Source organism: Amblyomma mixtum, chromosome 3 (assembly GCF_055824585.1).
Source record: "Amblyomma mixtum isolate Tamu chromosome 3, ASM5582458v1, whole genome shotgun sequence".
NCBI lineage: Eukaryota > Metazoa > Arthropoda > Arachnida > Ixodida > Ixodidae > Amblyomma > Amblyomma mixtum.
This window is the reverse complement of record NC_143014.1, coordinates 384,025,793-384,097,881: the sequence shown is the minus strand read 5'-3', so window position 1 is coordinate 384,097,881 and position 72,089 is coordinate 384,025,793. Positions and strand designations below refer to the sequence as shown.

Here is a 72,089-nt window from a genome sequence, read left to right as displayed (position 1 = left end):
CGCAAACTCGGTGAGCTAGTTATACATACTGAAAAATTTGCGCAGAAAAAACGAGGACAAAGCAAGACAGACAAGAACGAGTGCTAACTCACAACTGAAGATTCATTCCGAAACACAAGCACATATAAATAGGAAAAACAAAACGAATCATACCAATCTGACATCAAGAACATCACATGTCACCCCCTGTGTACCCCAGTGATTTTGCCAAAAAGCGGAACTCCCTATCAGAGAAGCGGACGGAAGTCTGGCTGATGCATTATCTACGCTGATACGCATATGAAACGCCTCCATGAGCTCCCGCACAAGTTGGTCCCTATGCCTCAACAGAATTGCTGCTTGGTCAAAGAACGGTTTACACTGCAGCTTCTTATCACCGGCATTACAAGTGCGGCAATGTTTTGGGAGGTTGTCAAGGGAATCTCCCCTGAGTAATCTTCGGTGTTCACGTGATCGTTCGTTGACGCATCGCCCTGTTGGCAGATGTACATCGAACCACAGGATAGCGGCAGCTTATACACAACTCCCCTGGCACAGGGAACGAACGGGGCTGTGTGCTTGATACTGCACTCATTTTTTCTTCCTTTCCTTCTGCCGCCTCCTTCCTTCCGGCTGCTCACCTGGGAACAGATTGAAGCCAACTTTCTAGGTGCGGAAAACACATCAGGAACGTTGTAACGTCCGGCTAGGTTCTTCAGCCCATGCGCCAACCTGTGCACGTACGGTATAACGGCGACCCTTCGCCGGTCTGTTGACCGGAGTTTGGGCCTCGAACCTGCTTTGATCCACCTTGACAACCTCCCGCAGGCTTCCACGATTGTTTGCGGAGGGTACCCACTCTGTCTCAGCTTTTCCAACTGCAATGCAACACTTTCGTTCATGACATGTGCGCACCACTTGAAGACGGCCGCCTTAAGACAGGAAGTGACTATCACATTTTTTACGACTTTGGAGTGGCCAGATGAGTAACCAAGCAAAGATTTCTTGGCCCTGGGAGGGTATGCCCAACATACGTGTTTGGGGCGAAAATGCAATGACAGGTCTAGGAAGCTAGTTATACTTCGTGAAGTAATGCTTTCACAATAAAACTTTGACGCACAGAAAAGATGGGACGAAAACGCATTTTTGCGGTAATATTGTAGTCATGTCAGATCTGCTAGCGCAACTTCATGCGCTGATGAAACGTATGTCCTCAGGTCGCATTTACTCGGGAGTGGTGGCGATACACGTAGTGACCCGTTTAATTTGTGCGGCCGGCCGCCGCGGTGGCTCAGCGGTTATGGTGCTCGGCTGCTGACCCGAAAGACGCGGGTTCGATCCCAGCCGCGGCGGCCGAATTTCTTTGGAGGCGAAATTCTAGAGGCCCGTGTGCTGTGTGATGTAAGTGCACGTTAAAGAACCCCAGGTGGTCGGAATTTCCAGAGCCCTCCACTACGGCGTCTCTCATAGCCTTAGTTGCTTTGGGACGTTAAACCCCATAAACCAAACCAAACCTAATTTGTGCAGCCATATCTTGAAAGCAAAGCAGATGAAAGATTCACTGATCCGGTTCCGTATGCACGATGATTCTATTGACTTTGTCTCTCCGGATATCGGGTCTATGCGGCACATTGTACCATGGCACTGAATCGTTCAGTTGGTTTATGCACAGCCCTGTTTTTAAGGCGAGAGAAAAGGTGTCAGTATTTTGTGTAAACATGAGAAAACTAAGAAAAGTTGTCTGAATCGAGATGACACTAGATTCTTTTGATTACAGGCTTCACTTCTTGGCTTTCACGGACAAATGTTTGCAGGCCGAAAGTAAATTAGTATCGTGGGATCTAAAAAGTTCAAGGGTTTGACAGAAAGTGCCGAATGTGAGGTGAGAGTTTATGGTAAAGTTAATATCTTGTACGCAGTTTTTCCTGTGTTTTCGAATGTTTGCTACCACTATCGATCGACTGCCCGATGCGACGGGACACTGATTGCGTTAGCTCATCCTTCCCGCTCTGATAGCACCAAGAAATTAATTAAATATGTGAGTGGTGTTCTTCAATATGTTTCTGTTTTGAAACCTGCCGTTGTCAGTAGGTCAATATTAAAATCTTGGTCAAGAGAACGGCAAGTTTCAAACGTGAAACACAATGAAGAACACCACTCACGTATTTAATGAATTTCTTGTTGTTATCAGAGGGAGAACGATAAGCTAAAATCAATGTCCCGTAGCATTTGACCGTTGTTCCATAATTCTCGCCGCCGCGGTGGCTCAGCAGTTATGGTGCTCGGCTGCTGTCCCGAAAGACGCGGGTTCGATCCCGGCCGCGGCGGCTAGAATTTCTTTGGAGGAGAAATTCTAGAGGCCCGTGTACTGTGCGATGTCAGTGCACGTTAAAGAACCCCAGGTGGTTCAAATTTCCGGAGCCCTTCACTACGGCGTCTCTCATAGCCTAGTCGCTTTGGGACGTTAAACCCCATTAACCAAACCAAACCAAACCATAATTCTAACAAACGCGATGATGAGTAAAATCCTTGCTAGCCGCCAGGGGAATGCCTGTGCTCTCAGTTACGAAGTACTCCTACGACATCAAAGATCCTCTGAAAATTCCAAATAAAGCAAAGGGGTGTGAATGAAGACTTTCGGTGTGAGGGACCTCGTTTTGGAGTCCTGTCTTACAACCCAAGTACGCTTGTGTTGGTGTTATATAGCGCTGTCCTAACTGAAATATGCTTTCCAATGGTCAGGGGCTATGATTGTTCGTAGAATTATTTCGAGTGTGACTTTTCTTTTTCAGTTCATGATCATGGATACCGAATTAGTTTAAGGTGATCTCCTATTCAGAATCCCTTGCGATTGGGCCATTTTGAATTAATTATTCATCCGCTGCCCCGCTGAGAAGTAGGAAACTCGGGCGAGTGTACGGGGAAACTAAGAGGTAGAGAAACGATCACCTGATGATAGGTCTCCTGTAGGTAGCTAACAACTGAAGTTTAACAGAGTACACTCTGGGGCCAGTTGGTCATACATAATCTGAACGAACAAACGTAGCGTTTAAAACAGGACACAGAAAGATGAGGACAGGACGGGGCTACAACTTACAACTGAATGAAATCGATAAACGAAAGACACATCCCTTCTCGAGCAAAGACACGCATGCGCAAACTTGAAAGAATGGCAAACCTGTGATAAACTAGAAAAACCGGCAAAAGAAAAAGAAAAACATTGGGCAGACGGGCAGATGTCTAAACGTGAGGCTGAGTGAACACGCATCTTCGCTTCGTCAGCAAACTGATGAGCACTTGCCAAAGCATTGCAAGAGCTGCCCAGGTTGCTTTCCCTCTTTGAACCGCACGAAGATTTTGGGAAGGGGTAAAGATCAATTGGCGAGGGAAATCCTTGAAGCTCATGAAATATCACAACGCGGTAATGACACGTGCATTAGCACACCATCTATTTATCTAATGGAAAAGAAAGAAACTTTCTAAGACGCACTTAATGTTTGTAAACAGTTTCATGACCGGTGGCTATTCCACGCCTTTTCATCTCTTTTTCTTTTTCTTTTGCCGGTTTTTCTAGTTTATCACAGGTTTGCCATTCTTTCAAGTTTGCGCATGCGTGTCTTTGCTCGAGAAGGGATGTGTCTTTCGTTTATCGATTTCATTCAGTTGTAAGTTGTAGCCCCGTCCTGTCCTCATCTTTCTGTGTCCTGTTTTAAACGCTACGTTTGTTCGTTCAGATTAGCTAACAACTGCCTTCTCACTCTCGGGAGCAAACGATAAGAGACTCCAAACTGTCGCTGGACTGGAATACAAAGGGCAATTCATCGGCCTCGACTATGATGGTCCTGTAGACGTTGATCGCTACTCAATCTGAGTAGGTCGAAAGGTTGGGAAGACAACTATTACGCAGCTCTCGGAGATGCAGTATCTGATGACTTCTCCGACGCAGCGGAGGTGACAACGAAGATGAAGGAATGTTCACCTAAAATAGAGGATCGACATGAGCAGGAAGCGACCTTTGTGCATGGTCCGCTTTAGAAATTTTCAGCTTGATCTGAGTGGGGCGCTGAACAATTGTTTTCGTGCGCAGAAAGATTGTGAAGTGACCCGTGGCATCGAAAATGCTTTTGGTTGAGTCAGGTTATGTAAAACAACCATGAGATGGCGAAAATATTTGCTTTGAAATACAAGCGTCCGACACCACTGTACCTCGACTTTCCGTCCATGGCCCGTAAGAGGTTTTGCACAAACATTTTTTTACGCGAACAACTAACCTGAGGACAAAGCAGCCCTTGCGCAGGGAAAAACTTCCTCAGCGTCTGACACTCGCATTGATCCACTGGCTCGTAGCAGCAGAATCAGCAGCAGTAAATACTGGAGGTTGTTGTTTTTATGCGGATGATCCTGCTGTGTGCCAGTGGGTCAGTGCGCGAGTTCTGCGCTCTGTGGACAGAACTGCAGGCGTCAGTGTGTTGGCGCTAAGGGAGTTTCTCCCTCCGGAAGGGCTCGTTTGTCCTCACGTATGATGAAAGGCCGTTGCGCTTGTCTACTGGCATTCGAACTGCGCTTGGCCGAAGGGCACCACCTTTAGCAGGCTGCGAGTGCGTTCGAAATTGAGCTCGGCCTGCGAGGGCCGCAGCGGGGTTTACGTAGCTTCTCCCAAACGTACACCCCTGAAGAAAGCCGAGCGCCAGGCCGGGGGGACGCTTTTACCCATTTTTACCGATGGGTGTCCGGTGGTGGGTTTAGAACCAACCACCTCCCGCAACCGAGACGGGCGCTCAAACCACTGGGCCGCCTGGGCACCTGACACCCCCCCCCCCCCTCCCCTCAGCGTACACTCTAGGGAAGGCAAGCTGTCCTATATCGGCAGCTACAGACAGACATTTCCCCGACGCCACAGAACCGACGAGCCAGCCTCTCCGCCGACACAACTCCAACTTGTAGCTTATGCGCAGGCTCCCAGACTCCCTGCGACATGGTCCAGGAATGTGTGGTGAGCATCCCCCAACCACCCATCCACTAAGCCTCGTGGGCCCACTGGCTGCCCACGCTCTTTGTACCCTATACGCGCTGTGATGTGGTTCTTGGTTGGTTGGTTGGCCTCAAGTACAATCGCACATACCCACTACGGGGGAGTGGCCAAGACACAGGCGGTGAACTGTTAGAATAATTAGCAGTGTCCTTCTACTCTTCTTTCAGTAAATTACTTTTTCTTTCTCGCTTCTACTCTTCTCCTTCTTCTCCAGAGTAAATATGGCACATACCCACGCGGAGGGATTGGCCAAGGTCTGCTCGCTGTGCCCATCTCGTCTTCGTCGTCTTCACCGACGCCGAATATCAGGCCACTATACAACTATTGTGCGAAATACGTTCTTCCTTTTACAGTTTGCATTATAGTACACTGGCTAGTAAGAAATAGTGTGAACAACGAAGAATTCCCACCAGAAAATCTGTTCTGGTAATCTCCAAGAACGCAGCTTGTAGATCAGGCGGAGAAAGTGAATAATAATTAGGACGGCGCTAGCTCATGCCGCGCGCAAGCTGCGCGATCCACGCCCAGAGAACAAGCCCGTAGTTGTTCTTCAAAGACGCACATGTCCCGTGTGCTATCAATGGGAACTCCGGTGCGAATGACATCACCGACGGCAAATTAAAGGAGTCGTTCGGCGGAAGGCCGGAACATCCCCGAGGCCGCGAACCACGGGGTGCCGGAGGAGTCCGTGGACGAAACGGAGCTGCGACGAGAGGCGCCACGCAGTGGAGATGAGCCCCGCCGTTCGGCGCGGCCTTCCACCCCGGACGACGTATTCCCTTCTGTCCAGCGGGACGCGGTAAGCATGCCGCGGGCGTGCGTCATCTTCGCCGTCGTGGCGGTGATCGCCGCCACGTGCTACATCGTCGTGACGCGGCTGATCTTCATCGCACAATGGCTGTCCGCGAACTGCCTCCCCTCCTAGAAGAATCACCGAAGTCCGGCCGCCCCGGAGCCAAGTGGGGAGCCCGCGGATATAGATGCCGGGCTTTCGGCACGGTACCGCACCAGGTGCCTTGCAAGGCGCCACCGTTTGGAGCCGGAGTGTCACGGCCGCCGTCATCGCTACTTTACGCCTTGCTCCTACGACTGGGACTGCTACGCTGATAAGCAAAGATGCGGTGAATAAATGTTACTATCGTACGCAACAAAGTTGGTACCGCCACGTGATTTACACATAGCTACGCACTTTTGATTTTGAAATGCTGAAATACGTTCTAAGGATCCCAAGTTAGCAAATCTTTTTGCAGACCCAGTCTTGCGTCCGCACTGCAGCTCGGTTGGATCAGGCAGCGCACATTTCATATCATCTCGCCCTACAAGAGAGCGAATTTCTAATATTAGATAGCCTTGTGTGAGATAAAAAGTGTGAATAATGCGGCTGTGAATAATGGGTGCGAACATGCGGTCATTGGGAAAGAGGTCAACGCGCTAGGGAAAGGCGACATTAAACGCGCTACGCGACAAGATCGTTCACATCCCGAGGTCCAAAATGCTTGCGCCCCCAACGTCTGGGCAGAATGAAGTAGACGCGAGTCCTCAGCTCTGCGGGCAAGCCATTCTGTCGCTGCAATTCCCGTTACTAGTGGTAACTGTTCCGCCAGTTTTAGTGCAGGAGTGCAATTTCGGTGTGATTAATGATTCTTACTTGACAAGAAAATACTTCGAGAAACTAATCTTCACCTTAAGGGTACGTAACGATATCGTTAAATGATCCCTACGGTCGCTAGGGTGTCTCCTGGCGCACCGCTTTGCAGACATCGACACACTTGGTGAAATCATAAACTGTTTTATTGTACATCATTGTCCATATTGTTTAGGTACGATAATTAGTAACTCTAATTAGCTATGTGGTTCTTTCATGTAATTTGCCTGCTTTGCGATGGGAGGTACCCGTACGAGGCCTCTATATATCCCGCTTAACGCACGTTCCTCAGTGGCGGTTTCGATTCCGACTGACTACATTTTCTTTTTAATACAAGCAAAACTGCCTTCCTACACCACTACCTTCTCGACCAATCAGGATTTTGCAGTGTCAACGATGCTGACGCTGGGTTTCCGGCCGAACGGGACCTTTAATACTGTCGCGTAAAAAAAATAGAGGGGACATTTAAGCTCCACCTTAAGAGTACGACGGGATAGGGTAGTGGATTAATTCCCAAATATGCAGAAGGCCATTTACTGTTTGACACTCGCAGATCCTTGGGAGTCCTGATAAACCCTCCAGTCGCACTGGTGCAGTAGTTAAGCGATGGCCCTTGTGGGACCCAGGTTTCCCTGCCCGAGCGGCCAATAATTTATTTAACTGCCACAGTACTCAGTTTGCTCACTATCTGATGGGTAGATTTTGACGACGCAACAAGGACACGTGACCTGGGTGGCCCATCCAGGTTGCGCTCTGGGAACCACCTGCCAGAGCGATGGCCACGATTTCTCGCTCACAGCGCCGACGAGGACACCGGGGCCTTTGACGCTGTCGCGTTAACAGAGCGACATCAAGTCGATAGAAGGCAACCAGACGCAGTGTTAACGTTCTTCTTTCTGCTGCTCAATAACTAAAGAAATTATGCTCGGTAGTTCAAAAAAGATAGGCGAGCAAGCGGTGTTTGCAAATGAAGCGTCTATTACACTGCCAATTCACACAGTACGGGAAGCGTAAAACCAACGCAATTTATCAGACACCGTTACTGCGCATGAGTTCAGTAGATTAATATTGACACGAGGGCGTTTCAAACCCGCGGTGGAGCAAACAGGTCGGCTTCGCTGGCTATTGCACGAGTGCGCGATGCCATCGCCGCAACCGATCACGTCTCGTGTTAAACTGCAACACACTTTCGCGCTGTCCGTTGCAAATCGCCTCTTAAACGACTTCTCTTCAACAAAACGTTTCCCACAACCGGTAGATACCCGCCGTGATGGCTCAGAGGTTAGCGTGCTCGGCTACTCAGCAGGAGTAACCGGGTTCGAACCCAGCCGCGGCGGCCTGCGCTTCGATGAAGGGAAAACACAAAAGGAGCCCGTGTACTGTGCGATGTAAATGCACGTTAAAGATCCTCGGGTGGTCGAAATTAATCCGGAGCCCTCCCACAAGCTTGATGGCAATATGAGTCTGTTTCAGAACTGGAACCTCTTTAGGCACTTAATAGACTCCACTCACTATAAGACTGCCCAGAGACACGCCCTCACCAAACTCATACATACTTCCGATATGCCTCCACTACACCTCCTCCAAGAACTTCGAAATCAATACTTCCCCACATACCCTCCTGCAAACCACCCTGATTATGCGGGCCCCAATAATGACCAGCTTGACCAACCCATTACAGAAGCAGAGGTTCAGGCTCAACTCCACACACTTAACACGTCCGCAGCCCCCGGCCCAGAAGGGGTACATAACAAGGCTCTCAGGAATCTCGACGCACAATCCATTGCTGCACTTACAGAATACTTTAATAAGTGCTGGCGACTGGGCACCCTCCCACCACAATGGAAAGCGGCGAGAGTCATCTTCATACCTAAACCTGGCAAACCTCTGCTCACTTCTAACCTCAGACCCATCTCCCTCACATCTTCTGTTGTCAAACTCATGGAGCATGTACTCCAGCGCAGGCTTTGCCAATACCTTGAAAGCAACAATCTCATGCCCACTAGCATGTTTGGATTTCGACCAGGGCTTTCCACACAGGACGTCTTCTTGCAGCTAAAACATCACATTCTCGACTCACAGACCTCCGACACTAAAGCTATCCTAGGGCTGGATCTCACTAAGGCATTTGATAACGTTACACACTTAGCTATCCTAGAAAACCTTACGACCCTGGGAGTCGGCGCCAGGATGTACAACTGCATCCGAGACCACAGCCTACCAGGTATCACGCTGGGAGCACGAGGTACGCCCCAGGGAGCCGTGCTCTCCCCTATTTTATTCAACATTGCACTTCTTCACCTACCACAACAGCTAGCTCAAATTCCTGACATCCATTTCAGCCTCTACGCCGACGACATCACTATCTGGGCAAACCATGGCAGCGATGCCGAAATAGAAGGACACCTACAATTGGCACTAACCGCCATCGTCGCATATGTACGGGAGCGTGGCCTGACATGCTCCCCTTCAAAATCGGAGCTTTTCCTCTACCGGCCCAAGCCACACGATTCAGTCAATGCACCCATCTCCCTCACCCTAGGTACCTATCCCATCCCACTAGTACACAAAATCCACGTGCTAGGACTGGTTCTCCACTCCCACGGTGCGCACGGAGAAGACATAAAGAAACTTCAAACACACGTTCAACAGACCACTCGACTGATTCGCCGCATAGCGAACCGCAGGGCTGGCCTACGCGAGCGAAACACGACTCGCCTCACCCAGGCTTACATCATAAGCCGCACCACATATGCCCTTCCATACCTACCCCTTAAACAGAAGGAAAGAGACCGGGTTAATGCGCTCCTACGTAGTTGCACGAGAGCGGCTCTACGTCTTCCCCCCCCCCCCCACGTCCAACGACCGACTCCTCAAACTCGGTGTACACAACAGCTTTGAGGACCTCAATGAAGCTACCTTTATGGCACAACTATCCCGTCTATCCAGCTCAGAGGCTGGTCGTACTTTATTCTCCCAGTTGAGCCTGACCCCAATTACAGAGCCTGCCGAGGGGGTCCCCTTTTTTGCAACCCTCCGCTCTAACCTCAACGTAACCTCCATCCCCAAGAACATGCACCCTGAGCGAGACAGGGAACGCAGAGTAGCAAGGGCTCGGGCCCTCCACAAACGGTATAGCGAGGACCATGAGGTGGTCTACGTGGACGCAGCGGAATACACGACAGGCTCCCGTATGGCCCTGGCGGTAGCCGACAATAATGCAAAGTTTCTAACCTCCAACTCAATCATTACCAGTTCGACCAAAGAGGCTGAAGAGGCAGCCATCGCGCTTGCTCTCATTTCTATAGAAATGGCCGATGTATACATCTGCCACAAAAATCATATCCGATTCCAAATCTGCAATTTCAAATTATGCCAAAGGATACATATCCAGCACCGCTGCTCTTTTACTACGTTTCTGGCAGCCCCGGCGCCTCATCACCCTCATCTGGACGCCAGCACATGATGACCTCCCTGGTAACGAGGACGCTCATTCCCTAGCCCGAGGTCTCACATTCCGGGCAGGAGTCGAGCCCCCTCTACGAGCCTCGGAGCGCCTGCTCTCCTTCCGTGATATTCTCTCGTACTACCGAGACAAACGAAGGGAATACGAAACCCCAGCTCCATCCCTAACCATAGCGCAGGCTGCACATTGGCAACAACTACAAACCCGAACTCCTCCGTACCCAATACTGCGGCAGGCCCGATACTGAGACCAATTTCCGTCATCATACAAACTTTGCGGCAAACCAGGAGACTTTGTACACACCCTCCTCACATGCCCCACCTTCCGTCATCCCCCATCACCAACCTCGGCGGAGTCTTACTGGGAGTCTCTTCTGAGCAGCTCGTCCGCTCAAGACCAGCGCCGGATCATCTCCAGCGCTCACAGAAGGATTGTGCTCCAGGGGCTATGCTTCGCGTTTTAAGGGTGCCTCCTCCTCACATTGAGGAGGCATCCAAGTGCCATGTAGGGGGCTTCGACTCCACGATTTACATCATTGGCAATAAAAATTTCCACCACCACCACCCTCTACTACGGCCCCTCGTTCTCTCTTTCTTCTTTCACTCCTCTCTTCGCCCCTTCCCTCATGGTGCGTTTGGGGATTCCACCAAGATATGTGAGACAGATACGGCGCCACTTCCTTTTCTCAAAACCACGTATTTAGAGGTGTATATACAACGCACAGTGACCAAATCGCAAGTTTCTATTTCACCAGAAACCGCTGCAGATATTCAGGCCCCTTACGCATTTCTTTCCAGAAGCGGAAATGAAAATGTGAAATGCCAAAGACTCCCACCACATTTTCACCATCGTGGAAAGGTTGAACAAAGTGGTTTGGTTCGGTTTATGGGGTTTAACGTCCCAAAGCGACTAAGGCTATGAGAGACGCCGTAGTGGAGGGCTCCGGAAATTTCGACCACCTGGGGTTCTTTAACGTGCACTGACATCGCACAGTACACGGGCCTCTAGAATTTCTCCGCCAAAGAAATTCTAGCCGCCGCGGCCGGGATCGAACCTGCGTCTTTTGGGTCAGCAGCCGAGCACCATAACAGCTGAGCCACCGCGGCGGCTGAACAAAGTGGTTCTTGCTCGCGATGTGATTAGACCAGAGCTGCATGACACGTACACCAAGCACGTGCTAGACGATAAGGCGGCAACAATACATGCGCGAAACGAAAGAAAAAAGTAGCGCCGGATTTAAGCAATATATATTTCACGTTTTTTTTTAACGCCGCCAGATATCCAATCCCTATCAAAGCGACTGGCATGACCGATCAACTAAGCAAGATTCTCGATTGGAAAGCGTTAACCACATATCTCGTGGCGTCAAAAAAGTAATTCGCTCTGAAACAAACCCTTAATGGCAGATGAGCCCTCGTGACCACTTATGCGCACCTTATAACAGCTTTTAGGGCTTTTAATCTCGGTAACGGCAAGAGTACATGACCTCTTTCGAACATTCATTCCTGTGAGTGTCATAAAATGACAAACATATTCGAAAATCTAACGGAAATAGTCACCCTTCGACGCAATAAGTCCGCTCACGCCGCGAAGACCGATCACCATAACGCTCCTTCAGAAAAAAAGCCGCATGATGCCGCCAGCATCGCTGGAATGACCGGCCCTTGCTTCTTACAGAAGCAGGTGTCTCTGTATGATGTGGACGGTGCGGCTAAACGGTGTTCCAGAGCATGTCACCCGCAGGGCTGTACGCATCAACGGCAAGGTCTACTCGTTCGACAGTTGCCACACGGCATGGAACTTGATCAACGTTTTCATCTTCGACCCCGCATCGCACCGGTGGGATATGTTGCAGGCGCAACTTCTCGACGCCGGGCCGATTAACATTTCCCGCCACACAGTTGTAGCGTACAGCGAATGCGCGTATCTGTTATGCGGCCCGCGCAGCTGGCCAAGTGTTATTTATCGCTTCGTCTCAAACACGATGACATGCAGCCGTCTGCAGGTGTCCGGCGAGGCGCCCTCATCGATTTACGGCAGCGGAGCTTGTGTTGTGGGTCACCGCGAGTATATCTTAAGTGACTGGGATCCTTCGCCGTATATGCTGGTCCTTGACTTGGATACCCTAGAGTGGCATCGTGTCCCCACCAGCGGAGAGGCTCCGGTTCTGCGTGCCAGCCACACCGTCTGCCATCGGGACCCGCATGTATGTGTTCGGCGGCAGCCCAGAAGACCCTTCCCTCATACTGTACTATTTTGAACGACCACATCTTCTTGGGTTCGCACAGAGCTTCAAGCCGTTCCCCCTTTGTATCGGCGGGGACATTCAGCCTTCGTGTTCAACGAAGAGCTGTACATTTTCGGAGGGTACAGCGATGTGCTGAAGACCTTCTTAGCATATGTGCACAAGTACGACACCGTGACGTCGCGTTGGACCGAAGTGAAGCCATGGGGCTCATCACCATCTCCCAGGTACTGGCATGGCTGCTCAGTGATGGGTGAAAGAGTGTTGATCTTCGGCGGCTTTGGGCCCGCACCCAACCAGGATGAGGGGCAGGCTGCTGAGGAGCGAGGTGCGCTGACGGATCTCCACGTGCTGCACTTGGCACCGACCCTGCAGAACCTGTGCTTACTTGCAGTCATTGATGCACAGCTGGATCTACGCCCCTTACCACCTTTCATTAGAGAAATGGTCTACGCTATCACTTCTCACCCATCGTATTCGGTGGCAGATGCTGTATCTCAAGCAAACTGAGTGCCTTCGGCGAAGCCAGCTTGCTGGTGCGGTGATGATGCAACTTCGGCGCCGCTACTTGACGCAGTAATAAACTCTTCTTTTATACGGAATGAGCGCCTTCCTTCTGTGCTGTATTTTCGTGCAAGCAAGAAAGTCGCTAGTGTTTTGTTTATATTCATGTCGCTCTGTGCGGCTACGTTTTCGTAAATAATAAAGCGAACAAATTTTCTGAACGAAGAGTTATTTATTCACTGAAATCGATTCACCTCCATCCCGGTGGTTTCTTCAAGCAAGTCGCATTAACGTCACTTCAGAATGCAGCTCGTGATGAATTCTAGTTTGCCGCGCAGCCCCTGCTGGTCATCCTTTTCAAAGCAGATGGTAGATAGAGATATGTGGCGGTAGGCGGCGATTTCAGCTCTTATCCGCAAACAACTAGCGTCTTTTGCGATGACTTCAGAGAGCCAAACAGTTATCACCTATTTCCGCATGTCTGATTTCACTTTGATGCTGCTTTAAATGTTCACTTATTTTATAGCCAGCTAGTTAAGGTTCTCTTTCTCCCATATGCATTCTAATTTCAATCTGGAAGCATCCGATTGGTATCTATGTCGTGAACCTGAGCCGATAGAATTCGTAAAACTTGTGTAAGTGATCGTATCAGGTGCAGATCGTATCAAAGGCAGTCCATAGCATGCTGGACTGTATCTGAAGCTTCCCGACAGCTTAATCATACTGATGCGAGAGCGCTGCAGTGCACTGCGCTCGCCAGGTACATTCTCGACGAGCCATCCCGCGATGGCTGGTGGGAAATGTCCGGAAGATGTGTCTGTGACACCATCTCTAATGCATAAAGCAGCTTTTGGCCATGGCGCTCTTTAGCCACAGAAGAACTAGCGCCATGAAAAGTGATCAGAATCAACAGTAAAGACGAAACTGAGAGAATAAAATGTGATAGCTTATGTGGATGGCCGAATTAGAAAGGACGACCAGCCGGAGTAAAGGAGGCGATGGAGTACTAAAACATTATATGACATGCGAAAATGGAAGCAAGTATGATGAGAAGGTAACAATATAAAGCGGGTGTATATGCGAAAGGGAAAAACAGAATAAAAAAAGAAAACATGGCCAGCAACGCCGTGGAAAAATCCTTCTGATCATACAAAAGAGAAAAAAAATTACTACAGCAACTGTAGCGCTTCCTTTCCGCTACCGAGCAGAATGAGACCGTCGAGAAAGAAACGGTGGAACTTATGCACTACATTCATCGCGTTTCACGTAACATTAAAAAAGTGGCAATCCTTCAAGCGGTCAAGATTGTTTTCTCTCCGCTGTGTAAACTTCGCAGTATGTGCCCATTTGTGATTAATGTAATGAAGAATAGACCACAGTGTACCAAGCAGCATAAGAGCTTCACAAGTGTGTTTCAGGAGTTGCTCAGAAAGTTCCCCTCACTTTCGATAGGTTCTACATAGGACAGAGTGGTACGTGTTTTAATTAAGGGCACGTGAACACAGGCTGCAAATGGGGAATAATCCCGGTGGCCGCTTCGTACAGCTTTGTAAGCGATTAAAATGTAAGAGTCAGGGTAAGAAAAGGTTCCTTGTAGACATGCATTTGGAAACACGACATTTTGTTCAGATCTAAACACAATACAAAAAGTGTGGTCGCAGAAGCGTTTCACGATATTAATTCTAGTGACAAGTATGTCAGTACGCCGTCTATTTCGCGTTTGCCGAAATATTTTTTTTGCCTTGGCTGTCTGTAACCATTTCAGGCTATGTTTTTATTCCTTTACTCTGTTTCCTCTTTTCGCCCATCCACGTGTATTTTGTTATTACCCACCCATCGTGATTGTTTCCATTTGCATATCCCAAATATTGTCACGTTGGTAATCAGCGGCTAAGGGTCCACAGCGGGTCAACAGACGTGCGCTTCCCGATCACTTTCACTTTCACACCCACACTTCCTCTTCTTCTTGAGAGGCGCTTCCGTCTGCACGAGCGCTGGCGTCATTAGCCCCCTCCTGCGAAGGCATCAACCCGATGCCGCCACGAACGCAGGGGTGGTCTCGAGAAGAGTTAGTGCGCCCTTTCATAGTAGTGCTTCAGGCGAACGACGTGGACCACCTCGGGGCGGGGGTGGCGGCGAGATTGTTGGGGCTCGTGAGGGACGACTTCATAATTCCGGTCTCCAAGGCGTCGCAAAATTCGGTAAGGACCGAAATAGCGACGCAAGAGCTTTTCACTTAGGCCGCGTCGTCGGATTGGGGACCAAACCCAGACGAGGTCACCCGGGAGGTATTCAACAAGCCGTTTCCGTAGGTTGTAGCGTTGCGCGTCCTGGCCCTGTTGATCTTGAATGCGAAGCAGTGCGAGTTGGCGGGCAGCTTCGGCGCGTTGTAAGAAGGATGCAACGTCGTCATTAGTGTGGTCTTCGTCATGGGCAGCATGGCATCGAGTGTTGTCGTAACCTGACGGCCATAAACGAGGCTAAAGGGTGTCATGTTGGTGGTTCCTTGTACGGCTGTATTATACGCGAACGTGACATAGGGCAGGACGTCGTCCCAGGTTTTATGTTCGACGTCCACGTACATGGAAAGCATGTCTGTAAGCATCTTGTTTAGACGTTCCGTCAGTCCGTTAGTTTGGGGATGATAAGATATCGTCCTACGGTGACTGGTGTGACTAAAAACAAGAATATGGTGCAAGAGCTCAGAGGAGAAGGCAGCCCCTCTGTCCGTAATCAAAACTTGTGGAGCTCCATGACGTAAGACGATTTGATGCACAAACAACTGGGCTACTTCGAGGGCGGTGCTACTCTGAAGGGATGCTGTCTCTGCATAACGCGTGAGATAATCAGTGGCTACTATTATCCACCTTCTCCCGGAGCCTGATGTAGGGAAAGGTCCCAGCAAGTTCATGCCGACTTGTTGAAATGCTTCCGAAGGCGGCTCAAAAGGCTTGAGGAATCCGGCTGGCTTCACGGGCGGGACCTTACGGCGCTGGCAATCCCGGCAAGTGCGGACGTAGTGTGCAACGTCATGACCCAGGCGCGGCCAGTAGTACTTCTCTTGAATTCTGGCTTGTGTTCTAGTAATCCCAAGGTGGCCTGAAGCTGGTTCGTCATGGCAGGCGCGAAGAATTTCATTGTGTAGGGACACGGGGACGACCAGCAAGTACGGCCTAGTGTTGGCAGCGAAGTTCTTCTTAAAGAGAACGCCGTTACGTATGCAGAGAGACGACAAAGAGCGCCTGAAAGCTTTAGGAACTGCGCTGCTGGCTCTTTCAAGATAACGAATGACGTCGCGAAGATCGGGGTCGGCGCGTTGATGCTTGGCGAAATCGTTGGTATGGACGGCACTCAGGAATATTTCTTCGTCGTAAGCAGCATCATCCGGAGCTGGTTGCACGGGAGCACGAGATAAACAGTCTGCGTCTGCATGTGTGTGACCGGATTTGTAGATGACGGTGATATCGAATTCTTGAAGTCGAAGGCTCCATCTAGCTAGGCGGCCGGAAGGATCCTTGAGATTGGTCAGCCAGCATAGGGCGTGATGATCGGTCACTACTTTGAAGGATCGGCCATAAAGGTATGGTCTGAACTTGGAAACTGCCCACACGATGGCGAGGCACTCTTTTTCAGAGGCAGAATAGTTGGCCTCTGTCTTGGAGAGTGCACGGCTGGCATAGGCGATGACACGTTCTTGGTCGCGCTGAACTTGAACAAGGACAGCACCCAAACCAACGTTGCTCGCATCGGTGTGGACCCGTGTGTCAGCAAGCTCATCAAAGTGCGCCAGCACGGGGGGTGACTGCAGGCGGCGTTGAAGCTCTTGAAACGCCTTCTGCTGCGGAGGTTCCCACTTGAACGGTACATGCGCTTTTGTCAGATCAGTCAGGGGTGAAGCAATTTTAGAGAAATTCTCCACGAAGCGGCGGTAATATGCGCATAGCCCGAGGAAGCGACGAACTTCCTTTTGGTCACGCGGCGGTGGAAAATTGGCAATGGCGGATGTTTTTTCAGGATCCGGAAGAACCCCTTCTTGGTTGACGACATGGCCTAAAAACTTTAGCTCTTCATAAGCAAAATAGCATTTTTCGGCTTTGAGAGTAAGGCCTGATGATGTTATGGCCTGCAAGACCTCCTCGAGGCGACGAAGGTGCTCCTCGAAAGACGGGGCAAAAACGATGACGTCGTCCAGGTAGACCAGACAAGTTTGCCATTTCAAATCCGCAAGGATGGTGTCCATGAGCCTTTGGAAAGTCGGGGGTGCCGAGCAAAGACCAAATGACATCACCTGAAACTCGTACAACCCGTCTGGAGTGATGAATGCCGTCTTTTCGCGGTCTCTTTCGTCTACCTCAATTTGCCAATATCCAGACTTCAAATCCATGGAAGAAAAATATCTGGTGTTGCAAAAGCGATCCAAGGCGTCTTCAATTCTGGGCAGCGGATACACATCCTTTTTAGTGACGTTGTTTAACCGACGGTAGTCAACGCAGAATCGTAAGGTGCCGTCCTTCTTCTTCACAAGCACTACAGGTGCCGCCCACGGGCTCCTAGAAGGGCGAATAACGTCGTTTGCGAGCATTTCTTTCACATGTGTGGTAATAGCCTCATGTTCTTTGGTAGACACTCGATAAGGTGACTGTCGGAGTGGCGGAACATTTTCGTCTGTACTAATGCGATGTTTCGCAAGATGCGTCCGCCCGACGCGTGGCGAGGACGCGAAGGCACCACGGTAGCGACTGAGCAGTTCCCGTACTTTGTCTCGCTGGTCGGGCGGCAAGGTTGGGTTAATATCGTACTTAACACCAGCAAGTCCGTCGGGCTCAGTTGTTAAAGCAGATGTTAAACTGTGCACACACCTATTTTCACTAAGAGCGTCAATATACGCCACAGTCGTTCCCTTGTTAAGGTGTTGGTGTTCGTTGCTGAAGTTCGTGAGAAGAACGTTGGCCGTGCTACCTTCAAGGAAGACAACCGCCCTGGCGACGGAAATTCCTCTCTCCAGTAGCAACAGCTGCTTGCTTTCGACGACACCCTCTAGTTCCCGTATGTGGTTTGAGCCAACGGTTACCATCACACTGGAACGTGGAGGCACGGTCACGTGTTCGTCCAGAATGTGCAGCGCCGCTGGGAGAACACTATCCACGGATATGGCCTTCTCGGTCGAGAACTGGACGGACTGCGATTGCAGATCAATAACTGCACCGTTTTCGGTCAGAAAGTCCATACCGAGTATGACGTCTCGGGAGCACTCGGCTAACATTACGAACGTCGCCAAGAATGTTTGGCCTTGCACGGTTACCCTCGACGTGCACGTTCCCGTGGGTGTAATTAATGTCCTCCTGCAGTACGCATCTGTGGGCCATCCCAAGCGGTTGTGACCTTCTTTGTTGCCGCGGCGAATTGTCCACTAAGTACTGAATAATCGGCACCAGTATCCACCAGCGCGGTTACATCGGCCGCGTGAACCAAAATCTCCAAGTCGGCAGTTGGTGGTGTCTTACTTTGGGGATTTCGAGGCGTTCGGCATCGGGGAAAGGCGTCGCGGCCATGGGGGGGTGCGTCAGGACATCGGCTAGTTTTGAGGTACGTGGGCTCAAGAATCGTCGGTACGGCTACGGAATTCGGCGTTGGTTGAGAACTGTCTTGTGTCGATGGAGGATCTTGTATACTTTGTCGTTGAGCAGCCGCACCTCCAGAGGCTGCTGCATCTAGTTTCCCCTCCGAGGACTCGGAGACTGGCCTCGCCCTGGGGAACTGTAGCGATGCGGCGATAGTGATCGAGAGAAACGGCGCTGTACGGAGTCCGCTTGCGAGATGTAGTCCGCGATCTCCTGCGGTCGTTCTCCATACATCGGACAATGACAACCGACGGGGAATCCTCGAAGGCCCATCTCCCTGTATGGGCAGCGACGGTAAACATGTCCAGCCTCACCGCAGTGGTAACACAGCGGCTGATTATCTGGCGCTCTCCAGACATCCGTTCTGCGGCGTCCTAGCCGCTGTGGAGAATTCGGCTGGGGAGGTGGAGTTCGTGCAGCGGCGGAGGCAGGTGTGTCGTAGCGTCGGTTCGGCTGCGATGGAATAAAACGGCGTGTGACGGCGGCGCAGCTGAGATTCGGTGGCTGAGGCTGCACAGGGCCGGCAACAGGTAGTGCTGTACAAGTGCCTAGAGCTTGCTGCACCTCCTCACGGACAACGTCAGCAAGAGCGCTAGGCGGAGGTTTTTGCTTGTCCGGAAAGAGCTTTGCCAGTTCCTCCCTCACAATACATCGTATCATCTCATGTAAGGAGTCTGCCGACTTCACCGTGGCGTCCTCCACAGTGGCCGTGAGCATCGACGCCGTTGTACGATCGTACTGCCGGGCCCTCATGTCCAAAGACTTTTCGATGGTGCTCGCCTCCTTTACGAAGTCAGCTACCGTGACTGGAGGACTTCGAACCAGGCCGGCGAACAGCTGCTCCTTGACACCTTTCATAAGGAAGCTCACCTTCCTCTCCTCCGACATGTTTGGGTCGGCACGCCGGAACAGCCTCTTCATTTCCTTAGCATACACCGTCACACTCTCGCTGGGGAGTTGATGTCTGGCTTTTAAAAGCAGGTCGGCCTTCTCCCTGCGCGACGTGCTGTCCTTGAAGGTTTGGAGGAACTCTGTCTTGAAAGTATCCCACGTTCCAAGGCCAGATTCATTGTTCAGAAACCAGGTCCTCGCGTAGTCTTCAAGGGCGAAATAAACATGCCGCATTTTGTAGTCAGCGCCCCAACCACTGTAGATGACCACCCGGTCATACTGGTCCAGCCAGTCTTCGGCGTCCTCGTGTGGTTGACCGCGAAAATGGGGCGGCTCTCGCTGGTGGTGGGGCAGAACCGGCGACACTGTAGCTGGAGGATTCATCGTTGTAGGCCCTCCGTGAACCTGCCCTCCTGCCCTCCGTGAACAATGGGAAACAGGGAGCAGTCCAAATTCGGGAGGTAAGCCCTGTAATCGGCGACTGCCCTGGTGGACTGGCGTGTCGACCTTCGGTATTTGTACGGGGCTCGAATTGCGGCTTGAAGGGGGCGTACGGTGCATTAACGACGTACCCAGCACCTCCACCAGATGTCACGTTGGTAATCAGCAGCTAAGGGTCCACAGCGGGTCAACAGGCGTGCGCTTCCCGGTCACTTTCACTTTCACACCCACACTTCCTCTTCTTCTTGAGAGGCGCTTCCGTCTGCACGAGCGCTGGCGTCAATATCACGTTTTATTGCTGAATATGCTGGTCTGGACTGGACACCTAGGCTACTCAAGCACCTTGGCGTCTCTTTCAGTGTCCGTAATAAGAGGGCTTTAAGAGAAGTTTATTGAACCCAGGACCAAAAAGGGACATCGGTCCCTCTACAAAACAAACAAACATTGCGGCGACTGATGTCGCCCGGTGCACACACACACACGCAGGGAACTTAAAGAGTCCAAAACCACGAGATGTCCAAGAAAGTTCAGGGGTCCATACGCGCACAGTAATGGTAAAGCCCGCGTGCAAACTTTTCAGCACTGTTCTAACTTCTCAGACATCTGTCTCTTACGGTACCTTGATTTTGGCACGGTGACCGCCTGAAATCTGTCGCTCGCCCTAAAATTCCTTATGTACTCGAAAATATTATTTGCACAGTACTTTATATCCAGGTTTTCAAAAAGTTTCGCTACTTTTATGTTAGACTCAAATTTTTAATCTTTCTCTCCTGATTACTTGTCCTGGTCTGTAAACGCTGGCGGCCTGTTTATTTTCCTGTATGTCGGATAGGTAGTTTCCCGTTTCATGTTTTTGCGCGACATTACGCGTTCAATAGTGCATGCATTTTTGCAAGTCAAGTAAGTTTATGTTTTACCGAACCCTACTCCGTCTTCAAATGTATCTGGTAGCCCCTTTTTGTCGGGCTTAATGCATGCCGTTGTACTTAGCTCTTCGTTTCCTACTTGTTCTTTTCACCAATGATTTCCGGTTTTCAGTATTGGGAAAGTGGTTGTACAACGATTTAGTTTGTATGCTCTTTTCTCCGCCCATGTATCGCGCTGCGTATTTTATTTAATGGAGCAAGGTGTACAGACAAAAGGGTGCGTTTTTTTTTAATTTTACACTGACACATTGCCCGCTCAAACGTGATTAGAACAAAAGGGAAATTTTTCAGCCAACGGCGAATTTCCACCTCTGTAATGCCCCCCCCCCCACCCCCCGCCCCGCCTCCGTTTGCAACGCTCCAGAAACAATTGAGCATTATTTCATCAATCGAAAAGACTCGGTAGTCTTTTGGGGTATCATACAACGGACATTGCAGAAGAAGTTTAGAGACCGCATTCTCTACGATATCACACTGCCCTTTCATTTGATAATGACCCTTTGTTGTTTTTAATTGGACTACACGGCTTCTGGAAAGCGCTCATGATATACTGGCATTGTGAATCTTGTTTCTGCAAAAGGTCACTTCAGAATGATGATTCTTCACTTAAAGGGAATGTAACCCCACAATGTGTTCAGACCCGAGTGGCACTCGCTTACTAATGTGCTCTCATTGTCTTTTTTCTGTTGCTTCATGCTTAGGTTTGTCGTATTATGATGCGTTAGTCATGTGCTCTCTCCATCGTCTCTTTTCCAATCTTTGGTGACTTGAACGCGTCGTGATAATCCAACATTTTTTTTCTAAAGGACGGCACACAGTTCATAGACGTAGAACATTGCATGAATGTAATAAATACCATGTTGAATAAAAAGAACATGTCTGGCCTGTGTTTTTTTTTCATCCAAAATAAGAAGTCTTCCTAGCCCTTTTAGTTGTGTTGTCTTTTGTCATGGTTGTGGAGTGCAGCCGCTAGCTGAGTACTTTGTAAATAATTTATAAATGAAATCTTTATTTCCAAAATGGCTTAAGTGTCATGTTAGAAAAACAAGCTTGCCTGGTTTTGGGTCAGCATGCCCGACTCGCAAACGAAAGGTCAAGCGTTCGATTCACGACCAATTGCCCCAAAATTTGCTTGCAGCGCAACTGAATTGCTTTCTATACTTAGACGTCCAAAGACATTAGAGTCTTGTTTCCACCTTCTATTCATTAGTTTCGCAGTTTTTTGTCACTTTTGATTCCACGGCTCCACGTGTGACGTCAGCACCCTCTCGACCAATCCCGTTTTCCGCGCACACCGGTGAAGACGCCAACTACGCGGGGTTCTCCGCTGAACGGTACCCTTACCACTACAGCGTTAAAAGCAGTTCGCTCTTCTTCCAACGTGTCAGCCCCGCCGCGGTGGCTCAGTGGTTACGGCGCTCGGTTGCTGACCCGAAAGACGCGGGTTCGATCCCGGCCGCGGCGGCTGAATTTCTTGAAGGCGAAATTCTAGAGGCCCGTGTGCTATGCGATGTCAGTGCACGTTAAAGAACCCCAGGTGGTCGAAATTTCCGGAGCCCTTCACTACGGCGTCCCTCATAGCCTCAGACGCTTTGGGACGTTAAACCCCAATAAACGAAACGATCTTCCAACGTGTCAACATGCACCCAGCTAAAGAACTGTTCTTTCACACGGAACACAAATATTTAACGCGTTTACAAATACCATTTGCTCCACAGGCTAATATAGAGGAAAGGCAAGTACGAAACGTTTTCACTAACCTATCAGGCCTGGCAGAAAAAAATAATACACGTTAAACGCCAATTTATGCGAAGTTGGTAATGCAACGTCATCGCATGGCATGATTTAGGCTGTAGATGGCGCATAACGCAGCAGATATATTCAATAAATTAGATAGTTGCCGCCTGTACTTCAGTACGTAATCTCCTAGAGCGCTACATGACATGTTCAACTGTAACACCACTAATGGTTAACCAAGTAATCATATTGCCTGCAGAACATTAGTCAGCTCGATTCCGCACCACGACACGGATGCAGCCTCATTGCTCTGTTTCTGTTCCCTCGAAGTCATTTCTTTTTAACTACTTTATGTCGACATGCTCACTTTGAAGACGTTGGATGCAGTATTTTGTACGAATGCAGACAATGGAGTATTATGTATTCACTTAGAGTCGCTGCTATATTTTGTGCGGTATTTATTTCACGTTAGTTTATTTATTTGACATTCACTTCCGAGGCGCACCTCTTTGTAAAAGTGTTTATAAAACAGGTTTAATGCATATGTAAACAGGTTCTGCTTTTCCTTTTCTTTCAGGTGCCAATCCGCATGATATTTATAATGTTAATTTGTAAGTTATTCAGCCTCATCTCTGCACTCCTGTTCTGTTACTCGCTAGTGTCCAGGCCTTGTCAAGCTTTTCTTGCAGCTTTCTTGCCATGACATCCAGCAGCATTGTGTAAGTTGAATAAAAAACTTTCAAATAGCAAAAGCAATCGTTCAATGCATTTATGAATTCAAACCTGTTGAAACGATCAAATAATAACGTCTGGGCAAAGAGTTACTTCCAGAAGCTGCGCAGGAACAAAATATATGTTTTTTCTTTCATTCGAGAGTGTCAAGAAATAACTTTTCTACCATGCGCACGGTTCCAGTCGAAGCCAAAAATCGGCACCCATTACCATCTTTACTTACAACTGTGGTTTTCGTTTTGACGTGAAACCATCTACCTGCAATCCAAATTACTATGTAATGATGTTGGAGTCAAGTCGGATGAGTTTCTTCCGTTCGTCATGAGTGAATTCGAAAGAAAGAAAAAAATTCCATACACGACGAAATCGAAATTGTAATCTTTATTCCCATATAAAAACAAAAAAGGAAAGCGTTGGCCATGTTAAGCTCTCCTGAATGTGTTCCATCACCGTGTTAGGCGTATGCCGGATGTATAAAATAAGTTGTTCCGCAATTTTTAAAACGCGCCTTTTTCTGTAGGAGTGTCCTTTACGGCTTAGCATTCCCAGCGCTGTCGCCTGTCCGAATACAGCTAAAGTGTGCTAACCAGCATAGCTGAAATTGACTAGTAGCATAGCTTAAATTGACTAGTTAATTTGATTGTGTTAGAAATACTACTGTAGGTTTCGCTTTCACGCGTAGCCCGGGCCGGTAGGGACGGATGACCTTGAACAACGTTGCTTCAACCGCGCTCAGCCAGATGGCAGCATCATCGCCACGCCGCGCGGCCCGCGGCGCCGGGCAGTTTGCTCTGTATACGACAGATGGCGCAACTAGGAGGTCCGCCACTTCTGGCCTTCGAAGCCGGAGTTAGCAGCATTGGCGCGCAGTGCATCGATGGCGTTCGAATGATATCGGTTAAGCAATTCGCTTAATTTCTAATCAGACCACATATATAAATACCACCGAGTAGGAAACTGGCCGAGTTGGGGAATAGAACCACGGTCTCCGGAGTGCGAGGCGAGCACGCTAACCACTCCGCTATTCCAGCTGGATGGTTTCGAATCAACAAAGGCGCGTCTAATGAATACAGTGTCTTCGTTCACTCCAGTCTTCCGCCATTCTCGTTACGGCGAGGTTCAGGTGTCCACCGAGATATGTGATACAGATACATTTCCTTTCCTCAAAAACCAATTAGCCGACGAGCAAGGCGTATAGCCGAACGGGCGATGGCGTTCTGTGGACTCCCTGGCAGCGTGGCGGAATGGTGACGTGACCAAATATGGCGGCGCCCACGCTCCCGCGCTGTAGAGCGTCAATAAATGCACGCTTGCCTTGGCGTGAATGCTTTGCAATGCAGTCCTCTAAGGAGAAGTGGCAGTGATAGGAAGAAGCGAGAAAGCGACAACGTGCACAAGAGACGCCAAAACAGCTTGAAGAACGTCTTGCAAAGCGTCGTGCTAAGGATGCAGCTCGGCGACACCGTTCTACCTCGCAGAGTTGTTCCAGGTCATCGATAACCGATGAATCTCAACACCTGACTGCTCAGGTACGCCGCAATGCTACCAGCCGAAGGCAACGCGCCGAAGAATCACCAGAAGAACGCGCGCACCATTTCTAACGCGATTTACCCCGTTTAAGCAGAGCTAAACCTCTGCCAATTTTTATTGCGAAGAACTCCCAAGAACTGCCTTTCGCGTAGCGGCGGCCACCTGTCACGTTGACCTTTAGATTGACATCTGACGTCATACGATACCTAGCGATGTGACAGCGTGACGTCTACCAGGAGCGAGAGACAGGCTACAACTCGGCTCGTCGGGTAACGGCGGCCGCTTGGCACGGCGCGCCGCGCTCCTCCCGCTACAGGCGCTAGTGACGTTATGGCGTGACGTCATCCCAGGAGCGAGAGTTGGAGATTTTAATGCGCACCATGAAGAATGGGGCTACAAGAAAAAAGATAGCAAAGGCAGACAGCTGTGGGAGGACATCCAAGAGCTAGGCCTCACGCTGCACACAGACTCTGCCTGCCCGACAAGGAAAGGAAATAGCGTAATGGCAGACACATCTCCTGATCTGACGCTCTCCAAAAACGCACCTGCCATTAGGTGGGAGAATACAGAGCAGGACTTAGGAAGCGACCATTACATAATAGCAACTACCCTGGAAACAGGACTTTCGGAAGATCGCTCTCAGCAAGCGAAGATCACGAAATGGGAAAGGTTTGGGGAAATGTGGGAAGGTATCCCGGCTGAAGACATTACTGACATAGAAAGCTGGACGAGCAAGCTTAAAAAGCATGTAGCTAAGGCAACAGTAGCTTTAGAAGGACAGGACGCCCCAGCGATAGCCGACAGCAAGCTACTCCACATGTGGGAGGCGAAACGCGGGTTAGAACGCAGGCTTAAAAAACAAAGGTGGAACTGAAACCTGAAAAGGAGGATAGCTAGACACAATAAAGAAATCGAGAGGTACAGCATGCAGCTATGTGAACAAAATTGGTGCTGTGTATGCGATGATATGGAGAAAGGAATGAGTCTAGCCATGACGTGGAATATCCTACGCCACCAGTTAGACCCAACTCAATCGAAAACTCAATCGAACATTAAGCTAAAGAAAACTAGACATGCCTACTAGGGGGAAGACAAGGAATTCATGAAGGAAATAGAACAGACCTATACAGGAAATATAACTTGACTTGCCGGCTTATAAAAGTGTAGTAAGAGAGGAGCTCGACGCACCCATAAGGGAGGCGGAGGTTAGAGCGGAGTTAATCAGACTTAAAACAAAGTCCGCCCCAGGGCCGGATGGTATAACAAATAAGATACTTAGAAATTTAGATGACGAGTCCATCATTGCTCTCACAAAATACATGCAACAAGTATGGGAAAAAGGAACGCTACCCAAACAATGGAAAGAGGCCAGCATAACTTTAATCCCCAAGCCTGGCAAGCCACCCAAGCTGGAGAACCTCAGGCCAATATCCCTGACCTGATGCGTAGGAAAGCTGATGGAACATGTAGTTCAAACGAGATTAAATCTCTACAAGGAGGATAACAGCTTATGGCCTGACGAGATGGTCGGATTCAGACCAAAGCTAAGCACTTAGGATGTAATGTTACGACTGAATCATGGCATCATAGACTCCAATTATAGGGATGCAAAAGTAATTCTTGGGCTGGACCTCAAAAAAGCTTTCGACAATGTAAAGCACGAGGCCATCCTAGAGGAACTCCAAGAGATAGGAGCAGGCCAAAAAGCCTATGACAATATAAAGGACTTTCTGACAAATAGAACAGCGAAAATAAGATATCAAGTCATAGAGTCGGGGGTAATTACGCTAGGGAGTAGGGGCACCCCGCAAGGATCGGTCTTATCCCCGCTTCTATTTAACCTTGCTATGAGAGGTCTCCGGGAAAAGCTCAAAAAGATTGGCAACATACACTTTAGTATCTGTGCTGATAACGTAAATATCTGGGTCAATCAGGGCAGCGATGCCGAAATAGAGCATAAACTACAGGAGGCAGCGGACGTAGTGGTAAAATACGCAGCGAATAGAGGGCTAGCGTGCTCACCAGAGAAATCCGAGCTTCTGGTGTATAACCCTAAGCACTTGAGACTCAAACAGGGTAACAACTTCAACATCACGGTCGGAGGAAACCCCGTGCCGATGGTGGATAGGATTAGAATATTAGGACTGCATATTCAGAGCGACGGATACAACGGGGAAACCCTGAAGAAGCTCGAGGGATATGCGGCGCAAGCCATAGCGATATTTAGAAGAATAGCACTCAGAGGACGAGGGCTAAGAGAGAAAAGCTTGATCAAGTTGGTGCAAGCATACGTTATCAGTCGGATAAGCTATGCTACACCCTACTTGAAGATCCGCGCCTCAGAACGGGATAAACTAGACACGATCATAAGGGGATGCTACAAACGGGCTCTAGGCCTGCCCATAAGCACCTCCACTGAAAGACTCCTAGACATGGGTATTCACAATACATGGAGAGAGATTGCTGAAGCCACGAGAACGGCGCAGCGAGACAGATTAAGCCAATCAAACACAGGAAGGGCGATTCTAAGCATGGTAGGACTCCAGACGGAAAAGGGTATTCTAGTAAAGCGGCACATCCCAAGGGACATCAGAGAAAAGATCAGGGTAGATCCTTTACCCAGAAACACGCACCCTACATTTCACAAAGAAAGGAGGGAAAAGAGAGCTGAGGCGCTCACCAAACGCTTCGGCGAAATGAATGAGAAAGCAGTGGCCTACACGGATGCGGCTACCGGGAAACTGGGAGCACCGGCGGCAACGGTTGTTAGTGGCCGGGGTACAGCTGTCTCTTCCGCAACCATACGCAGTCGAAATCCAGAGTCGGCTGAAGAAGGTGCAATAGCGCTCGCTTGCGTGGGAACGGAGGCACAATACATAATTAGCGATAGCAAGACTGCTCTCTAAAATTATGCCCGAGGCAGAATAACACAGGAAGCACTGCGAATCCTAAAGGGACGCAGAATAAATAGAAATATTTGTCTCGTTTGGACACCAGCTCACGAGGCAGTTCCAGGAAACGAGGCGGCAAACGCCCTGGCTCGAGATCTCTACTTCCGAGCCGCGGCAGGACCGCCCGATAACAAGGAACTGGACGAGAGACTGATAAATTACACAGAAATAGTGGAAAATTACAAACTAAACAGGAGACTCTTTCCTCCCCCGGACAAAGAGCTCGCTAACACAGAGGCTACGGCTTGGAGGAGACTACAGGCTAAAAATTTCATACACCCAGTGTGGGCATAGCCTATCTTAAAAGATTAGGATATTGATGATAAGTGTAGGAAGTGCGGGGAGAGGGGGACCCTCGACTATGAGATTTGGGAATGTGCGGATTCTCCAGGGTTCCGAGAGAAAATAGACAGTAGAGAGGCCTGGGAAACCCTTCTGCAAAGCACGGACCCCGTCGTGCAGAAGAAAGCGGTCCATCTGGCGATAGCTGCCGCGAGGAGCCAGAAGCTCCTTGCCTGTCTCTAGTCGCGGAGGTCCCGGCCCCTGCCCCTCGGCCTGCGTGCCGGAGGTAGGGAGTAGGGGGCCTCCATTCTGATGGAAAATAAAGGTTTATCAACAACAACAAGAGCCGGCCTACCAACTCGGCTCGTCGGGTAACGACGGCCGCTTGGCACGGCGCGCCGCGCTCTTCCCACTAGAGGCGCTGCATATGCAGTATAGGCGGATATGCCGCTGCATATGCAGTAGCGGCAGATTAGGCGGAAATGTAGTTGAGCAGCGACTCCCGGGTTTAATGTATGCGGACGATATTGTACTGTTAGCAGATAGCCAGGAAGATTTACAAACTTTGGTTAATTGCTCTGGAGACGAAGGAGACGCTCTAGGATTCAGTTTTAGCGCAACTAAATCAGGTGTGATGATTGTTAACGATACAACTGATCAGGTGCTTAAAATACAAAGCCACGAAATACCCAAAGTGGCCGAATACAAATACCTCGGGATATGGCTAAACGAAGGGCAGATATACATGGAAAAGCATGAACAGGCTCTTAGGGCAAAATGACGAAGAGACGCCGGGATAACGAAACATAGGGCATTATGGGGGTACAACAGATATGAAATACTAAGAGGTATTTGGAAAGGAATAATGGTGCCGGGACTTACTTTCGGCAATGCGGTTCTGTGCTTAAGGGCAGAAGTTCAGTCGAGATTAGACGTAAATCAGAGAGCTGTTGGAAGATTAGCACTAGGTGCCCACGGCAAAACCACAAACGAGGCAGTACAAGGGGATATGGGCTGGGCATCGTTCGAGGCACGGGAAGCTAAGAGTAAAATACTATATGAAGAACGCCTGAGGAAATTGGACGATAACAGATGGGCAGCTAAGGTATTTAAATATTTATACAGAAAGAACGTTGACTCACAGTGGCGGAAAAGAACTAGAAAACTAACCAGTAAGTATGCCGGTCATGAGGACGGAGAAAGAAAGAGCATTAAACGACAGGTTAAAAACGCGGAAGTTAAAAATTGGATGAATTCAATGGAAAAGAAACATAGTGTAGAACTATATCGATTCTGGAAAAGGCAGATCAGGAAAGAATTTTTCTATGATAACTCAAGAGGCAATGCCCTACTTTCTGAAGCTAGATCAGGGTGTCTTAGAACGCGCAGCTACAAAAAGAAATTTAACGAAGAAGATGACACATGTGCAGTGTGTGGTAGATCTGTGGAAACAATTGAACACCTCATAATCAAATGTGATGGTATCCATCCGGATGTCGATGCAGGCACAGTCACTCTTTCTGAGGCCCTAGGGTTTAAAGATAACAATGGTCAAGTAAATAAATCTGCAGTGGAAGTCAGCAAAAAGCGATTGGAGGATTGGTGGCTGAAAAGCAGAGATGTGGCATAAGGTTACAATTGTAGGAAGCCGTAGGCAAAGGTGATGGAGAATCTTAATGAGAATTGCCAACACAGTTTTAAAAAAATAATAATAAATAAGGAAAAGCTGAGCATGGTGGCAATTGCCACCACCCCGTTTCAAAGGGGGCGCTCCTATCCATCCATCCATCCATCCATCCATCCATCCATCCATCCATCCATCCATCCATCCATCCATCCATCCATCCATCCATCCATCCATCCATCCATCCATCCATCCATCCATCCATCCATCCATCCATCCATCCATCCATCCATCCATCCATCCATCCATCCATCCATCCATCCATCCATCCATCCATCCATCCATCCATCCATCCGTCCGTCCGTCCGTCCGTCCGTCCGTCCGTCCGTCCGTCCATCCATCCATCCATCCATCCATCCATCCATCCATCCATCCATCCATCCATCCAAAACAGAGTACACTGTGGGGCCAGGTGGTCTTACATAATCTGAACGAACAAACGTAGCGTTTAAACAGGACACAGAAAGATGAGGACAGGACGGGGCTACCAGTAGCCCCGTCCTGTCCTCATCTTTCTGTGTCCTGTTTAAACGCTACGTTTGTTCGTTCAGAGCATTATAAAACACCTGCTTTCGCAACCTACCAGGCTTAACCAAAGATAATCCCCCGGCAATTTTTTTTCTCTTAGTGCTAGTCTCTATTAATTGAAAGGCACGTAGTTCACTTCAAGTAATGTCCATATCAGTTTTTAGAATTTCCAAAACGCAGTTACGCATAGCCCAACAAATTTTGCTCCCACCGCACCAAAATACATGCACTTTCGAAAAGCCCGCAGGCAAAGCGACAGATCCAGTACATGTAACCCGTCGGAAAAGCCAAAATTTGTCACGTCACTGCGTCGAGGGTAACCTTGTATTCGAAGTTCTAAATATTGATAGGATATTACTGGCGGTGAGCTACACACCACGCAACACAGAGGGAGGCTAACAGTAATAGTTGAGAAGTCGTTGACCTCCGTGTCCAACGCCTGGCCACCCCAAACATACATTCGGGTTCCGACTGCGGACGCCGTGTGGAAGCAGCGGTTAGCCGGGGCCTCTGCACTGGTCGGAGCGCTATGCCACGTCTGGCTCTCAAGGTCAAGATAATATACACGGTGTGAGGATTCCGGGTCCAAGAAATCAAAGACGTACATCCGTTGACGCAGCACACAAGCCGAGAAGATGCTCAGTGCCGCCATTTGGCCGCACATTTCCGAGCGGCTGCTTATACAACCGGTATAAGCAGCCAATCCGTGACCTTATGTCCGAGGAGCTCCCCCACGTGTAGGCACAGTCACCGCAGCCGACAACGCTGTGGTCGCTAAAGCTAATTGGCTCGCCTTCGGGGTGCAGCACAGACAGCGGCACACCCCACTTGCACGTTGCAGGGTGGAAGATGTATGCGCCTAAGCGGATGCCTAAGATTACATCGCTGTCATCGTGGTAGTTGTAGAACGGGTGGAACGAGTAGACATTTCCTTTGATGGCGACAGCATGTTGTTGACGAGTTCTGGAACGCCGTTCAGCAGCACGTTCCACATCGTCCAGTGGTAACCAATCTTCTCAGAAATGAAACCGAGCGTTAGTTTTTATTTTTTTTTCTGCAAGCCTGTGTTGATTTTAGTGAGAAAGCTTCTAACGCACCCTTTGCTGTCATGACGATATAACAACTATTCCTGGGCTTACGCGAAGAAGAGAGAGGGAAAGCGTGTGAGAAGGGAAAGAGGGGACACGAGTAGCAAAGGCATTGTGTGGTTGTTTCAGAAGCCACGGAACTGCAGGCCCTGCGAACACACAAGATTTGCGGCGCTCGTAAGATTGCAAAAACGAGCCCGGAGTCTAAGAAGACCTGCGTAGACGGGCAGCTGAGGTCACAAAGAAACGCTAACATCAGCATTGGGCAGCCGTGGATGGAGTCAGGAGGCAGGTTCGGGCTTGGGCCACTTGACATCAGGGGGAGGCCAAAGCCAACTAACATACGGCCGTTGGAAAAGGGGTCAACGCAAAACGAAAGCCGACCTCAAACGCGCTACGCGACAGGACCCCTAAAATCCGGACGTCCAAATGCTTGCGCCCCCATGATGGATGGAAAACTTTATTATGCAAGCGAGTTTGGACCGTTCAAGGCCTCAGGGCCACCGCGCAGCCCTCATATTACGCGCATGTGCCCAGGGTGCGTATAACCATGGCACTGGTCCCAGTATCAGGACAGAGTAACGTTGTCGCGAGTCCTCAGATCTGCGTGCTAGAGAATGCCTCGCTGCAATTCACGTTACTGGTGGTAACTGCTCCTTGAGTTTTAATCTAGCATTGCATATTCGGCATGATTAAGGATTGTTACTTGACAGGAAAAGAACTGGCAAACTTCAGTTCACCTTAATAGCACGACGTGATAGCGTTGAAGTGTCCGTACGGTCGCTAGGGTGTCCCCTGGCGCACAGTTTTGCAGACACCGACACACTTGTTGAAATCATAAACGGTTTTATTGCACATCGTCGTCCACATTAATTAGTGCCTATAATTATTGACCCTCATTAGCTCTGTGGCCCTCTCGTGTAATTTTCCTGCTGTGCGCTGGGAGATACTCGTACAAGGCCTCTATTTATCGAACTTATCGCAGGTTGCTCAGTGGTGGTTTCTGTTCCCACTGACCACATTTGCTTTTTTATATAAGCAAAATAACTTTCCTACTCCACTACCTTCTCGACCAATCAGGATTTTCCAGTGTCAACGATCCTGACGATGGGTTTCCAGCCGAACGGGTCTCTTAATCCGGTCGCGTAAAAAAAATTAAAATTGGAGGGGACACTTAAACTGCGCATTAAGAGTACGACGCGATAGCATGATGGGTTAATTCCCGTATATGCAGGCCATTCACTATTTTACACTGATAGATCCTTGGGAGTCCTCATACCCCTCCAGTCGCACTGGTGCAGTGGTTAAGCGAAGGGCCTTGTGGGACCCAGGTTCCCCTGCCCGAGCGGCCAATAATTTATTTAACTGCCACGGTGGGCAGTTTGATCACTATCCGGTGGGAAGGTTGTGATGACACGACAAGGACACGTGACCAAGGCGGCCCATCCGCCTCCTAGGTTGCTCTCTGGGAACCACCTGCCAGAACCATGTCCATGATTTCTCGCTCACAACGCCCACGAGGACACCGGGGCCTTTAAGTCGATAGATGCAGTGCTAATGTTCTTCTTTGTGCGGCTCAATAACTAAGGAAATTATGCCCGGTAGTTCTAAAAAAATAAAGGCGAGCGGTGTTTGCAAATGAAGCGTCTATTCCATTCTCAATTCACACAGTACCGGAAGGGTAAAACCAACGTAATTTATCGGACACCGTTAGCGCGCATGAGTTCAAAGGATTAATATTGCAACAACGGCGTTTCAAACCCGTGGCTGAGCAAACAGGTCAGCTTCGCTGGCCACTGCACGAGGGCGCGATGCTATCGCCGCAACCGATCACGTCTCGTGTTAAACTGCAACACACTTTCACGCTGTGCGTTGCAAATCGCCTCTTCAACAAGTTCCACCTGCGGCGCTCCGCTCATAACACGTTTTCCACAATCGGTAGTTACCGCCGCGGTGGCTCAGAGGTTGGAGTGCTCGGCTACTCAGCAGGATGGATGGATGGAAACAACTTTATTACACACAAAAAAAATCTTCCAGGGTGCTCCCCTACCGGTTTAGTAGTCCACGGGCTTGCGCTTCACGTAAAGCCCGATCCACCAGCCATTTCTCGCCGGCGAGCTGAGCGGTCCGTAAGGCAGCCTCCCAGGAAGAATGAGTGGGATTGGGCATGGGGTACTGCCTTTGGGGAAGGACATTCCCAAAGGTAGTGGAAAAGTGTGGATCTGGGCACGCCACAGGTGGTACGATAAGGATGAAATGTGGGGTGAAAGCATGAGAGACGGTGGGGGGATATAAAACAGCCTGTCTGTAATTGTCGGCATGTGGCGCTGGATGAGGGCGACAAGGTACTGTGGAGTGGTGGCAGTGTCATGCGGCTGAGTTTGTAGAATGTTGTAATTTGATGATATGTATGCATGACCGATGTAACCTCTTTCGCAGGGTTGGGTGCCGGATCATCCGGGGTCCGGAAGGAGAGTTCTCGGGCCAGCGCATGAACGCGCTCATTACCGGGGATCGAGGCATGCCCAGGGACCCACGACAGAGTAACCGTTCGGTCGAGAGAGGTTACTGTGGCAAGAATACGATGTGTTGCCGGCGTCGCCACGCCCTTTAGGTAGTGGCGGTACGCGGCCTGGGAATCTGTGCAAATTTCGGTTACGTTATTGTCAAAGGTGGAGTGGGCCAGAGCAAGTGCGATGGCGGCTCCTTCCGCTTCTGCAGGCGAATTAGTCCGGATAGTGGCGGCGGCCCCCACTGTGCCGTCTTCATAGGCTGCGACTGCCGTGAAATATCCTGGTTTCGAATTTTCTGCCGCGTCGACATAAAGTATATCGGAGCGGTTGCTGTATGTTTTCGTGTAATAGCTCGCTCGGGCCTGCCGCCTACCCTGATGGAGACTAGCGCTCATATTGCGCGGTAGGGGCTTCTGATATATGTAATCCTGAGTGCGCAGAGAGATCATGTAAGGTGTAGGACTTGTTGGGATGGGAATGGGTGGATTGAGACGTAGCTGTCGCAGTAGGCGTTGTCCTGTTTCTGTGCGACTCAGGCGGACTAATTGGTTGGTGCGTTGAGCCTCTATTAATTCGGTCACTGTATTGTGGGTACCAGTGGCCAGGAGACGTTTCGTGCTGACCGTCCGTGGAAGACGTAGGGCGCAGGTGGCAGCCGTGCGTATTAGGATGTCTGCCTGTTGTGTTTGCCGATGAGTGAGTGTGTGGTATGAGAGGTGGTATATAATGCGGCTAATGATTAGTTTATTTGTCATATTGAGGGTATCCCGTTCAGACAGCCCATGATTGCGTGCTACCACCCGCCTGATAAGTGCAGCGACCTGTTTGGTCTGTTTTTGCAAGAGCTGAAGGGTGGTGGTTGCATCGAGTGTGTTGCTAATGAGAAGGCCGAGAATCTTCACCTGAGGCACAATGGGCACTGGATTGCCGTACAAGTGTAGTTCTATCTGGGAGTCACTGGGGAGGGGATTCAGTTGCAGGAGTTCTAAGGTATAAATCGCATGCTGGCATGAGTCCAGGCTGATGGGAGCGTCCCAGCTTGCCAGTGGTTATTAAAGAGCTCCGTGAGTTCCTGGACGAAGACTTCGTCCAGATTGAGTAGTGCCTTGTAGGTTATGCCATCCGGCTCCGGCGCCGTAGAGCGGCGAATACTGAAGAGTGCTCGGCGGACTTCGTTTAAGGTGATATCGGCATCAAGTTCTGGGTTAGGTGGAGGTAGATTGGGTGGACCTGCCGACTGAAGAGATGTCGGTATATAAGTGTCCCGTAGTTGGCCAATTACGTCGGTGCCCTTTTGGAGCTCTAGTTGTATTAGACGTTGTGTGTTTACTTGTGTCTGAGATTTAGTGGTTCTTGGATCCAAGAGAGCACGTAGGAGGGACCACGTGCGTTTAGTGCCTAATGTACCCTTGAGGTCGTTACAAAATGTTGCCCAGTTTGCGCGGGCTAGCGTGTTCGCATATTCTTCTGCCTCGCGAGTGAGAGCGGCTATGCGGAGTCTCAATTTACGATTGTGTCACTGGTGACGCCAGCGCTTGAGAAGTCCCTGTCGGGCCTCCCATAGATGAGCAAGATGCGGATCAATCTGCGGTCCCTTAGGGGTATTTTTAATGCTTTTGCTGTTCGCCTGGATGGCCTTCACCAGACGGTCAGTACAGTCAGTAACAGTACAGCAGGGGTAACCGGGTTTGAACCCAGTCGCGGCGGCCTGCGATTCGATGAAGGCAAAACACAAAAAGCGCCCGTGTGCTGTGCGGTGTAAATGCTAGTTAAAGATCCCAGGGTGGTCGAAATTAATCCGGAGCCCTCCGCAACGGCCCCTCCTACTCTCTTACGCCTTTCACTCCCACCTTCCTCCCTTCCTTCAAGGTGCGGGTGGGGCTTCCACCGAGATATGTGAGACAGATTCAGCGTCACTTCCTTTCCTCAAAACCACGTATTTAGAGGTGCATATAGAAGGCAAAGTAACCAAATTACAAGTTTCTATTTCACCAGAGAGAGAGAGAAACTTTATTACAACAGGAATTCGGGGCACACCCCATGGTCCCCGCACGACCCCACTGCTATAGTGCCTAGAATATTCTAGGCACTATACCACTGCACTCAAGTGTTTATGTTCCTAAGGTCCATAACACTGGCAGCCCGGTTGGTGGCGATGGTCTGCACGGCCGGGTCCTCCGAGCGCCGCAGGGTCTCCCAGTCCTCCCAGGTCTTGAAGTTCTCTAGGTCCCGCGGGGGAGGGTCCGCCGGGCAGAGGGAAAGGGTGTGGAGGGAAGAAGCGAAGGGTTCTGGGCATATGGCGCGTGCTGGAGCGGGGAAGGAGTGATGATAGGGGGCAAAGGTAAGGGGTGAGGGGAGTGTGTGTATCTGTAGTCTGCGCCAGAGTGTTGCGTGTTTGTTATCTAGGGAGGGGTGGGGCGGGGGGTAGAGCTGGCGTGAGGCTCTGTATGTCTGCGTCAGCTCGCTGAATGAGTGCATGCGCTCCTTCGCGAATCCCCGATCCGAGGCCACCTGAGCTCGGTTTAAAGAACCTCGGGCTAAAAGGTTGGTAGTCCCGTTTCCGGGATTCCCGGAGTGCGCAGGCACCCATATCAACTCCACTTGGCGGGGAGGGGGTGCATCGGGTGAGTCCAGCTTGTCACTAAAGTCACTAAAAATATACCGGTCTTCCATGCGAGTGATAGCGAGTGCGATGGCGGCTTCCTCTGCAGCCTCTGGGGATGTGTCTGGAGGGAGAGGTAGTGTGAGGAGGGTGGATGAAGAGGAGTCCATCACAGCTGCTGTCCCTTCATCACCCGTGCAGGCAGCGTCCATCCATACGGCGTCGGGCTCGGAGCCGTACGTTCGATGGATTGCCTTCGCACGGGCTCTCCGGCGCTGCTCATGGTGGGACGGGTGCATATTCCTCCGGAGAGGCCTGATGAGGAGCTCCCGGTGAAGGGGCCGTGGGATAGTGAGGAGGGTTGGGTCGTTGGCCGGTATTCTGATTCCGAGGGAATCCAGGATATACCGGCATGTGGAAGTTTGTGTGAACCTGATGTATTGGGCCTGTCGGTGGGCTTCCATCAGTTCCCCGATCGTGTTGTGGAGGCCCAGGCCTAGTAATCTGTCTGTGGGTGTGTTGAGGGGAAGATGAAGGGCTACCTCGAATCTCTTGCGAATCAAGGCATCCAAAGCGTTTATGTGATCATTGGATAGCTGAAGGCTGAGGACAAAGGCATGAATGAGCCGACATAGGTCGCGCTCTTTCAAGCCTCTATGATGTCCCGAAACCCTGCGGATGAGGTGCGATATCGCGCATATAACCTGTTTAAGTTTCTTGAGGGTGGTGGTGTTTTTGCCATCGCTCTGGCTGTGCAGGCCCAATACACGGAGGGTGTCAACCTCAGGTACCGGATCACCATTCAGTTCAATGGCAATGGGGGAGCGGTGAGAGCGACGGTTCTTAGGCCGGATGAGGAGCAGTTCGGACTTCTCTGGGGAGCAAGGCAGTCCGATGGTTCGTGCATAATTTTATGTGAAGGTGGCTGCTTCCTGTAAGGTGTTCTCTATGCCGCCGTCACTGCCGTGGGTGGTCCACGGGGTGATATTGTCGGCATAAAGAGTGTGCTTAAGGTGGGGAATAGTTGCCAATTTTCTGGCGAGGGGGATGAGGGTAATGTTAAACAAAAAGGAGGAAAGGACGGACCCTTGAGGGGTGCCGATACTCTGAAGCGTGTAGGAGGGGAAAGACAGAGGGCTGAAGTGTATCTCAGCCGTGCGGTCAGTGAGGAATGCTTGAATGTAGGCGTACGTGCGCACACCCACATTCAATGGGGATAGAGCAGTCAAAATCGCCTGATGTTCAATGCGATCAAAAGAGCTGGAGAGATCCAAAGCTAAGACTGCCTTGGTGTGACCTGGAAGAATCGGGTCGAAAATGTCGTGTGTGGGTTGCAGCATGGCGTTCTGTGCGGATAGATGGGGGCGAAATCCCACGATGCTATGCGGGTAAAGATTGTTATCCGCCATGTGACTTGTGAGTCTCGCTAACACAACATGCTCGAGGAGCTTCCCTAGGCATGAGGTTAGCGAAATCGGGCGAAGGTTCTGTAGTGTAAATGGTTTGTTGGGTTTTGGTATGAATATTAACTTCGCGTGGCCACAGGACTGCGGAAGCTTACCCTCCTTCCATCACTGGTTGAAGTATTTCGTAATGTGGGTGATCGACTGGTCATCCAGATTACGGAGCATGGAGTTTGTGATTTGGTCTGCAGCAGGTGCAGAGTAGGCGCGGAGAGTCAGGAGGGCCGCTCTGACTTCCGTCTCCGTGATGTCGGAGTCGAGTGTGGGATTTGCCTGGCCTGTGTAGGAGGGCAGAGGTGTGGGGGCGCCTGGAGAGGTGTACATGGTTTGAAGTGTGTCTAGGAGGGTGTCGGGATCGTCAATGTGTTCATGTGTGAGTCGTGTCACGTGGTGCTGTGTTGCTGATTTGGTGCGTGTGGGATCAATGAGATGTCGGAGGAGTTGCCATGCGCGTTTGCTGGACAGGCTTCCGGCGATGCCGTCACATATCTGTCCCCAGTTGAACCGGCAGAGCTCCTCAGAGTGCTGTTGGATTTGTCTCTGCAGCGCGGCCAGCCGCTTTTTAAGCGTTCTGTTGTGTTTGTTGCCTTTAGAGCGCTGCAGGATGCTGTGATAAGCCTCCCAGAGGTGGGCAAGGCGTGTGTCGAGGGTAGGGGTTTCGGTTGTAGTTTCAATGTTTCGCGTGTTGTGGTGAACGTCATGCTTGAGTGACTGCACCCATGCGTCGATGTCTGCGATGGGAGTGTCTGGGAGGGCGGAGCTTGCAGCGCGAAAGGCATCCCAGTTGATGAGTTTGTGTGTTGTATTTGCGTGACGGGGTGGTTTGTACGGGACAGTGATTTGTATAATATAATGATCGCTACCCAGTGTATATTGTGTTCTGTTCCAGGTAACGCCGCGGATGCAGCGGCTCAGCGTCAGGTCCGGACCGGTGTCCATGCTGACACTGTTGCCGATCCGCGTAGGCGTCTGAAACGTGTTGTGCACAGTGGACCTCGATGTGTAGCGGTTGTGTATCCCCAGTCAGTATGCTGACTGTTGAAGTCCCCACCGATGAGTAGGGGATGTTTCCCTGCTAGATGGTGTAGCTTTCGCAGAAGTGATTCTAGCGGGGCCATCGGCAGGGACGGAGGGTGGTATATGTTTGATATAAATATAGAAGCAAGTGAATGTGTGTGATGTATAAGTTTTGTGATCACGCAGGGCGTCTCAGACGTGATGTGATGAGTTTTGTAGGTGAGGCTGCAGTGTATGAGTGTGGACGAACTGGGTGTGTTAGTGGTATCTGAGTGTGTAGATGTGTAGCTTGGGAGGGTTGCCCGGTGTGCAGTCTCCTGGAGAAGAAGTATGTGGGGCGTTGGTGTGATGGTGGGAAGGAGAAGTTGCAGAGATGCACGCTTGGCCCGGAAGCCGAGGCAGTTCCAAGTTAAAATTGGGACATGATTAGTGCTCCCCCCCGCCATATTGGATAGTGGGGGGATTGAGGAGGGTAGTAAGACGGGTGTGAATTGGTATGTGTGGCTCAGGAAAGGTGGTTTGTGCTTGCGGAGGTAGCATGGGGGGAGTGGGGGGGGGGTTGAAGTTGGGTGAAGCGATGGGTAAGGTTATGTTCCAAGAGCTTCATCATCTTGGTAAGCATAGTGTCCATAAGCTGCTCTAGTTTTTCAGTGAGGGTGGCGGCAAGGTGATTGAATCTGGCCTCGAGGCGGGCGTCTAGCTCTTTTAGTTTGTGGTCAAATTTGCACTCGAGTGCTGCTAATTTACCGTCTATTTCTGGGGGAACGGAAGGGGGTGTAGCGTCTGAGGTGCGCTGCTTCTTTGCAGGAGGGGTGCTCGAAGTGTCTGTAGATGATGTGGTCGGGTTAATGACAGGGGGTGCGGGTTGAGGGGGCATGGAGGCGGCGGGGGTAATTAGGAGGGAGGAAAGGCAGCTTACCTCGTCATGCAAGGCCTTGAGTTCCTGGTCTCTCGGATCTGCCTGGGAGGACATGGTGTGGTGGGGATTGACGGATGGCTTTGCCAGAAACGCGGTCTGCCCAGGTGACACGCGAGGAGTTGTTGCTGCCATTCTGTCTGGTTCTAGACGATGACCAGGAAGGCGTCGAGCTGCGTCCGTTGCCTGTGCTGGGTTGATCGCAGCGGGAAAGCCGTGATGCAGACTTGTGCGGAGCCGATGTGGGGTGCGTCTTTACTACACGGCCCCCTAGCGGCCTTCGATTTCACCAGAAACAACTGCAGGTATTCACCCGCTCAGGAATTTTTTACCACAACAGGAAATGAAAATGTGAAGTGCCAACGATTCACGCCACATTTTCACCATCACGGAGGGGTTGAACAAAGTGATTGTTGCTCGCAATGTGAATAGACAACCGCTGCATGACACATATACCAAACACCTGTTAGACGATAAGACGGCGACAAACACGCACGAAACGAAAGAAAAAATGTACCTCAGGTTTTAGGCAATATATATTTCACCTTTCTATTTAAGGCTACAAGATATTCAGTCCCTATCAATGTGACTGGCATGGCCGATCAACTAACCGAAATGCTCGATTGGAAAGCGTTATAAACGTATCTCGCGGCGTCAAGAAGGTAATTCGCTCTGAAAACAAACCCGTAATTCAGAAGAGCCCTATTGGCCACTTATGCGCCGCTTATAGCGCTTTTAATCTTGGTTACAGCAACAGTACATGTTCGATTTTGAACATTCATTCGTTGAGTATCATAAAATAAAAAAAACAGGAGTGTCTAACACTGGGCCGCGGACCACGGCGTCTTGTATTACTCTTCTGGCCAATCGCAATAGTAAACGAAATCAATTTTTGAATGTTTGACTATATCCAACAATCCGTGTATCGAAATTATAGAGCTCATTATTTTTTTCTTGTGATAAGCTTCTTGTTTAGGTAACAAGAATCGTTTAAGCAGCGGACTACTTTTTCATCGTGGAGGAATTCTATACGCCGAGGCTAAATGTGGGCGGAGCTTTTCTGCAGCCTTAAATTGTATCCGACTATAAGTCCACACACGCCGCGTATACCGATCACCATATCGCTGCTTCAGAAAAAAAGCCGCGTGATGCCGCCACCATCGGTGGAATGACCGGCCCTTGTTTCTTATAGAAGCAGGTCTCTCTGCAGGATGTAGACAGTGCGGCTAAACGGTGTTCCAGAGCATGTCACCCACAGGGCTGTACGCATCAACGGCAAGGTCTACTCGTTCAACAGTTACCACGCGGCATGGAACTTGCTCCACGTCTTCATCTTCGACCCCGCGTCGCGCCGGTGGGATATGGTGCAGACGCAGGTTCCCGACGGCGGGGCGATTAAAATTTCCCGCCACACAGTTGTACCGCACGGCCACTGCGCGTATCTGTGGGGCGGCCCGCCCACCTGGCCATTTCCAAGTGTTCTTTATCGCTTCTACCCAAACACAATGACATGCAGCCGTCTGGAGGTGTCCGGTGAGGTGCCCTCATCGATGTATGGCAGCAAAGCTTGTGTAGTGGGTCACCGCAAGTGTATATTCTGTGACTGGGATCCATCGCCATATATGAGGGTCCTTGGCTTGGATACCCTGGAGTGGCATCGTGTCCCCACCAGCGGAGAGGCTCCGGATCGACGTGCCTGCCAACCTGCGTCTGCCATCGGGACAGGCATGTTTGCGTTTGGAGGCAGCCTAGCAGACCCGTCCCTCATCCTATACTATTTTGAAACGACCACCTCTTCTTGGGTGCGCCCAGAGGTTCAAGGCGTTCCCCCTGTGTGTCGGCGAGGACATTAAACCTTCGTGTTCAACGAAGAGCTGTACATTTTCGGAGGGTACAGCGATGTGCTGAAGACCTACTGAAGACCTACATAACCAGAAGAGCATAAAACGCATTCACGATAGAACCCTGGCTTTTAATTCATTTGCACTTCCACGTGCCATCGCTCTTTGGAATGATCTTCCTGACAATATCGCATCCATCGGCAACCATCAACCATTCCAGGATCAGCTACGTAGATATCTCACATGACATCGCTTTATCTCCTATCTTTGATTTTCTTTGTCGCAGTGTACTTTTGTTCCTTCGTTGCCATTACGTTTTGTTTTGGCCGTATGTCCGGCATTCATGAAACTAATAAGTGCCTTGTATCCTATGTATAATTTCGCCTTCAAATTTTGCTTTGTACATTAGTTTCTTTTTACTTAATCTCTTGTATCTCAAGTTGTATTAATTAGTTTCTTTTGCACATTTGTCGTTCTTTGCCCCCCTTACTCAATGGCCTTCTGGGCCCTGTAAGGTATTGTGAATAGATAAATAAATCGATGTGGAGAAGTCCGACCCCGTGACGTCGTGCTGGACCGAAGTGAAGACATGTGGCTCACCACCGTCTCCCAGGTCCTGCCATGGCTGCTCAGTGATGGTTGAGTGTTTATCTTCGGTGGCTTTGGGCTGGCACCCGACCAGGATGAGGAGCAGGTAGTTGAGGAGCGAAGATCGCTGACCGATCTCCACGTGTTGCACTTGGCACAGACACTGAAGAACCTGTGCTTACTTGCAGTAATTGGGGCGCCACAGGATCTAAGCCCCTTACCACCCTTCATTAGAGAAATTCATTCATTCATTCATTCATTCATTTTATTTCTACTTTTGCCATACAAATTACCAAAACACTGACTGAACCCATAGCCAGAGGCTAGTGTGGGGTTCAGAAACAAAATATATTGTCACGACCAGAGGAGCCGTGAAGGTAGACGTCGAGAAGAACCCAAGACTGGGAGCCATTTTTTAATTATGGAGCCAGCCTCCACGACACAGAACAGAACAGCGCGCCACGAGAGCCCACTGCCGCTTCGTCGTCGTCTTCGACTCAGCGCGGAGGCCACGCGGCGCGTTAGGCGCGTGGCATTATTCCCCCCCGCGAAAGCAAACATCGTCTCGATGTGGAATGGGGTATGTACAGTGAGGGGAGGAGGAACAAAAAAAAAAAGACTGGGGGTGAGGTGAATTATACAGTGCGCTCTAGATGACATGCAGGGAGAGTCAAGTTCACACGTGGGGTAAGGGGAAAAGGTACGAAACAGCGTGAACACAGCGCTCAGTCACGCGAAAAGTACGGCTTTAAGCGCACTACATGCACGATTTCAGGCCGTTGACGCTGAGGGCCGGCGACCACAGTTCCATGGGGGACAACTTCGTATTTGACGCTGTTCAGGCGGCGCAGGACTCTGTACGGGCCAAAATACCTATTTAAAAGCTTTTCGCACAATCCCTTGCGGCGCACTGGTGTCCACACCCACACGTGGTCGCCCGGCTCTTAGTGCACGTCCCTGTGCCGAAGGTTATAGTGTCGGGCATCGGCGGATTGCTGGTCCTTGATGTGCAAGCGGGCCAGCTGACGGGCCTGCTCTGCTTGCTCCACGAAGTGGCCAGCTTCAGGGGGAAGCTCTGCGTCGCCGTACGGCAGCATGGCGTCTAGCATCATGCGGACCTCCCTGCCATACACGAGACGGAACGGGGTGAACTGGGTGGTTTCCTGCGTCGCGGTATTATATGCGAAGGTGACGTACGACAAGACCTCATCCCAGGCTTTGTGTTCAACGTCGACGTACATCGAGATCATGTCCGCCAATGTTTTGTTGAGCCGTTCCGTTAGACCATTGGTTTGGGGATGATACGCTGTTGTCGGTCGATGAGCAGTATGGCTAAGCGCTAAGATGTCACGTAGGAGTCGGGCTGTAAACGCCTTGCCTCGGTCAGTAATGACGGCCGATGGGGCGCCGTGTCTAAGCACGATGTCGTGCATAAAGAAGTGGGCAACTTCGGCGGCAGTACCTCGCGCCAGGGCCTTCGTTTCAGCGTAGCGGGTCAAGTAGTCTGTGGCGACTACGATCCACTTGTGGCCGGAATACGAGAGAGGAAATGGCCCCAGAAGGTCCATGCCGACTCTGTCGAATGGTATTTGTGGCGGCTCGATGCACTGAAGCAGTCCAGGAGGCTTGAGCGCGGGTTTTTTTCGCCGCTGGCATTGCCGGCATGTCCGTACATAATGCTTGACGCTTGAAGTTAGGTTGGGCCAGTAATAGTTCTGCCGGATTCGGGATAAGGTGCGGGTAACTCCAAGGTGGCCGGAAGTCGGTTCATCATGGCAGGCAAGGAGGACTTCATCCCGCAGATCAGACGGTATGACGAGCAGGTAAGTTGTCGGACTTGAAGTAGAGTTCTTTTTATAAAGCACCCCTCTCCGCAGGCAGAACGACGATAGTCCACGAGCTAGGTTTCGTGGTATCTCAGGGCACCCACCTTCGAGATGTTCGATGAGCAGACGGAGCTCGGCGTCGGCACGCTGTCTGGAAACGAGCTCAGATGTGCTGACCGCTCCAAGGAAGCTATCATCGTCGGTGGTGTCTTGCGGAGGAGGTTCGACGGGAGCGCGTGACAAGGTATCAGCGTCGGTGTGTTTCCGGCCTGACTTGTAGGTGACGGTGAAATCGAATTCCTGCAGGCGTAATGCCCAACGTGCTAGGCGACCGCAAGGGTCCTTTAAATTTTTCAGCCAGCACAGCGAGTGGTGGTCGGTGACGATACGAAACGGTCTGCCATAGAGGTATGGGCGGAACTTGGCGGCGGCCCAGACTACCGCTAAACATTCTTTTTCCGTGGTAGAGTAGTTCAACTCAGCACGCGACAGCGCGCGGCTGGCGTAGGCAATTACTTTGTCGACACCGTTTTGCCGCTGAACTAGAACGGCGCCAAGACCGACGTTGCTCGCATCCGTGTGCACCTCCGTATCGGCATCTTCGTCGAAATGTGCCAGGATGGGCGGTGATTGGAGTAGGCGTCGTAACTCGTCGAAGGCAGTCTGTTGTTCGTTGCCCCAATAAAATGACGTGTCATAACGGGTTAGGAGAGTCAGAGGGCTGGCGAGCTGGGCGAAGTTTCTAATGAAGCGGCGATAATAGGAGCACAGGCCCAGAAAACGTCGGACTGCTTTTTTGTGGGAGGGGACCGGAAAGGCAGCAACGGCAGCAAGCTTCTCTGGGTCAGCGCGGATTCCGTCAGCACTAATGACGTGCCCGAGGAACTTCAGTTCGGTGAACCCAAAGTGGCATTTTTCTGGTTTGAGGGAGAGGTTGGCGGATCGAACGGCTTTGAGGACAGTCCTGAGGCGGTGCAGATGTTCCGTGAACGTTGCGGAAAAAATGATGACATCGTCAAGATAAACAAGACAGGTCTGCCACTTCAAACCGGTGAGAACGGTGTCCATCATTCTTTGGAACGTGGCAGGAGCACAGCAGAGCCCGAATGGGAGGACGCGAAATTCATACAGCCCGTCCGGTGTAATGAATGCGGTTTTCTCACGGTCCCTCTCATCAACTTCTATCTGCCAATAACCACTTCTGAGGTCGACCGAAGAGAAGTACTTGGCTTGACGAAGTCGGTCGAGGGAGTCGTCGATATGCGGTAGCGGGTACACGTCTTTCTTGGTCACACTGTTCAGCTTCCTGTAGTCGACGCAGAACCGTAGTGTCCCGTCTTTCTTTTTCACGAGGACGACAGGAGACGACCACGGACTGCTTTACGGTTGGATGACGCCGTCTGTGAGCATCTCTTCGACCTGTGTTTGAATAGCATCTCGCTCACGAGGGGACACACGATAGGGCTGCTGATGGATGGGTCGGGCTCCTTCATGCGTGATAATGCGGTGTTTAACGATCGACGTTTGGCGCACTTTGGACGACGACGTGAAACAGGCACCAAACTCCCGCAAGAGGTCCTGCAGTTGCCTCTTTTCAGTGGGTGGAAGGCCAGGATTTATGTCTACGCTGGTGACCGCTTCGGCGTCAGCTTCAGGTGTGTCCTCCGCACAAGCAAAGCATTCGGCCACTTCCTGAACATGGTCGACGTAAGCGATGGCTGTGCCACGGAACAGATGTCGATGTTCATTGCAGAAGTTGGTGACAAGGACCTCTGTACAACCTTCATGAAAGGATCCAAGGCCCCGTGCCACCGCAACCCCCTTAGTGAGTACGAGGGAGACATTAGGCTCGACAACCCGGAGTCCCCTATGTGGCTCGTCGCAGGTAACTCTCGTGAGAATGCTGGCAAGTGGTGGCACCGTAACGTTATCGTCGGCGACTCGCAGGGCGGACCGAGAACCCTGGTGCGCTGGTTCTTCTGTGGCCATTGCGGTAGAAAACGTCACCAAGCGGTTCGGGAGGTCTATGATCGCACCGTGCTCGCGAAGAAAGTCGATGCCAAGGATGACATCGCGAGAACATTCGCGGAGAACGAGAAACGTGGCAACGAATGTGCAGCCTCGAACCGTAACCCGGGCCGCACACATGCCGAGTGGTGCGACAAGATGTCCGCCTGCCGTGCGTATGTCGGGACCGTCCCAGGGTGTCGTCACTTTTTTCAGGGCCGTCGCAAGCCGTCCGCTAAGGATAGAGTAATCTGCGCCCGTATCCACCAACGCGCTAACCTCCTTTGTGTCGACGAGAACAGGGATATCCAAAGAGACCCTTCCTTCAGCGCGGCCCGTCGATGGCTGTTGTGGATGACTCAGTCGGTGCGGCGGCGGAAACTGGTCGGCGACTGGGGTTGCGTCGTCGGGTCGATTCAAGCGGCGGGTTGAGGGAAACTCTTCGGCGATGCGGCGTTCGGCGTCGGGGCGATTGGGTACGTGCGGCGGCGGAAGCGGGTCGGCGATTGGGGTTAGGGCATCGCGGCGAGTCGAAAGGCGCGTCGGGCAAAACTGCGCAGCGTTGCGGCATCCGACGTCGGGGCGATTAAGTTGCTGCGGCGGTGGAAGCTTTGCGTCGGAACGGCGCGTGACACTGGTGTTCGGCAATGCCACCTGGTGTTCTCAGGTGGCGCTGAAGTGTCTTCGAAGACGTTGAAGTGTCTCGCGCTGGCTGGCTGCCTGCTTGCTGTATTCTGCCGGTTAGCGTCCTGTCGCCCTATTTTCCGTTACATATTTTGGTGTAGGCGCTGGGTAAAGATCCCCGTATATGTCTCATACTCCTCCGGACACCCTGGGCTCCAGTCCTTCGCTAGTGGACACCGCCGTGCACCGTGCTAGCCGGAGAAACCAAGGCCTACCTCCCGAACACGGGCTTTTGGAATCTGCCAGAGCACCCACCCATCGACCCGGCCATGCCCGAAGATAAAAAGGTGCGCCAACTCATGCGCGGCGTTAAGGAGCAACTTTTCGCTGGCCTCGTGCGCAGTCCACCTGGGACTGTTGCTGAGTTTCTCACGGAAGCGGTCGCGATGGAGAAGATGCTCTTGCGGCGCTCTACCACCTACGACCGGCCGGTACTCGCCGCTTCACTTACAGAGCCGCTTCCTGCCTTCGGGGCTAACCCTGGTCTTCTCCGCGACCTGATCCGCTCCGTTGTGCGCGAAGAGCTCCAGGCGCTTTTCAGTGCTCCCCTGCCGACGGCCGGCTCTCTCGCTAGCCTCGTTCGCGAAGAGGTTCAAGCCTTGAGACCTTCGTTTCCGTCCGTTGACCCGCCGCCTTTACCCACGGAGTGCCGTCGTCCAACGTATGCTGAAGCCTTGCAACGACCTGCGCCCTCTTCGGCGCAGTTTCCTCCGTCCAATCAAGGCTCGCTGTTTTCCGCACACCCCGACACGCACTACATCGACAATCGACGACCGCCCCAGCGGAAGACGGACCTGTGGCGTGCTCCAGATCGGCGGCGTCTCTGCTTTCACTGCGGGGAACCCGGTCATCTGTATCGCCAGTGCCCGTATCGACAGCTTGGGCTGCAGGGGTTCCCTATCGACATGCCCCGTCCACCAAGAGGTCAACGACCCCGGGATATCGAGGACTACGTAGCCCAGCAGCGCATGGCGACAATTCCCCAGCGGCAGTCTCGGTCTCCATCACCACGCCGACCTTCGCCACAGCCCCAAAGCTCCTCGTGGATGGCGCAGAGACGGTCGCCAAGTCCCCGCCGGGAAAACTAAAGAGAGCGACCTCAGGGGGCGAGGCCGCTGGCAATCGATGCGAACAAGACCCCCCGACAACGCGAACAGCGACCGACCGCGATTTAAAGGCAACGACTGCAGTACCTGAACTCGGAGATCGATTCTCGTTGGATACACCCGTGCTTCTCGATGGCTATAAGGTTAGTGCTTTGGTGGACACTGGCGCTGAGTTCTCAATTTTAAGCGGAAAGCTAGCGGCGCTTCTTAAAAAAGTAATGACGCCATGGTCCGGCACGCAGATTCGCACGGCTGGCGGACATGTCGTGACTCCGCTTGGCCTATGCACAGCAAGAGTCCAAATTCGCAGCTCCACATTTGTTGTCAGCTGCCTAGTTCTACCTGACTGCTCCCGTGACTGTATCCTTGGCGTTGATTTTCTGCGAGAGTATGGAGCTATTATTGACCTCCGAAAGCGCACTGTCACATTTTCTACCGAGAAAGCTGATGTTTACTCCGAGGACTGTCCACGCCGCGCCGCCCTTCGAATATCCGCCGAGAGCGTTTGGATTCCGCCACGCGCCAGTGTTTTTGTGAGTGTTCACTGCGACGCACTACGTGAAGGGACTGTGGTCGCAGAGGGCAACCTATCCCTTTTGCTCACCCACGGCATCTGCTCAGCGCGAAGTCTCATCCATCTCCGCGACGGCTGCTCTGAGCTCCTGGTGACTAACTTCTCTAACGAGCCCCGGCACCTTTTTCGTGCTACTGCCATCGCATTCGCCGACCCCTTAGCGGAGGTTTCTGAATGTTTCGCGTTCGAAGCTGTTAGACCTGTGCGCCCATCCCTTGACATCAGCCCGGACCTTTCGGTGACTCAACAGCGAGAACTACGTGCCCTCCTACTCGAATACGCTGCCTGTTTCGCTTCTTCGTCGAAAGTCCGGCAAACGGCTCTTCTCAAGCACCGCATCATTACGCCCGACGATGCCCGCCCCATCCATCAGCAGCCGTACCGTATCTCACCGAAGGAGCGTGAGGCGATCCAAACGCAGGTGAAGGAGATGCTTTCAGATGGAATCATTCAACCTTCCAGCAGCCCCTGGTCTTCACCTGTCGTGCTGGTGAAGAAAAAGGATGGGACACTCCGCTTCTGCGTGGATTATCGAAAACTGAACATCACCACTAAAAAAGACGTCTACCCGCTGCCTCGTATCGACGACTCGCTCGACAGACTTCGTCGCGCCCAGTACTTCTCCTCCATTGATTTAAAGTGTGGGTACTGGCAGATAGAGGTCGACGAGCGGGACTGCGAAAAAACGGCGTTCGTGACACCCGACGGACTGTACGAATTTAAAGTGCTACCTTTTGGGCTATGTTCAGCGCCGGCAACTTTCCAGCGGATGATGGATACCGTTCTCGCTGGACTAAAATGGCAAACTTGTTTGGTTTATCTCGATGATGTCGTCGTATTTTCCGAAACCTTTGCCGAACACCTTGAACGCCTGAGGACAGTATTAGATGCCCTCCGATCGGCCGACTTAACGCTAAAGCCAGAGAAGTGCCACTTTGGGTACAAAGAGTTGAAGTTTCTCGGTCACCTCGTGAGTGCCGATGGCGTTAAGCCCGACCCCGAGAAAACTGCTGCCGTCGCCAACTTTCCTGTTCCTGCAACAAAGAAAAGTGTGCAACGTTTTTTGGGTCTGTGCGCATATTATCGCCGCTTCATCGCCGACTTTTCAAAGATTGCCGCACCCCTGTACCACCTCACGCGCAATGATACACAGTTCGTGTGGGCTGCCGAGCAGCAGGAGGCTTTTGCCGAGCTGCGCAGACGACTGCTAACAACCCCTGTTCTTGCGCACTTTGATGAAGAGGCTGAAACCGAAGTCCACACCGACGCGAGCAACGTCGGCCTCGGCGCCGTACTCGTCCAACACCAAGGTGGCGTGGAAAGGGTCATCGCGTATGCAAGCCGCACGCTTTCTCGCGCTGAAACAAACTATTCGACCACAGAAAAAGAATGCCTTGCGGTTGTGTGGGCAACCATGAAATTTCGTCCGTACCTCTACGGCCGCCCGTTCAAAGTAGTTACCGACCACCATTCGTTGTGCTGGCTTGCCAATCTTCGCGACCCATCGGGGCGCCTAGCCCGATGGAGCCTCCGCCTCCAAGAATTCGACTACACCATTGTGCACAAATCTGGCCAGACGCACGAAGACGCTGACGCACTCTCTCGCGCACCCGTCGGGTTAGCGGATGATAGCATAGAGGACGAGAGTGTTTTTATTGGAGTTGTCAGCGACTTAGACCTAATGACCCGACAGCGAGCTGACCCAGACCTGCGACCTATCATTGATTATCTGGAGGGCCGAGCTTCTGTCGTACCCCGACAATTTTCTAGAAACCTGCCAGCCTTCTGTCTCCGGACGGCATTTTGTTTAAGAAAAACTCCAGCACTGTTGACCGAGCGCACCTCCTCGTCGTTCCGGCAGATCTCCGCGCCGATATCCTTCTTGCTTGTCACGATGAGCCGACCTCCGGCCACTTGGGCTTTGCCCGCACACTTGCCAGCCTTGGAGTCGGTTGCGGCGCCGGCAAAACTGCAGCGTCTGGTGCTCTGAGGGCCTGCCGGACTTCCTCGCGGATGACGCTGGTGACGGAATCGACGCGAGGGGCAAAGGTTCCTTGAAGGTGCTGCAGCTCCTCGCGGACCACTGAACGGATGAGTTCGCGAAGGGAGTCCGGATTCGTCCTGGGATCGTGGTCGAATCGGTCCAACGTTGACAGTGTCGACGACGGACGCAGTTGCCGGGCGTACTGTTGCGATCTCTGCTGCAGCAATTTCTCCATGTGGACGGCCTCGGCCAGAAACTCCGCGACGGTGTTGGGCGGGTTCCGCACGAGGCCGGAAAAGAGCTGGTCTTTCACGCCGCGCATGAGGTGCCGCAGCTTTTTTTCTTCAGGCATGGCCGGATCGGCGCGATGGCAAAGACGCGTCACATCCTCGACGTACATGGCAACACCCTCATTGGGAAGCTGAATTCTAGAGGACAGGGTACGCTCCGCGCTCTCCCGGCGGTCGCTGTTGGCGTACGTACTCAGGAGCTGACGTCGAAAGTCCTGCCACGTCGAGAAAGTAGCCTCACGGTTTTCGAACCAGGTACGAGCAGAGTCCTCAAGGCTAAAGTACACGTTACGCAGCTTTGTAGCGGCGTCCCAGCAGTTGAAGGTCGCAACCCGTTTGTAGTGCGCCAACCAATCTTCTGCATCTTCAAACAGGTCACCGTGAAAGGGCTTAGGCGTTCGTGGGGTCTGAAGAGTGAGATAGGTAGGGCTGGCTGCAGGAACAGTCGGAGGCAGGGCGGGTATTGGCGTCGCCATGAGCGTAGGGGTAGTCGAGGGCTCACCGACAAAAGGGAGGGCCTCGGGGGACAAGCCTCGGATCCTCCGGCTGGCACGATGGACAGGGGTGGTCACAAGAGGCGGGCGTGTCGAGTCGTCCTCAGGAGTAGGGAGCATCGGCCGCACCTCCACCAGTGTCACGACCAGAGGAGCCGTGAAGGTAGACGTCGAGAAGAACCCAAGACTGGGAGCCCTTTTTTAATTATGGAGCCAGCCTCCACAACACAGAACAGAACACCGCGCCACGAGAGCCCACTGCCGCTTCGTCGTCGTCTTCGACTCAGCGCGGAGGCCACGCGGCGCGTTAGGCGCGTGGCAATATGAAGCCAATGACACAGCACTTGTGAAAAATGAAAAGCACAAAATCACGGAGAAAGACCCAAATACATCATACAACAAGGAAAAAATAAAATAATGTGCATTTTACAGCAGAATGAAAAAAATCTTTCACGAACAACATGGTACAACAGACAAACCGAAGACAACTGTCACATATGTCAAATAAGGCTCATAAAGTATGTTGGCAATTCTCTATTTGTTTCATGAAACTGTTTTATTTCTGGGGGTAAAGCATTCCAAAGCTTGGCTGCTGAAAACTGCACCAATCTTTCGCTGTACACGTTATAATTCGGTGGTAGATTAAAGTTACTATGTGTAAGGTTTCTTGTGAGTCGAGAAGATGAGCGAAATCATCTACGCTATCACTTCTCACCCATCGTAGTCGATGGTAGATGCGGCATGTCAACCAAATCGAGTGCCTTCGGTGTAGCCAGCTTGGGGGTGCGACGATAATACAACTTCGGCGCCGCTACTTCACATCACAATAAACTCTTCTTTTATACGCAATGAACACCTTCCTTCTGTGCTCGATTTTTGCGCAAGCAAAAAAGACGCTAGTGTTTTGTTTATTTCATGCCACTCTGAGGCGGCACTTTTTTTTAAATATTACCAACAACAAGTTTTCCGAACGAAGAACAATTCTCTGAAATCGATTCCATTCCAGCCTGGTGGTTTCATCAAGAGAATCGCATCAACGTTACTTCGGCCTGAAGCTCACGATTAAGTCTAGGTGGCCGCGTAGCCCCTGGTGGTCACTCTTTTCAAAGCAGTAGGCAGACTGCGATGCTGGATGTGGCGGTAGGCGTCGATTTTAGATCTTCTACGGAAGTAACTTGCTTCTTTTGTGATTACTTCAGAAAGCCGAACAGTTATCATTTGCTTCAGTCTGCTAGTTATGGTCCGCTTTTCCCGACATACATTTTAATTTCAATCTGGAAGCACCCGACCGGTGTGTATGTCTTGAACATGAGCCGATAGAATTCGACAAAGCTTGCTTAAGCGATTGTATCAGGTGGATATAGTATTCACGGCAGTCGGCTACATGCTGGCCAGTACTTGAAGCTTCTCGACAGCTTATTTGTACGGATGTGAGAGCGCTCCGACGCACCGCGCACATCACATACACTCTCGACGAGCCATCCAGCGGCGGCTGGGGTGAAATGTTCGGGAAATATGTCTGTGACAACAACTTGGGTAAACAAAGTCACTTTGTGCCATGGCGCTCTTCTGCCGCAGATGACCTTGCGCCATAAGAATTCATCACAGACAACAGAACGAGAAGGCGAAAGAATAAAATGTGATATTTGTGAATAAAATATGAAATTTTTTACATCACCATTGATGTTCATTTTTGCTGCATTCATTTGAGAGAAGTCGAATTCTCTTAATACCAGACACCGACGAGAAGGAAAACCTGCGACAGGCACATGGCTACGAGGCTCTCACGTTTGAAGGCGGAAGCCTTTAATGCCTCATCGTTGTCGACAGAAGGTTGTCAGCAGAGGTGTCACGCTTTTCGGTTGGTCGAAATGGTTATGACGTCAGAGTGCGCATATTCGAAGTAATGAGGTCACCCACGGCGGTCTGACGCCCCCTTTTGGAGCGCGCGACAACTAATAAATTAGTTGTCGTCCGCTCCGACAGGGGGCGTAAGGGGTCCGGACTGACCACATTACATACCTCATTACTGCGAACAGAACCATGGATACAACCGAACACATCGAAGCAGAGAGAGAGTCGTGCTAGAGAAGCAATCAAAGTGTTTAATTGTAATGTGTAGTCAAAGTTTCTAGTCAAATAAAGCACTAGTACACCGCAAATAGTCTTGCAGTCAACGCCAAACAGTGCACCAGGAAAGCCTTCCGCCTTCCAGCACTTTGGAGAGCCAAAGTACCTCTGAATTTTCTGACCTTATTTATAAGATTTTCGCTTGAGCTCTCTCAAATAGGCTACAGCTTTCAATGCCTACTTTGAATGAACCTCTCCAAACATGTGGCTTAATTAAATGCAGTGCGTACCGTGTTCAAGTATTGCAGTGGGGCTCACGAACAATTACACAGGCGAAAATCGACCTGGCAAAGGCATTTGATCGCGTGTGTTATCCGTTTCTTTTTTTCTCTTGTAAACTACGTCAATCTTGGTTAAATCTTCCGACTGGGATGCGCCTTTGCCACAAAAACTGTTCCTCGTGTTTTATTGAGAATCGCCCTCTTTCACAAACAGTCCGCATGCGGTGCTCTTTGCAACAAGCTTGTCCGTTGTCCCTGCTCCTGTTTGCAGAAGAACTGAGGATTGGGCGAGTTGGTGGTGATCCATCGTAAAAAACCAGCGCTTAAGAACACGGACGGAGGACAAGGTGAAACAGACTGACGGCGCTGAACTTACAACTGAATTATATTCACACCTAGGCAGCAAACTTATACATTTACACAAGCATGCGCAATGGCGTCTTGTCAAACCCAGATACACAGTTGCAACTCACAAGCGTAAAACTAGAGAAAACAAAGAAACAGCAATCATCCATTCAAGGCACGTGTGCCATTACCTCACCCTCCCTACCCAGAATGAAATGAGCTTGCTTCATTCTGGGTAGGGAGGGTGAGGTAATGGCACACATAAGAGAAGTTTATTTGGACTCTCGATCAAAACGGGACATTTGTCCCTCTACAAAAACAAAGATACATTGTGGACATTGATGTCGCCCTATGCACACACACTCACAAGGAACGTAAGTTTCCAAAAATAAAAAGTGTCCAAGAAAGTTCTAGTGGGTCCATACGCGGAGGAAGCACGCAGGGTTGAAAACCGCGCAAAAAAAAAACCGCGCACGAACAACGCGCGCCACACGCGCGCGCGCCACACACACGCACCACAATTAATATCGCAGCGGCACGCGCCTTGCACTCGTGCCGCAGTAATCGGCCTGCTTTCGGGTCCGGCATGTTGACCACTGAGCCGCTTCTGCAAACATCCAATTAAATGGCGGATGTCAGAAATGTAGCGAGCATGTTATCCGCCGCTGATACTAGTCATGCGCGAAGTCTAGCATTTTACACGTATGCTTCGCGGACTTGAGGCTTTACCTCAAGGCATTACATAAGAGGAAAAAGAGAAAACGCACACGTAAATACAGTGGTTTCAAACAAAAATAATATATAGTGTGGAAATATTGCATATTCGTAACACTATAATCAGCTGTTAGAGCACTTTTAAACGAATTAATATATGCGACTGAAACCAGCGCGTAATGGTAGTGGTTCCAGTCCTGAATTGAACGAGGGCGGAATGAGCGAAAACAAGCATTCGTGTATCATTAAAAAAGTGCAACTTTTTCACAGCGGCGCAAGTGGCGCGATGTGTTAATGGGCCGCTGAAACAAAATATCGCAAATTTTTTTCTGGCAGTATATTTTACGGAGAAAACATAGCCGCAGAATTTGATTGCGTAACTATAATAGAGGAAGGTACAAATTAGTTTTCATATTAGGGGTGCTGGTGGTACGATGACAGCAGTTGAGAATGTAACGAGCAGACCGATTCTTATTATGTTCGTAGCTAACTAGAAAATCAAGACCAGGGTGCCGTTCTGAGGCCGCATTCTCAGGTTTAGAAGGAACTAGTGACTTGTAACGTTGTAGGTAAAGGAATATAGAGACAAGAAATTTTGTTCTAAGTAACCTAGAGAACACTTAGCATTACTCTTCATACAGTTAATATGGCGATCCGAAGAAAGGTTAGAAAACACACAGAAGCCTAAGCAGTTATACGATGCTAATATAGTGGCCGTGTAATGTGTGATGTCAGTGCACATTAAAGAACGCCAGGTGGACGTAATTTCTGGAGCCCTTCTCTCCGGCGTCCCTCATAGCCTGAGCCGCTTTGGAGCGTTTAACTCCCCCAATCCAAATCTTTCACTCCCACCTTCCTCCCTTCCCTCACGGCGCAGTTGGGGTGTCCACCTAGAAGAAAATTTCCTTTCCTTCAAAGCAACTTATTTAGAGGTATATATGGAAGGCACAGTGACTAAAATCACATGTTTGCAGTTCATCAGCAACAGCTGTAGGAATTGACCCACTTTAGGCAATTCTTGCTAGAAGATGAAATGCAAAGGTGAAATCCCGACCATCCACACCACATATTCATCATCGTGGCCAGGTTGGTGGTTTGTTGGTTTATTGGGGTTTAACATCCCAAAGCACCTCAGACTATGATGGACGCCGTAGTGAAGGGCTCCAGAAATTTCGACCACCTGGGGTCTTTAACGTGCACTGACATTGCACAGTACTCGGGCCTCCAGAATTTCGCTTCCATCGAAATTCGGCCCCCGCGGGCCAGGATCGAACCCACGCCTTTCGGGTCAGCAGCCCGAAAGACGCGGTTTCGATCCCGGCCGCGCCTTCCGGGCCGCTGACCCGAAAGACGCGGGTTCAACAGAGGGGTTGTTGCTCACGATGTGAATGCATGACAGCGATACTATACACCTGCTAGACGATAAGGCGGCAACCAAACACGTGCGAAACGAAAGAAGAAAGTTCCGCAGGATTTAAGCAATATATATTTCACGCTTCTTTTCAGGGCCGCCAGATATTCAGTCTCTATCAATGCGACTAGAATGACCAATCAACTAAACGAAATTATCTATTGGAAAGCGTTAACCACATATCTCGCGGCGTCAAGAAGATAATTCGCTCTGACACAAACCCGTAATGACAGAACAGCCTCTTGACCACTTACGCGCACTTTATAACGGCTTTTTGCGCTTTTAATCTTGGTGACAGCAACAGTACATGTTTTTTTTTTCGAACATTCATTCGTGTGAGTGTCATAAAATGACACAAGTATTCGAAAATCTAACGGAAATAGTTAACCCGTCGACGCACTATGTCCGCTCCCGCCGCGAATAATGGTCCCCATAACGCTGCTTCAGAAAAAAGCCGCATGACTCCGCCACCATCGCTGGAATGACCGGGCTTTGTTTCTCACAGAAGCAGGTGTGTCTGCAGGATGTGGACAGTGCGGCTAAACGGTGTCCCAGAGCATGTCACCCGCAGGGCTGTACGCATCAACGGCAAGGTCTACTCGTTCGACAATAACCACGCGGCATGGAACTTGCTCCACGTCTTCATCTTCGACCCCGCATCGCACCGGTGGGATATGATGCAGACGCAACTTCCCTACGACGGGCTGTTTTACATTTCCTTCCAGACAGTTGTAGCGTACGGCCACTGCGCGTATCTGTGGGGCGTCCCGCTCACCTGGCCAGCCCCGAGTGTCCTTTACCGCTTCGACACAAGCACCATGGAATGCAGCCGTGTGGCGGTGTCTGGTGAGGTGCCGTCATCGATTTACGGCAGCGCAGCTTGTGTTGTGGGTCACCGCAAGTATATCTTAAGTGACTGGGATCCTTCGCCATATATGCGGGTCCTCGACTTGGATACCCTGGAGTGGCACCGTGTCCCCACCAGCGGAGAGGCTCCGGTTCGACGTGCCTTCCACACTGCGTCTGCCATTGGGACCCGCATGTATGTGTTCGGCAGCAGCCAAAGAGACTCTTCCCTCATCCTATACTATTTTGAAACGACCACCTATTCATGGGTGCGCCCACAGGTACAAGGCGTTCCCCCTTTGTATCGGCGAGGATATTCAGCCTTCGTGTTCAACAAAGAGCTGTACATTTTCGGAGGGTATAGCGATTTGCTCAAGACATACTTGGCAGATATGCACAAGTACGACCCCGCGACGTCGTGTTGGACCGTAGTGAAGCCATGTGGCTCACCACCATCTCCCAGGCTCTTGCATGGCTGCTCAGTGATGGGTGAAAGAGTGTTTATCTTCGGTGGTTTTGGGCCGGCACCCAACCAGGATGAGGGGCAGGTTGCTGAGGAGCGAAGGGCGCTGACCGATCTCCACGTGTTGCACTTGGCACCGACACTGAAGAACCTGTGCTTACTTGCAGTAATTGATGCACGGCTGGATCTAAGCCCCTTACCACCCTTGATTAGAGAAATGGTCTACGCTATAACTTCTCAGCCATCGTAGTCGATGGCAGATGCCTCATCTCAAGCAAACCGAGTGCCTTCGGCGAACCCGGCTGGGTGGTACGGTGATGATGCAACTTCGGCGCAGCTGCTTGACACAGAAATAAGCACTTCTTTTATACGCGAAGAACGCCTTCCTTCAGTGCTCTATTTTCGCGCAAGCATGAAAGTCGCTAGTGTTTTGTTTATATTCATGTCGCTCTGGGTCGCCACGTTTTCGTAAATAATAAAGCTAACAAATTTTCTGAACGAAGAGTTATTCCCTGAAATCGATTCACCTCCAGCCCGGTGGTTTCTTCAAGCAAGTCCCATTAACGCCACTTCGGCTTGAAGCTCGTGATAAATACTAGGATATCGCGTAGCCACTGCTGGTGATCCCTTTCAAAGCATATCTTAGATTGAGATATGTGGCGGTAGGCGTCGATTCCAGCACTTTTCCGTAAACAACTTGCTTCTTTTGCGACGACTTTAGGAAGCCAAACAGTTATCACTTATTTCCGCATGTCTGCTTTCACTTTTACGCTGCTTAACAGGTTCACTGATTTTATAGCCTGCTAGTTATGGTTCTCTTTTTTGCTATATACATACTAATTTCAGTCAGGATGCATCCGATCGGTATCTATGTCGTCAACTTGAGCCGCTAGAATTTTTCAAAGCGTATGTAACAGGTCGTATCAGGTGGTGATCATTTTGAAGGCAGTCGACAGCATGCTAGACTGTAGCTGAAGCTTCTTTGCAGCTTATTTACACTGATGCGAGAGCGCTCCAGTGCACTGCGCACGCCAGATACATTCTCGACAAGCCATCCCACGATGGCTGGTGCGAAATGTTGGGAAAATATGTCTGTGACACCAGCTTGAATAGACAAAGCAACTTTTTGCCACGGCGCTCTTTAGCGACAGATGACCTCATCACAATCGACAGCAAAATTCATCACAATCGACAGCAAAGGCGAAGATGAGAGAATAAAATGTGATAGGCTATGCGGATGACCGAATGGGAAACAATAAACAAGCGGAGTGAAGGGGGCGATGGAGGACTAAAACATTATATGACATGTGAAAATGGAAGCAAGGAAGATGGGAAGGTAAGAACATAAAGCGTTTGTATGGGCGGTTTGTAGGAGAAACAGAATAAAAAAAAAGAAAACACGCCAGAAAAGAAACACGCCCGCAGGCAAAGCAACAGATCCATTACAAGAAACCCGCGGAAATAGCCAAAATTTGTTACGCCACCGCACCGAGGGTAACTTTGTGTTCCAAGTTGTAAATATTGATAGGATATTACTCGCGATGAGCTAAACACCTCTCAACACATATGGAGGCTAACAGTAATAGTTGAAAAAGTCGTTGACCTCTATGTTTTGAAAGAATGTCGTGCGCCAAAAAAAGACGAAACAGGAAGGAAACATAGAACAGGAAAGAGGCGCAACTTCCAACTTTAATAACAGGAAAAGGTAACCAGGCGCTCTTTTATAGCCGCTGAGCTGCATGAGGGTGCGTGAGTATAGCCAATAAACTAAAAACAAATGCGGTGATAGACGAGTGATAACAGCACAAGTCATACGGAGGTCGCTATTACAAAACGCAGGGTTGATAACACTTGCGAGTGTGATCGACAGCACAGATTGAAAGATTATGAATAAGGATAAGAACCAATGCTAAGATATTAACAATCATAAAACCGATGGAAGGAAGCAAGCGGACTTTCCAAAGGGCATCTAAACGAAACCGTCCACAAAAGCTAGTTCGTTTCTGGTGAGGAGAACAGAGGGCGTGCTAACGCAGTTGTCTTTTCTTCGATGAATATAAAAAGCCTCAATTATTTCTCTTTCTATTTTTTCTTTTGCCCTGGCTAGAAACCTGGTTTCGTTAAATTTCGGACAACAATCTTTACACCTGCCACAATGTATAGCTAGGTTGCTTCCCGTCTTGCTTTTTAGGATCACATTGTGCTGTCGAGCACGCTCATTGAAACACTGTCCCGTTTGCCCCACATACACTCTGCCACACGTCAAAAGGATCTCGTATACCACATTAGTGGTTCATTTTGTGAACACTGTTTGATGTTTGACAGTACAGGGCTTTTTTACCCGCTTTCCTGATACCATCGGAGATAAACTTGCTAGTTTGCAGGGGGCTGAAAAAATCAGGTGCACTGCGTGCCTGGAAGCCAATTTTCTCACATTGTGCGAAAACCCATGCAGTTAAGGTATGACCTGCCCAGGTTTGTTTCCAATGTCACGCTTGTAGCCCGGTTTCTTCATTTTTTGAAGGAGGCTTTCAGACACGTTGGTGGCCAGTTGCGATGGGTAACCTGCTGACATAACTCTTCCGATCTGAAACTGGAAGCTTTCACTTATCTTGTGTGGACAAGATTTTTCTAGGCCCGACCTAATGCAAAGAGAAACTATTCCTCGTTTTACTAATTTGGAGTGGGCGCTATCGTAGGCTAACACAGACTTCTTTGAGCGAGGCGTTCAATCTCTGTGTTGAACGCCTGGCCACCCCAAACATACATTCGTGTTCCGACTGCGGACGCCGCGTGAAAGCAGCGGCTAGCCGAGGCCTCTGCACTGGTCGGAGCGCTATGCCACGTCAGGTTCTCAAGGTCAAGATAATATACACGGTGTGAGGATTCCGGGTCCAAGAAATCAAAGATGTACATCCGTTGACACCGCACACAAGCAGAGAAGATGCTCAGTGTTGGCATTTGGCGGCACATTTCCGGGCGGCTCCATGTCATAGCGAGGGTATAGAACCGGTATAAGCCGCCAATCCGTGACCTTAGGACCGAGGAGCTCCTTCACATGTAGACGCAGTGGCCGTAGGCGGCAATGCTGCGGGCGATGCAGCTAATGGGCCCGCCTTGGGAGTGCAACTCGGTCAGCAGCACACCCCACATGCACGTTGATGGGTGAAAAATACAAACGCCGAATCGGCTGCCTAAGATTCCATCGCTGTCATCGCGGCAGTTGTAGAAGGGGACGAACGAGTAGACCTTCCCTTTGGTGGACACAGCCATGTCGTTTTACGAGTTCTGGAACCCGGCAGCCGCAAAGTCCACATCGTGCAGTGGTAACCAATCTTCTCAGAAATGAAAGCGGGCGTCAGTTTTTCCTCCCTGCCGTCGGGCAAGCACTGGGTAAGAGGAGGTTTGTTGAGCGGTGTTCTTTTTTTTCCGCAAGCCTGTGTTTATTTCAGTGAGAAAGCTTCTAACGCACCCTTTGCTGTTATGACGATATAGCATCTGTTCCTGGGCTTACGCGACGAAGAGAGAGGGAAAGCGAGTAAGAAGGGTTGCGGGGAAAGGGGGACATGAGGAGGGCAGGAAGGACAGAATGCAATCGGTGGCGCAGGCGGTTTTGATACCACGACACATTTTTCTTCGCTACAGACTAGTGCATCGTTCGAAGTGATATCCTGAAGCGCTAGGAATATTTAGCCTCTTGACTCTAAACGCCTTGTGGAATTGCTTCATAAGCCACGGAACTGTAGGCCCTGCGTACACACAAGATTTACGGTGTTCGTAAGATTGCGAATGCAAGCGCAAAGTCTGCGAAGACCTATATAGACGTGCAGCGGATATCACAAAAAATGCGAACATCCCCTTTAGACAGCCGTAGATTCAGCCAGGAGGCAGGTAAGTGCTTGGGACGCTATACGTCAGGGGAGGCCAAAGCCCGCGAACATGCGGTCGTTCGAAACGGAGATCAACGCGCTAGGAAAGGCGACATCAAACGCGCTACACGACAAGATCGCTCGCGTCCCGAGGTACAAAAATGCTTGCGCCCCAGACATCTGGGCAGAATGACGTAGACGCGAGTCCACAGCTCTGCGGGCAAGCCAATTTGACGCTGCCATTCCCGTTACTGGTGGTAACTGCTTCGTTAGTTTTAATGCTGGATGGCGATTCCGACGTGATTAAAGATTCTTACTTGACAAGAAAAAAATGGGAAGGTTCAGTTCCCTGTGAGAGTACGACGTGATAGCGTTAAAGGGTCCGTACGGTCGCTAGGGTGTCCCCTGGCGCACCGTTTTGCAGACATCGACAAACTAGTTGAAATCAAAACTGTTTTATTGCACATCATCTTCAACATTATTTAGTGACGATAATTAGTGACCCTCATTACATGTGTGGTCCTCTAATGTAATTTGCCTTCTGGGGGGTTGGCGGTACTCGTACAAGGCCTCTATATATCCCACTTAACGCACGTTCCTCAGTGGCGGTTTCAATTTCGACTTACCACAGTTTCTTTTTAATATCAGCAAAGTTGCTTTCCTACGCCACTACCTTCTCGACCAATCAGGATTTTCCACTGTGTCAACGATTCTGACGATGGGTTTCCTGCCGAACAGGACATGTTAATGCGGTCGCGTAAAAGAAAATAAAATTGGCGGGGACACTTAAACTGCGCATTAAGAGTACGACGTGATAGCATAATGGGTTAATTCCCGTATATGCAGGCCATTCACTATTTTACACTGATAGATTCTTTGGGTGTCCTCACACCCCTCCTCTCGCACTGGTGCAGGGGTTAAGCTATGGGCCATGTGGGACCCAGGTTGCTCCTCCAGAGCTACCAATAATTTATTTAACTGCCGCAGTGTGCAGTTTGCTCACTATCCGGTGGGTAGGTTGTGATGACGTAGCAAGGACACTTGACCAAGGCGGCCCATCCGCCTCCTAGGTTTCTCTCTGGGAACCACCTGCCAGAGGCATGCCCGTGATTTCTCGCTCACAACGCCGACGAGGACACCGGGGCCTTTAACACTGTCGCGTTAAACCAGCGCTATCAAGTCGATAGAAGGCAGTGAGACACAGAGTTAACGTTCTTCTTTCTGCTGCTCAATAACTAAAGAAATTATTCCCGGTAGTTCAAAAAAGAGAGGCGAGCGGTGTTTGCAAATGAAGCGCCTATTCCAGTGTCAATTCACACAGTGCCGGAAGGGTAAAACCAACGTAATTTATCGGACACCGTTCCCGCGCATAAGTTCAATAGATTAATATTGCCACGACGACGTTTCAAACCTGCGGCGGAGCAAACAGGTCAGCTTCGCTGGCGACTGCGCGAGGGTGTGATGCTATCAACGCAACCGATGACGTTTCGATTTAAACTGCAACAAACTTTCGCGCTGTGCGTTGCAAATCGCTTCTTCAACAACTTCCACCCGCCGCGCTCCGCTCGTAACACGTTTCACACAACCGGTAGTTACCGCCGCGGTGGCTCAGAGGATAGCGTGCTCGGCTACTCAGCAGCAGTAACCGGGTTCGAACCCAGCCGCGGCAGCCTGCGCTTCGATAAAGGGAAAACACAAAATTAGCCCGTGTACTGTGCGATGTAAATACACGTTAAGGATCCCCGGGTTGTAAAAATTAATCGGGAGCCCTCCAATACGGCTCCTCTTTCTCTCTTTCACCTTTCACTCCCACCTTCCTTCCTTCCCTGACGGTGCGGTTGGGGCTTCCACCGAGATATGTGAGACAGATACGGGGCCACTTCCTTTCCTCAGAACCACGTATTTAGAAGTGTATATACAAGGCACAGTGTCCAATTCACAAGTTAATATTTCACCAGAAATATTCAGGCCCCTTATATTAAGGCAGGTAGTCAGGCCCCTTAGGCATTTCTTACCAGAACAGGAAATGAAAATGCGAAATGCCAACGATTCACACCACATTTCCACCATATCGGCAAGGTTGAACAAAGTGGTTGTTGTTGCTCGCGATGTGAATAGACCAGAGCTGCATGACACCTATACCAAGCACCTGCTAGACGATAAGGCGGCAACAAAACATGCGCGAAACGAAAGAAAAAAGTGCCGCAGGATTCAAGCAATATATTTTTCACGTTTTTTTTAAGGCCGCCAGATATTCAATCCCTAGCAATGCGACTGGCATGACCGATCAACTAAACAAAATTTTCGATTGGAAAGCGTTAACCACATATCTCGTCGCGTCAAAAAAGTAACTCGCTCTCAAACAAACCCGTAATGGCACAAGAGCCCTCCTGACCACTTATGCGCACTTTGTAACGGCTTTTGGTAACAGTAAGAGTACATGTCTTTTTTCGAACAGTCATTCGTGTGAGTGTCATAAAATGACAAACATATTCCAAAATCTAACGGAAATAGCACCCTTCGACGCACTATGTCCGCTCACTCCGCGAATACTGCTCAAAATATCGCTGCTTCAGAAAAAAGCCGCATGATGCCGCCACCATCGCTGGAATGACCGGCCCTTGTTTCTTATTGAAGCAGGTGTCCCTGCAGGATGTGGACGGTTCGACTAAATGGCGTTGCAGAGCATGTCACCGACAGGGCTGTACGCATCAACGGCAAGGTTTACTCGTTCGACAGTTGCCACACGGCATCGAACTTGGTCCACGTGTTCATCTTCGACCCCGCGTCGCACCGGTGGGATGTGGTGCAGACGCAAGTTCCCGACGCCGGGGCGATTACCATTTCCCTCCCCACAGTTGTAGCGTACGGCCACTGCGCCTATCTGTGGGGCGGCCCGCACAGCTGGCCATTTCGAAGTGTTCTTTATCGCTTCGACCCAAACACGATGACATGCAGCTGTCTGGCGGTGTCCGGTGAGGTGCCGTCATCGATTCACGGCAGCACAGCTTGTGTTGTGGGTAACCGCAAGTATATCTTAAGTTACTGGGATCCTTCGCCATATATGCGGGTCCTTGACTTGGATACCGTAAGGTGGCATCGTGTCCCCACCAACGGAGAGGCTCCGGTTCTTAATGCCGGCCATACTGCGTTTGCCATTGGGACCCGCATGTATGTGTTCGGCAGCAGCCCAACAGCCCGTTCCCTCATCCTATACTATTTTGAAACTACCACCTCTTCTTGGGTGCGCCCACAGGTTCAAGGCGTTCCCCCTGTGAATCGTCGAGGACATTCAGCCTCCGTGTTCAACGAACAGCTGTACATTTTCGGACGGTACAGGGATCTGCTGATGACCTTCTTAGTAGATATGCACAAGTACGACCCCGTGACATCGCGTTGGACCGAAGTGAAGCCCTATGGCTCACCACCATCTCCCAGGTACTGGCATGGCTGCTCAGTGATGGGTGAAAGATTGTTTATCTTCGGCGGCTTTGGGCCGGCACCCAACCAGGATGAGGGGCAGGTTGCTGAGGAGCGAAGGGCGCTGACGGATCTGCACGTGTTGCACTTGGCACCGACACTGCAGAACCTGTGCTTACTTGCAGTAATTGATGCACGGCTGGATCTACGCCCTTTACGACCCTTCATTAGAGAAATGGTCTACGCTATCACTTCTCACCCATCGTAGTCGGTTGTAGATGCCTCATCTCAAGCAGACTGAGTGCCTTCGGCGAAGCCAGCTTGCTGGTACGGTGATGATGCAACTTCGGCGCAGATGCTTGACACAGAAATGAGCACTTCTTTTATATGCAAAGAACGCCTTCCTTCAGTGCACTATTTTCGCGCAAGCAAGAATGTCGCTAGTGTTTTGTTTATATTCATTTTGCTCTGGGCCGCACCGTTTTCGTAAAAAATAAAGCGAACAAATTTTCTGAACGAAGAGTTATTCACTGAAATCGATTCACCTCCCGCCCCGTGGTTTCTTAAGCAAGTCGAATTAACACTACTTCGGTATGAAGACCGTGATAAATTCTAGGTTATCGCGTAGCCACTGCTGGTGATCCTTTTCAAAGCAGATCTTAGATTGAAATATGTGGAGGTAGGCGTCGATTCCAGCTCTTGTCCGGAAACAACTTGCATCTTTTGCGATGACTTCAGAAACCAAACAGTTTTCACTTATTTCCGCATGTCTGCTTTCACTTTGACGCTGCTTTAAAGGTTCACTGATTTTATAGCCTGCTAGTTATCGTTCTCTTTTTCCTATATGCATTCTAGTTTCAATCTGGAAGCATCCAATCGGTATCTATGTTTTCAACCTGAGCTGATAGAATGCGTCAAAGCTTGTGTAACTGATCGTATTTGGTGCTGATCATATTGAAGGCAGTCGACAGCATGCTGGACTGTATCTGAAGCTTCCTTGCAGCTTATTTATACTGATGCGAGAGCGCTTCAGTGCACTGCGCACGCCAGGTACATTCTCGACAAGCCATACCATGATGGCTGGGGTGAAATGTTCGGAAGATGTGTCTGTGACACCAACTTGAATAGACAAAGGAAATTTGTGCCATGGCCCTATTTAGCCACAGATAACCTAGAGCGATAAAAATTCATCGCAATCAACAGTAAAGGCGAAGGTGCGAGAATAAATCGTGGTGGCCTACGTGGATGGCCGAATTAGAAACGACGATCAACCGGAGTAAATGAGGCGATTTGGGACTAAAACACTATATGACATGTGAAAAAGGAAACAAGCATGATGGGAATGTAACAACATAAAGCGGGTGTATGGGCGAAAGGAAAAAACAGAATAAAAAAAACATGGCCAGAAACGCCTTGGAAAAATTCTTGTGATCATACTAAAGAACAAAAATACAATCAGCAACTGTAGCCCTTCTGTTCCGCTACCGAGCAGAAAGAGACCGTCAAGAAAGAAGCAGTGGAGCTTGTGCCCTACATTTGTCGCGTTTCACGTACCATCACAAAAGTGGCAAGCCTTCAAACGGTCGAGATTGTTTTCTCTTGCTGTGTAAACTTCGTAGTAAGTGCCCGTTTGTGATTAATGTAAAGAAGAATATCCCGATGTGTACCAAGAAGCACGATAAGAAGTTCGCAAGTGTGTTTCAAGAGTTTCGCAGAAAGTTCCCCTCACTTCCTACAGATTCTACATTGGACTGACTGATGCACGTTTCAATGAAGGGGCATGTGAACACAGGCTGCAAAGAGGAAATAATCCAAGAGGCCACTTAGCACACCTTTGTAAGCGACTAAAATGTAAGGAAGAAAATGTTCCTTGTAAACATGCATTTGGAAACATGACCTTTTGTTAAGAACTAAAGAAAATACAAAAGAGGGTGGAAGTGTTTCACGATATTAATACTAGTGACAAGTATGTCAATAAGCCGTCTATTTCGCTTTTGCCGAGAAAATTCTTTTTCCTTGCAATCAGATTGCAGACCTTTTCGCTGCTTTGCACGGGTTTTTTTTTCGCCGTGCCTGTCTGTAACTATTTCAGTCTATGTTTTTACTCCTTTGCCATGTTTCTTCTTTTCGCCCATCCAAGTGTTCTTTGTTATTATCCACCCATGTTGCTTGTTTCCATTTTCATATCTCATATATCGCGTTTTATGGCTGAATATGCTGGTGTGGCTTGGACACCCAGGCCACTCAGGCACCTTGGCGTCTCTTTGAGTGATCGTAATAAGAGGGCTCATTACTTGAAAAGACTGCGTGCAAACTCTTCAGCCCTATTCTCAGACACCTGTCCCTTACGGTATCTCGATTTCTGGCACGGCGACCGCCTGAAAACTGTCTCTCGCCCTAAAATTCCTTATGTACTCCAAGATATTAATTGCGCAGTACTTTTTATCCAGGTTTTCAAAAATTTTCGCTATTTTTATGTGAGATTCATATTTTGAACCTTTGTCATCTGATTACCAGTTCTGGTCTGTAAACGCTGGCGGCCTTCGTTTATTCTCCTGTATATGGGATAGGCAGTTTCACGTTTTATGATTTTCCTAGACATTACACGTGCAATAGTGCATGCGTTATTCCAAGTCGAGGTAGTTTGTTTTACCGAACATTACTGCGTCATCAGATATTTCTGATAACCCCTTTTTCTCAGGCTTAATGCATGAGGTGTATTTTACTGTTCGTTTCCGACTTGTTCGTACTTCCCCTGATTTGCGGTTTTCAGTATCTAGAAAATGGTTGTAGAAGGATTTAGTCTGTAGGCTATTTTCTCCGCCCATGTAATGCGCTACGTATTTAATTAACGGGACATGGTATACAAAAAAAAGACTACGTGAAATCCCTTTCTCGCCATGTAAACACTGACACATTACCCGCTAAAACGTGATTAGGGGAAAGGAAAACTTTTGTGTCAAGGGTGAATTCCCGTCACTGTAAAGCAACCCCCCCCCCCCCCCTCCATTTGCGACGCTCCAGAAAAAATTGAGCATTGCTTCATCAATCGAAAAGACTCAGTACTCTTCTGGGATATCATGCAACCGACATTGCAAAAGAAGTTTAGACACCGCATTCTGTACGATATCACACTGCACTTTGATTTGCTAATGACCCTTCATTCTTTTTAATTGTACTACCCGGCTTCTGCGAAGCGCTCATTATAAACTGACATTGTGAATCTTGTTTCTGCACAAGTGGCTTTGGAATGACCATTGTTCACTTTAATGGTGTCTAAGCCCACAATGTGTTCAGACCCGAATGGCACTCACTCTTACTGATGGGCTGTTCATTGCATTTTTTTGCTGTTGCTTCGTTGTTTAGCTGTGTCGTATTATGATGCATTAGTCATGTGCTCTCCATAGTTTCTCTGCCAATCTTTGGTGACTTGAACGCGTCGTGCTAATCCAACATTTTTTTCTAAAGGTTGGCACACAGTTCATATACGTAAAACATTGCATGAATGTAATAAGTACCATGTTGAAGAAAAGGGACATGTCTTGCATATGTTTTTTTTCCTTCAAAAGTCTGCCTAGCCCTTTTAGTTGTGTTGTCTTCTTTCATGGTAGTGTTGGGCAGCCGCTAGCTGAGTTCTTTGTAAATAATTTATACATAGATTATTTATTTCCAGATTGGTGGCAGGTATCTTGTTAGAGAAAAAAAAGCCTGCCTGGCCTAAGGTCGGCATGCCAAAACTCGCAACTGACAGGTGATGCGTTCGATTCACGACTAATTGCTCCAAAATTTGCTTCTGCACAACTGAATTGCTTTATATACTTAGACGTCCAATGACATTCCAATCATGTTTCCACCTTCTATTCATTAGTTTTGCAGTTTTTATCACTTTTCATTCCACGGCTCCACGTGTGACGTCAGCACCCTCTCGACCAATCCGGTTTTCCGAGCACACCAGTGAAGACGCCAACTACGCGGAGTTCTCCGTTGAACGGTACCTTTACCACTACAGCGTTAAAAGCAGTTCGCTCTACTTCCAAGGTGTCAACATGCACCCAGTTAAAGAACTGTTCTTTCACACAGAACAAAAATATCGAACGTCTTTATAAATACCTTCTGCTCTACCGGCTAATATAGAGGAAAGGCAACTACGAAACATTTTCAATAACCTGTCAGGCCTGGCAGAAAGAAATAATACGCGTCAGACTCCAATTTATGTGAAGTTGGTAATGCAACGTCATCGCACGACTTGGTTTAGACAGTCGGTGGCGCATAACGCAGCAGATATATTAAATAAATTAGATAGTTGCCGCCTGTACTGCAGTACGTAATCTCCTAGAGCGCTACATGACATGTTCAACTGTAACATCACTAATGGTTAACAAATGGATCATATTGCCTGCAGAACGTTAGTCTGCTCGACTCCGCACCGCGACACGGATGCAGCTTCATTGCTGTTTCTTTTCCCTCCAAGTCATTTTTTTAACTACCTTATGCCGAAATGCTCACTTTAAAGACGTTGGAGGCAGTATTTTGCACGAATGCAGACAATGGAATATTATGTATTCATATAGGGTTGCTGCTATATATTGTGCAGTATTTATTTCACATTAGTTTATTTTTTGACATTCACTTCTGAGGCGCACCTCTTTATAAAAGTGTTTATAAAGCTGGTTTAATGCATTTATAAACAGGTTCTGCTTTTCCTTTTCTTTCGGGTGCCAATCCGCATGATATTTATAATGTTAATTTGTATGCTATTCAGTCTCATCTATGCACTCTTGTTCTGCCATTCGCTAGTGTCCTGGCCTTGTCAAGCTTTTCTTGCAGCCGTCTTGCCAGGGCATTCATCAGCATTGCGCAATTTGAAAAAAAAAAAACTTTAAATTAGCAAAAGCAATTGTTAAATGCATTTCTGGATTCAAACCTGTTGAAACGATAAAATAATAACGTATGGGCAAAGAGTTACTTCCAGAAGCTACGCAGGAATAAAATATATATTTTTTTCATTGGAGAGTGTCAAGAAATAACTTTTCTACCATGCCCACAATTCCAGGCGAAGCCCAAAATCGGCACCCATTACCACCTTTACTTTCAACTGGGGTTTTTGTTTTGATGCGAAACCATCTACCTGCAATCCAAATTACTATGTAATGATGTTGGAGTCAAGTCTGTTGAGTTTCTTCTGTTCTGTATGAGTGAATTCGAAATAAAGATAGGATAGGATAAACTTTATTTGCTCTATTTTGGAAGTTATTACGGTCGACAGAGGTCGGCGCCCATTTTGCAGGGCACCACTGAGCTTGGCTGCTCGCTGGGCATGGATGACCAGTTCTCTCTGGAGAACCGGGATGGCGCTGGAGAGCAAACTCTCCCACTGTTCCGCACTCGGACTTTGTAATATATGGAAAGCCTCGCTTCTTTTGCATTCCCACGTGATAAGATATACGGTGGATTTGGCCCCACACCATGGCCATATGTCCCTGTACTGATCCGGGTACATTTTGCTTAATATATGTAAGTTCGCAAAGGTTTCCGTTTGCAGTTGCCGCCAGTATACTGCTTCTTGTTGATTTAAAAGGTTTTGTGGGGGAGGATACTTTGCCCTCATTCCTCTGTAATAATTCAATATCTCCGAATACTCGGACTACCCGGGGAACTCCTCATGGGCCGCGTGTTGAAGCGTTCGGTTCGTGTGCTCGCGAGCTACTTCGTCGGCCCTCTGGTTGCCCTCGATTCTAGTGTGTCCCGGTAATCAGAAAATAGTGTGTCTGACTGGTTCTTTGGGAAAGTCTGCGCGAAGGAGAATGCGAAGTGCTTTCCGACTGATTCTGCCATTCATATAGTTACGGCATGCCTCTTTGGAGTCTATGAGTATTACCAGGGGTCTGTTTGCGCGATATCCCTCCACGGCCGCTAGAGCAACCGCCATTTCTTCTCCTTCGGTTATCGTGCAATCCCTTGCCGATGCGCAAGTTATTTCCTTATAGTCCAAATTTATCACTACAGCTACGGCTTTCTGCTTTATCTTCCCCCTTTTCTAGGGGTATTGCGCGGCGTCGGTGTATACCGTATTCGCCTTACCTTACAGATACTTTTCTATATATTTTGCTCGCGCGTTTCGCCTGGCTTCGTGCAGGTTCGGATCTATGTTTTTTGGCAGCGAGCTTACCGTAAGCGTGCAGCGGATATCGTCTGGTATGCTCGCAGTTTTTCGTTCTAGTCTTTTAATTTCTGGATACCCTAATTTTAATAGGACCGCTCTGCCAGCGAGAGTCTGCTGGAGTCTCTATCGCTGCGTTGCCAGTTGTGCTTCCCTGAGCACTTCGAAGGTGTTGTGAACCCCGAGGCTGAGCAGCTTCTTCGTTGCTGTATTGGATGGGAGATGGAGAGCTTTCTTGTACGCTTTTCTTATGAGGGTGTCTGCTTAATTCCTTTCACCCTTGTTGGCGTTGTGGTATGGAAGGGAGTACGTGACTCGGCTGATCACGAGGCTCCTGACAAGCTTGATCGTGTCTCCCTCCTTCATGCCGCTTCTCTTTTGCCAGACTCGGGTTATCATTCTTTCGACTTGCGCTGTTGCTTGTTTGAGGCGGCTGAGTGTGTGAGAGCACCTCTGGTTGCTCTGCACCCACATTCCTAAGATCCTGATCTGGTCTTTCTCCGGTATCCTCTGTCCCTCGAGGATGACATTGAGGCTTTCCTCCGTCTTCTTTCCTCTCCTTACTGTCAGAAGTTCGGACTTCTCCGTTGAGCAGGTGAGGCCTCTTTCTCTGACGTATTTTTCCACGCATGTGGCAGGCACCCGCAAGCATTCTTCCTTATGGCTGAGCGAGCCCTGGTTGGTCCAGACTGTGATGTCGTCGGCGTAGATGGCGTGTTGGATGCCTTCGATTTTTTCAAGCCTGCGGGCCAGCCCGATAATAGCGATGTTAAAAAGTATGGGTGAGATGACCGATCCCTGCGGCGTTCCTTTGTTGGGGGTATGGAACTTGACGCTGCGTAGGTCGCCCAGTCCCACCGTAGCCGTGCGGTTGGATAGAAAGGCCTTAACACAGCTGTGCATTCTGTCACCGCTGTTGAGGTCGTTCACCTCCTTCATGATGGCTTCGTGGCTTACGTTGTCGAAGGCCCCTTTCACGTCCAGCGCCAGGATTATTAAGGGGGAAGCCTTTAATGCCTCATCGTTGTAAGCAGGAGCTGTCGACAGAAATGTCACGCTTTTCAATTGGTCAAAACGGTCGTGACGTCAGAGTGCGCGAATTTCAAACGGGGCCAATTGTACTTTGGCTACCATGCAACCAATTAAAGGGATCGTATAGTGATTCTCCAACTAAGTTTGACTGAGTTTAGTTAATTGCTTACTTAACCAATTAGTCTAACCTTTCTAGTCAGGCCAAATAAATAAATAAAATCCAGTAAGAAACTGGCCGAGCTTGGGAATCGAACCCTGGTCTCCAGAGGCGAGTCGAGCACGTTACCACTC

At 49.9% G+C, this 72,089-nt stretch overlaps 2 pseudogenes; one reads left to right on the top strand and one right to left on the bottom strand.

The window, feature by feature from the left end:
• Nucleotides 1–27,080: 27,080 nt before the first annotated feature.
• Nucleotides 27,081–28,302, top strand: LOC149357068 (uncharacterized; annotated as a pseudogene).
• A 7,596-nt stretch (nucleotides 28,303–35,898) lies between these two features.
• On the bottom strand, nucleotides 35,899–71,705 carry LOC149357067 (uncharacterized; annotated as a pseudogene).
• Between the last annotated feature and the right edge of the window lie 384 nt (nucleotides 71,706–72,089).